General features: G+C 43.1%; 3 protein-coding genes and 3 long non-coding RNA genes across 6 annotated transcripts; 3 read left to right on the plus strand and 3 right to left on the minus strand.

Annotated features, from left to right (window-relative positions):
• Positions 1-6,327: 6,327 nt before the first annotated feature.
• On the plus strand, positions 6,328-18,080 carry LOC125523859 (protein RNA-directed DNA methylation 3-like). Its single transcript, XM_048688926.1, is given in 24 exon segments — positions 6,328-6,646; positions 8,184-8,422; positions 8,504-8,659; positions 9,082-9,240; positions 9,313-9,396; positions 10,089-10,156; positions 10,264-10,659; positions 11,030-11,078; positions 11,156-11,308; positions 11,613-11,753; positions 11,830-11,890; positions 11,988-12,146; positions 12,219-12,255; positions 12,392-12,450; positions 12,743-12,788; positions 13,271-13,320; positions 14,435-15,703; positions 16,080-16,121; positions 16,208-16,333; positions 16,415-16,468; positions 16,586-17,433; positions 17,435-17,470; positions 17,674-17,827; positions 17,830-18,080. Coding segments are annotated over 24 exon segments (4,665 nt in total). The 5' UTR covers positions 6,328-6,393; the 3' UTR covers positions 17,856-18,080.
• Positions 18,081-22,661: 4,581 nt separating this feature from the next.
• Positions 22,662-25,370, plus strand: LOC125523870. Its single transcript, XR_007290467.1, has 3 exons — positions 22,662-23,119; positions 23,826-23,969; positions 25,108-25,370. It is a non-coding gene; the product is annotated as an uncharacterized LOC125523870 (long non-coding RNA).
• LOC125523876 lies at positions 25,247-26,878 on the minus strand. The gene is made up of 2 exons (XR_007290472.1): positions 25,831-26,878; positions 25,247-25,650 (listed from the first exon to the last, which is right to left on the minus strand). It is a non-coding gene; the product is annotated as an uncharacterized LOC125523876 (long non-coding RNA).
• Positions 26,879-34,030: 7,152 nt separating this feature from the next.
• On the minus strand, positions 34,031-35,827 carry LOC125533011. The gene is made up of 3 exons (XM_048696823.1): positions 35,769-35,827; positions 35,636-35,692; positions 34,031-35,159 (listed from the first exon to the last, which is right to left on the minus strand). The coding sequence occupies exons 1-3, from the start codon at positions 35,825-35,827 to the stop codon at positions 34,031-34,033; spliced, it is 1,245 nt and encodes a 414-aa protein (XP_048552780.1).
• A 470-nt stretch (positions 35,828-36,297) lies between these two features.
• LOC125537044 lies at positions 36,298-37,145 on the plus strand. The gene is made up of 2 exons (XR_007295512.1): positions 36,298-36,554; positions 36,770-37,145. It is a non-coding gene; the product is annotated as an uncharacterized LOC125537044 (long non-coding RNA).
• A 4,011-nt stretch (positions 37,146-41,156) lies between these two features.
• LOC125537048 lies at positions 41,157-45,857 on the minus strand. Its single transcript, XM_048700347.1, has 4 exons — positions 44,789-45,857; positions 44,495-44,703; positions 43,127-43,798; positions 41,157-43,033 (listed from the first exon to the last, which is right to left on the minus strand). Exons 1-3 carry the CDS (start codon positions 44,967-44,969, stop codon positions 43,133-43,135), a joined length of 1,056 nt encoding a protein of 351 aa, XP_048556304.1. The 5' UTR covers positions 44,970-45,857; the 3' UTR covers positions 41,157-43,033; positions 43,127-43,132.
• Positions 45,858-72,089: the final 26,232 nt, after the last annotated feature.

A 72,089-nucleotide genomic window follows, 5' to 3' on the forward strand; every position in this document is an offset into this window, starting at 1 on the left:
TAGCCCTAACCCTATCCGGTGTCTATATAAACCGGAGGGTTGTAGTCCGTAGGCAATCAACTCCATATACAACAATCATACCATAGGCTAGCTTCTAGGGTTTAGCCTCCTTGATCTCGTGGTAGATCTACTCTTGTACTACCCATATCATCAATATTAATCAAGCAGGACGTAGGGTTTTACCTCCATCAAGAGGGCCCAAACCTGGGTAAAACATCGTGTTCCCTGCCTCCTGTTACCATCCGGCCTAGACGCACAGTTCGGGACCCACTACCCGAGATCCGCCGGTCCGGAGGGTTGTAGTCCGTAGGCAATCATCTCCATATACAACAATCATACCATAGGCTAGCTTCTAGGGGTTAGCCTCCTTGATCTCGTGGTAGATATACTCTTTTACTACCCATATCATCAATATTAATCAAGCAGGACGTAGGGTTTTACCTCCATCAAGAGGGCCCGAACCTGGGTAAAACATCGTGTTCCCTGCCTCCTGTTACCATCCGGCCTAGACGCACAGTTCGGGACCCCCTACCCGAGATCCGCCGGTTTTGACACCGACAAGACTTTGGAACCATTTCCCACGCGCATCGTCACCTCATCCTTAGCCAATCTTCGCTTAATCCGTAGCCCCTGTTTCGAGTTGCAAATATTAGCAACAGAACCAGTATCAAATACCCAGGCGCTACTGCGAGCATTAGTAAGGTACACATCAATAACATGTATATCAAATATACCTTTCACTTTGCCATCCTTCTTATCCGCCAAATACTTGGGGTAGTTCTGCTTCCAGTGACTAGTCCCTTTGCAGTAGAAGCACTCAGTCTCAGGCTTAGGTCCAGACTTGGGCTTCTTCACTTGAGCAGCAACTTGCTTGTCGTTCTTCTTGAAGTTCCCCTTCTTCCCTTTGCTCTTTTTCTTGAAACTAGTGGTCTTTTTAACCATCAACACTTGATGCTCCTTCTTGATTTCTACCTCCGTAACTTTTAGCATCGGAGCTCGGGAATTGTCTTATCCATCCCTTGCATATTATAGTTCATCACGAAGCTTTTGTAGCTTGGTGGCAATGATTGAAGAACTCTGTCAATGACACTATCATCAGGAAGATTAACTCCCAGTTGAGTCAAGTGGTTGTGGTACCCAGACATTCTGAGTATATGTTCACTGATAGAACTATTCTCCTCCATCTTGCAGCTATATATAGAACTCATTGGAGACTTCATATCTCTCAATCCGAGCATTTGCTTGAAATATTAACTTCAACTCCTGGAACATCTCATATGCTCCATGACTTCCAAAACGTCGTTGAGGTCCCGTTTCTAAGCCGTAAAGCATGGCACACTGAACTATCGAGTAGTCATCAGCTTTCTCTGCCAGACGTTCATAACATCTGGTGTTGCTCCTGCAGCGGGCTTTACACCTAGCGGTGCTTCTAGGACGTAATTCTTCTGTGCAGCAACGAGGATAATCCTCAAGTTACAAACCCAGTCTGTATAGTTGCTACCATCATCTTTCAAATTAGCTTTCTCTAGGAACGCATTAAAACTCAACGGAACAACAGCACGGGCCATTTATCTACAACAACATAGACATGCAAAATACTATCAGGTACTAAGTTCATGATAAATTAAAGTTCAATTAATCATATTACTTAAGAACTCCCACTTAGATAGACATCCTTTTAGTCATCTAAATGATCACGTGATCCATATCAACTAAACCATGTCCGATCATCACGTGAGATGGAGTAGTTTTCAATGGTGAACATCACTATGTTGATCATGTCTACTATATGATTCATGCTCGACCTTTCGGTCTCAGTGTTCCGAGGCCATATCTGCATATGCTAGGCTCGTCAAGTTTAACCCAAGTATTCTACTTGTGCAAAACTGGCTTGCACCCGTTGTATGTGAACGTAGAGCTTATCACACCCGATCATCACGTGGTGTCTCAGTACGACGAACTGTAGCAACGGTGCATACTCAGGGAGAACACTTATACCTTGAAATTTAGTGAGAGATCATCTTATAATGCTACCGTCGTACTAAGCAAAATAAGATGCATAAAAGATAAACATCACATGCAATCAATATAAGTGATATGATATGGCCATCATCATCTTGTGCCTTTGATCTCCATCTCCAAAGCACCGTCATGATCACCATCGTCGCCGGCTTGACACCTTGATCTCCATCGTAGCATCGTTGTCGTCTCGCCAACTATTGCTTCTATGACTATCGCTACCGCTTAGTGATAAAGTAAAGCAATTACATGGCGATTGCATTTTATACAATAAAGCGACAACCATATGGCTCCTGCCAGTTGCAGATAACTGTGTTACAAAACATCATGGAAGTTATTCTCTGAGTAACTATAGAAGCCACATTAGTAACAACAAAATTAATGATCATGTATCATGGAAAGACTTATTGGCCAAGTACTATTATTATTGATGCATCATGATACAAATGAAAAATGAAGGTAGACTACAAAGCTAATATAATCATTTCATAGACAGAGAATAAGTTGGAAATACACAGAAGCACACATGCATAGAGGGACTACTTACATTCGAATTATTACACGGAGCTCTTCAAATTGTTGACGACCATCACACAAGTTCCCTGTAGGGCACAACATGAAAAGGAATTCCATTTGGTGTTTTATTAATTAATTATTATGAAAAGAATAAAACAATCTGAAGTCTGAATAGACATATGGAAAGCCCCATAGAGAAACTAAAATCTAAACCAAAGTCCTACTCCTACATACATAACCAAAGTACCATATCTGTTGGGAAACACAGTATTTCAAAAAAATTCCTATGATCACGCAATATCTATCTAGGAGATGCATAGCAACGAGGGGAGAGTGTGTCTACATACCCTCGTATACCGAAAGCGGAAGCGTATAGTAACGCGGTTGATGTAGTCGAACTTCTTCGTGATCCAACCAATCAAGTACCAAACGCACGGCACCTCCGCGATCTGCACATGTTCAGCTCGGTGATGTCCCTCATACTCTTGATCCAGTTGAGGCCGAGGGTGAGTTGCGTCATCACGACGACGTGTTGACGGTGATGATGAAGTTATTGACACAGGGCTTCGCCTAAGCACTACGACAATATGACCGAGGTGGAAAACTGTGGAGGGGGGCACCGCACACAGCTAAAGATCAACTTATGTGTCTATGGGGTGCCCCCTCCCTCATATATAAAGGAGGGGAGGAGGAGGCCAGCTGGCCACAAGGGGCGCGCTAAGGGGGAAGGAATCCTACTCGTAGTAGGAGTAGGTTTCCCCCCTTTCCTAGTCCAAGAAGGAGAAGAAGGGAAAGTGGAGAGAAGAGAAAGAAGGAGGGGGGCCCTTCCCCTTGTCCAATTCGGACTGGGTAAGGGGGAGGGGCGTGCGCCACCTCTGGCCGGCCCTCTCTCTTCTCCACTAAGGCCCATTGTGGCCCATTAATCCCCCCCGGGGGGGTCCGGTAACCTCCCGGTACTCTGGAAAATACCCGATACACTTCGGAACCATTCCGGTGTCCGAATATAACCTTCCAATATATCAACCTTTATGTCTCGACCATTTCGAGACTCCTCGTCATGTCCGTGATCTCATCCGGGACTCCGAATAACCTTTGGTACATCAAATCACATAACTCATAATACATATTGTCATCGAACGTTAAGCATGTGGACCCTACGGGTTCGAGAACTATGTAGACATGACCGAGACACATCTCAGGTCAATAACCAATAGCAGAACCTGGATGCTCATATTGGTTCCTACATATTCTACGAAGATCTTTATCGGTCAAACCGCACAACAACATACGTTGTTCCCTTTGTCATCGGTATGTTACTTGCCCGAGATTCGATCGTCGGTATCATCATACCTAGTTCAATCTCGTTACCGGCAAGTCTCTTTACTCGTTCCGTAATGCATCATCCCGTGACTAAATCATTAGTCACATTGCTTGCAAGACTCATAGTGATGTGTATTACCGAGAGAGCCCAGAGATACCTCTACGATACATGAAGTGACAAATCCTAATCTCGATCTATGCCAACTCAACAAACACCATCGGAGACACCTGTAGAGCATCTTTATAATCACCCAGTTATGTTGTGATGTTTGATAGCACACAAGGTGTTCCTCCGGTATTCGGGAGTTGCATAATCTCATAGTCATAGGAACATGTATAAGTCATGAAGAAAGCAATAGCAATAAACTAAACGATCATAGTGCTAGGCTAACGGATGGGTCTAGTCCATCACATCATTCTCTAATGATGTGACCCCGTTCATCAAATGAGAACACATGTCTATGGCTAGGAAACTTAACCATCTTTGATTAACAAGCTAGTCAAGTAGAGGCATACCAGGGACACTCTGTTTGTCTATGTATTCATACATGTACTAAGTTTCTGGTTAATACAATTCTAGCATGAATAATAAACATTTATCATGATATAAGGAAATATAAATAACAACTTTATTATTGCCTCTAGGGTATATTTCCTTCAATATCATCACAGGGAAGGTGGTTCGGGTGTCGGTGCACATTGTGGCAGAAGTCACAACCCTAGACCTATTAAATCCCTAAGACAACAGCACACCTCAGTCATAGCCAAGAATATAGCTACAACGATCAATAAATGAAGAAACCATGTAATAGCAATTGTCTGTCAATATGACACTTTCATGCCCAACTTGCTAACATTCTTATCACTAAGACATGGCTACCCTAGTGAGTCAATCACAACTCTTATCACTTGAAATAAAGCCCATGAACCACACCAATTTATTGTACGATTCAGGATTTGAAAGCTAATCAATGTTCACACTAATTTAGAAAAATACAAAAGGATTGATGGACACCTTAGGCGTACATATTCAAAATGTGCACCCAAGTTTGAAAGCTAATCAACATTCACATTGATTTAGAGAATACAAAAGGGTGAATTGACACCCTAGGATGTACATATTCAAAACACACATCCAATCGGATGCTTCCAAAAATCATGAGAAAATAAATCATATTCATGAACTCTTTACTTTGTTAATCCCCTTCCCTGTTTGCATGGTGCACCCCTACATGAGAAGAAGTTAAGCAGCTTTGTAAACATGCTCCAAAAAATAGTGCTAACAGTTTTAGATTCTAACATAACACACAGGGATGGGGCATAGATTATGGCAATACATAATATGGTAACTACAGATCACAACAACTGTTTTATCCCGCCCAACAGGAGAAGACATTTTCTCGCCAAAATGTATCTAGCGTGGGAAACTAAATATTGTGCTACCTTGAAAACAAAGCTAATTTCGTGAAATCAGGAATGAACCCTGAGCAGCGACAAAGAAAAGAAGCTAACTTGCACCATAATTTGCATCCAAATGAAGGGGGGGAGGAGGATGCTGGGAGGTCCCTCATAGGGTCATACGAGGAAGAAGCCCCCCACCATGACGTGCTCCATGGCGGCTGGGTCGGAGCTCCATGCCCCCTCACTCGCCAGCCGAAATGGACCTGTGAGGGGTTCGACCACCATGTTCGTAAAGTCCATGATGTGAATCCTCCTGTGAGGTGGGATCTGCCTTCCTTACTCCCGTCGTAGAACAGAGTTGCATGACCACGATGGTAGTAGTGCTCTCGACGTGGTGGATCTAGCCTCCGCCTCACCCGTTTCGAGAAGGGTGAGAGAGCAGCGGTGGGCGCAAGCGCCGATGGGAGAGAGGGTGGGGGCGGTGCCGAGGTTGGGTGAGAGGAGATCGGCGGTGCAGGCTGGGGGCGACGGCTGGTTTGGGATGGGAGAGAGAAGGAATCATGAGGAGAGGAAGGCTGGCGGCGGCGGCTGGTTTAGGGTTTGGGAGAGAGGGAGAAGAGGCAGCTAGGTTTTCCATTGCGAACGTTCGGGCCTTTTATATAGCTCCTGGTGAAATGCTGAAAATGCCCCGACAGGGGCTCGGATATCAGGGCACACCATTTCTAATCGACAGCTCATAACACACGGGTAAAAATCCGACGACAGAGGTGCATCGAGCCTACGAGGATCATGTTGTAAACCGGATCTGACGGCTCAGGAGGTGCGGTGATTTTTAGGGTTTGCTTTTACCCGCCTCTTAACTTTTGGGATTGCGAGAGAACCCCGGGGGCCCGCACCACCTACCACCATCGCTTGTTCCCTCCCCACAAAGCACAATTACAAACAAAGCGAGGGGGGCATCTGAAAGAGGCCACACCCCGGAGATGGCGCCGGGGGGGGGGGTCTCCTGGTTAAAACCCTGCCCTCCTCCACCGCACCGCGACACCTGCCGTTCCTCCTCCCCACCCCACCCCCATTCCCCACTCTCCCCTCCCCCCACCCCCACACTCGCTCTGATCCCCTCCGCTCCGCCCCACAATGGCGGTGAAGGGGAAGGGCAAGCAGATCGCCACCGACGACCCGGGCTCCTCCTCCGGCTCCAAGCGGCGCGGCGCCGGCGCCGGCCGCGGCGGCGCGGGCCCCTCGTCCTACTCCGCCAAGCGCCGCCGCGGCCGCTCCGGCGTCCTCCAGTTCGTCGACGACGCCGCCGGCGTCGACGATGAGTACGAGGAGGACGAGGAGGAGGAAGAGGAGGAGGAGGCGGAGGAGCTGCAGGACGACCTCGACGACGGTACGGGACCGCGGATCGGCTTTCCCGAGGCGGCGAACCCTGCCCTCGTTGGTTGGGTGGCATCGATTAGTTGGTTCGGCTGGGGTCTAGGGTTCGGAGCAATGCATTCTTCGTTGTGCTTCGATGTCCTTGTTAGGTCTATGTGCTGATTGGGGTTTTTTAGTTTGTCTTTGGTTGGGATTTCGTTGGTTGGGGTTTTTTGTTTCCCCATCCTTTAACAGCGGCAATCTCTAGATAACCGCGTCAAAATTCATCCTACCCCCAGGGTTGCATTTTAGAAGCCGTAGAGTCCGGTCATGGGATCCCAACCAATAGATGTCCAGAAGTTTTCGTTTTTAAGGTGTTATGATGCAGGGCCAATTGATTCGTGGTATCGAATTTTCTTTTTCTTCTGGGAATGGAAGGTTTCTAGCAAGCGATTTTGGGAAGTGAAGTGATGATATGTTTACTGGCGTGGCATGACTACAAAGGGGGGGTTACGATTTGTTGCTTCTCCTTTTGCTTGAACCACCTGTTAGGAAAGCTCACTTACAATACAGTTTAATGGTACACAAGTTTGCTTGCGTACCATAATGTACTAGTGTAGTGTCAAAAAACGTCTTACATTATGGGACGGAGGGAGTACGTGGCATTGAGTTGGTGACCATTGCATTAGCCATCAGGGATAGAGCATGTCTTGTATATATTGTATTATGTGTCGTTGATGGTTGCCACAGCAGTTTGGATTTTACATGAACCATTGTAATAATGGTTTTAAGATACATAACTGTGTTAGCTTTTGCACTTCATTGGAAGTGGGTCCTAATCGAGTTGTTTTCATGCATGAAGTTTGTTGTGAGTTACTAAGTCGGACATGTTAGAGGTCATCGGGGCCTTTTCCTTTTACAATGATGGCACACATTTAGGGGCTCATATCAAATTCTGCAGATTTGCAACTTTTTACAAGCACACAAGGGGCAAAATTATTAAATTCATGTTTGTGCACTTGCCCTTGTTTGTCTGTAAGGTGATTTTTTCATAAAAATATGAAATAATATCAGATTATAAGGGTGCATATTTTCGTTCATACTTTTTTCAGTAACCAAGGAGTGAATAATATTTATAGTTAGTTTCATCTGCTGGCTTTTGTGGTGCATAGTGAGGACTCTGTTTATAACTTTATAAGTTGTCACCTTGTGGTCGATCAGGTATCAAGGTGCCCGGGTTGCTGCCCCGCCTTGCTCGCTGTAGTAAAGATAAAAAGGGGAGAGTGGGAAAAATAAAATGGCAAGGGAAGAGAGAGGGATAGATGGTGGGAGGCGAAGGGAGAGGGTGAAAAAGAGGAGAGGAGGCGGGGGGCATGAGGGGTGATTGTAAATAACTGGTTTTGATGTACAGGGTCCATAGACCGGTTATAAAGTTGACGTTTTCTTTTGAACAATTACCAGGGAGTTGTAGGTTCTTGTCCTTTCTAGGCACCAACCATCAGTTTACCTTCACCATCCAAACAATTCTTTTGCAACTTCTGCTGATGTCATCCCACTGATGAACATTGCAGGTTTCTTTACTGCGGGGAGGACAAAAGGTGTAAGAGTTGAAAGGTCACACCCTCTTCCATTTCTTGGAAATGTAAAGGAAGAGGAGCTGAGCGGTGATGAACTTGAGCAATTTATCAATGACCGTTACTCTAATCGTGTGAGATATGCCGGTTATGGTGGCTCTACCGAACAATATGATGATGATGAGTCTACCATGGATGGTGTAAAAGATCCTATCATCTGGAGGGTCAAATGCATGGTTCGTGATTGCTAGATGTTTTGACTTTATGATGTCCTAGCATTTAATAGCCGGACACTTATTTATGTAGCTGCATTTCAGGTTGGGCGGGAGCGCCAAATGGCTTTCTGCTTCATGCAGAAGTTTCTTCATCTGCAAAAGTTCGGTACCAAAGTGCCAATTATCTCAGCATTCTCACTTGATCATGTGAGAGGATCTGTTTTTGTTGAAGCTGAGAAGGCTTGTGACGTTACTGAGGTACGTAGTTTGATTTCCATTAAAGAATAAAACATATCCATGCTCCTAAGAACTATTTAAACAACATGAGATGATGTATATCCAGCTATGCATTACACTATGTGGTATCAGATGATATTGGGTGATACTTCAACATCAGATTTGTTAAAGGTTTAAAATGTCTTGTTTTCTCTGTGCATTGCAATTCATTTTTCCTTCTACTTCTCACACACTCCAATTCAATTTTCTCTTTCATATAAATTAATAAAATTGGAAGGTCAGAATGGAGAATAAATGCTTCTCATTGGATATTCGAAAAACAAAATTTGTCTTTGACAGTCAATAAAGTTTTCTTCCCCTGTAAGATTTGCCCATTTATATGCTGTACAGAATTTTTTGGTTGCAAAATGACCCACTGACCATATGTGCACCTCTTGCTACAGGCATGCAAAGGATTTTGCGATGTTTATGTAAACCGAACTAGTACTGTCCCAGTAGCTGAAGTTCGTAGCTTGCTATCAACTCGTGCAAAACCATTTGAAGTTTCTCCAGGTACATGGGTGCGCATGAAAAGTGGAAACTATAAAGGAGATCTAGCACAGGTATCATAATAGGGGTGTGGGATATCTTAATATATTCTCAAATTCTTTGTTCATCAATGCCATTTCTTTTAGGTTGTCAGTGCGGATGATGGGCGGAAAAAAGTGTTGATAAAGCTTATACCAAGAGTTGATCTCCATGCTATTTCAAAAAAATTCGTAATGCTCTTACACCTGTGTCTGCATCCTATATTTTCATTATTGCAGTAAAAGCTCTGGAACTTTTTTATTGGCTTGAGTTCAATTTATGCCTGCTTATGCCATCTGATTTTGTAGTTTGATAATACTTCCTGTAGCTGCAAACTTGTTTTGTTGAATGTGTTGCCTGTCAATCATGAGATTATGTCTGCTGATTTTTACTATGTATTGGTCTCTACTTCCTGTAACTCTTGCGTCGCCATTTGCCAGCAGTGATGAGCTATGTACTGCATTTAAGTTTGTATTTATCGGGGGCTTTAGCATCAAGCTCAGACCTTTGTCCTAGAAACTTGATTTTCATATTATTTTATAGCACAGGAGAAATTATGACACGTGAGCCCTTGTGATGTGTATTGTCTGTGATACCATGTGACCTGAATGTTTAATTCTATTCATGTGCTTGTTAACAACTACTTCCTCCAATCATGAATATAAGGTGTTATAACTTTTTTCTGAATCGGATTTCTGTAGACACATTTTTAGTGTGTTTGTTCACTCATTTCAGTCCGTATGTAGTCCATATTGAAATACCCAAAACATCTTATATTTATGAACGGAGGGAGTATTTCTTTTCACTTCCCCTTTGCATCTTGTATGGTTGACAGTTGGAATTACCACTATGGGACTCATGTTATCTGCATTGGCTTTTGCAGGGTGGTGCTATTCCCCTAAAAGGTGCGGCAGTTCCTGCGCCGCGACTAATCAGCTCGCAGGAGCTAGAGTAAGTGCTTCTGTCCAATGTTTCTTTGTCCCACACCCAGTAGCCTTCTGCTACCATTTGTTTCTAATCAGGCTCTGCCATTGTTTCCATGATCTTGTTGATTCTAGGTTCTTTGGACCTCATATCGAAAGTAAGCGTGATCGTCAGACTGGTGATGTTTTTGAAGTGCTTGATGGTCTGATGTTCAAAGATGGTTTCCTGTATAAGCGAGTTGCACTTAGTTCTTTGATTTACTGGGGGATACAACCAACGGATACCGAGATTCTCAAGTTCTCTTCTAGTCCAAGCATTAAAAGTTCTGCCGATGACATGGATTGGGTCTCCGGCATCTATGGTCATAATAAGAAAAGAAATGTGCCCAGAGAACCGGATATGAAGAAATCAGCATCTTCTAAAGACAAAAGCTCCAAGGCATCAAATCTTAAAGGTTCCACTTCTACTGAAAACTGTGATGATGATGATGATGATGCTCAATTCAACCTCCACGATCTTGTAACCTTTGGGTGAGTGTCTGTTTTCTGGTCTTTATTCACTAGTCACTATCAACTACTCCCTCTGTTCCAAATTATTTGAAGTTCTGGCTTTGTCCTAAGTCAAACTTCTTTAAGTTTGGCCAAGTCTAGAGAATAATGTATCAACAGCCACAGCGCAAAATCAGCTTCACCATAAAAATGTACTTTCGTAATATATATATATATTATATATATATATATATATTTGATGTTGTAGTTATTAGCACATTTTCCTATAGACTTGGTCAAATTTCTTTTAAGTTTTGACTTGGGACAAAGCTTGAACTTCAAATAATTTTGAACGGAAGGAGTAAGTACTTGCTACAGGATGCAATAATTATTTCTATTTCTTAATGAGCAGCCGAAAAGATTTTGGAGTGATTATTGCTGTTGAGAAAGATGGTTTTAAGGTAGTATTCTTCTCATGCACTCTCGAGTTCCGCATTTTTGTGTCGTACCATTCTAAGAATGATTGGTTGTGTCGTAGATTTTAAAAGGTGGCCCTGAAGGATCTGCTGTGACAGTTAGAAAGCAAGATATTAAGAAAGGAATTGTAGACAAAATGTTTACAGCTGTTGACCATCAGAACAAGTCAATATCCATGAATGACACTGTTAAAGTTCTGGAAGGACCAGTTCAGGTGAAATTTTTATTTCCATTCAATCAGGAGTTTGCTATGATGAAGTGTCTTATTTTCTGGGCAGTATGTGGAACTATGCATATTCTTCTTCTATTGATAACATTTGACTAAAATAATTGGTGTATTGAATGTACTTTTGTCAAGTATCTGCTAATTGTTCCAACCTTGCAGTTTGTAAGATGAGTTTTTGTTCTACTAACATGCTCCATAGCTGCAAATTATGATTTTGCAGTTCCTATAATTATTTAGTAAACCAATTCCTTCCGTCTGGCACCTTTTTGATCTGTTTGATGTTATCTTGCAGGGCAAGCAAGGAGTTGTTAAACACTTGTATATGGGAATACTTTTTATATATGATGAAAGCGAAAGTGAGAACAGTGGATTTTTCTGTGCTCAGTGTGGGTCATGTGAAAATGTAAAGAAAAGGAGGGACGTGACAAATTCGGTATGTTTGATGCACTATGTTCACTTGCCAATGAATCAGAAAGGTTCTTTTGGTCACTTTGTTTTTGATGTATCAGGACAACCCTATGTTCTCGGAGTCAGCTTTCATATCATCTGAGCAAAATGAACAACGAAATAGTAAGTGTTCCATGATTTTTTTTCTATGTATTGTCATTTGAAGTTTGATGTTTGTCAGCAGAAGTTAAGTTCTGTTCTGATTTCCTTGATCATACAGATGAAAGGCCTTACAGGGCACCCAGAGAACAACTCTTCCAAGTCGGAGAGGTGCTGCGTTTTCGAAGGGGTCCTTTGAAGGGTTATCTCTGCCGTGTAGTTCGGATATTTAGAAATGATGTAACTGTTAAGCTAGATTCTCTACTGAAGATTGTTACAGGTTAGTTTGTAAGTATGCTTGTACTGGAGCCATTCTATGGACAATGCCTTACTCTTTTGTATTATGTTGCAGTGCAAGCAGAGTTTCTCTCAGTCCCAACTAAAAGAGGGTAAGCAGACAAATCGTGTTTCAAGCTTCTCTTACTTATTGTTGCTTGTTTTAGTGACATTGTGACTGCATGAGTAGTCATTGATGTATAATTTCATTTCCACATTTGCTTCTCATTGTGTTATATGTCACACCAGGGATAACTCATCCAGTGCTCCATCTGGTAATTTTGGAACTCAGGATACACCATTCACCGGTAAGTTTTTGTTCATATGTATACCAGTTATTTCTACTTGCTAGATTAGTTTCTATTGCGTGTACAAGGGAAAGTGTTGCCGATCTTCTCCAAAACTATTTGCGGCGGACCTACTGCCTATAATGAGACCATCTGCCCAGTCTGATTGAGTTTTTAAGATGTGAGAAATTGAAAACTGAATGTAGAATTGTTTATAAGGTGTAGAAGACTTTTTTTAATTATAGCACCTCATAAGTTTGGTCTTGTAATACATTCTTTTTGTTACTTACATTGATTCTAAATTTATGTTCAGAAGCTGCTAAAACCTCATGGGACAATGGATTTGCATCTCTTGGCAGGTTTGTTTCATATTTTTCAGTTCCTTGCTGGTTTCTTTTAAACAAGCCAAACTGGGTTGACTTGCTAATGGTGTTGTGAGGTTGACTTGCTAATGTAATTGTTACCAACCATGAGAAAAAGGTTGCTAATGAACTTACTTTGTCGTTTTTGTGTAATGCTATCATTTATATGCAATTATATTTTCATGTAGTTACGTTCCAAAATATAAGGTGTATATTTTTTTTGAGAAGTCAATCTTCTCTATGTTTTGAGCAAGTTTATAGAGAAAAATATCGATATCTACAATGCCAATTCAGATCATTATGTTCATTATGAAATATATTTCATATTTATTTATTGCTGAATGTTGATATTTTTTCTATAAACCTAGTCAACTTACAGAATCTGTACAATATCGCTTGGAGGAATAAATGGCCTGTGTACCTATTATTTGCATCAGTACTAATTACCAGTCACATAATAGTTTTATTATCTGCTGCAGTGATTCTTGGCAACCTTTTTCAAGTTCTGCATTACCAGCCCAGAATGCAGGTAATATCTAGTTTTAGGCCTGCCCTTCGCCATCCTATTTGGTAGCATGGTTGGGAGCCTCCCTTTTTCGTATAATTTGGAGCTTCATTGATTTTTGTGTTGTTTGATCACAATGATGGTTGGGAACCTACATTTTACGCCTTTGCACTAGGGGGTTGGGGATATATTATGTGTAGTTGATACATGTATAAAGTAGTAATGCATATAATAATTGTCCAATATTCAAAGGCAAGTTCTTATTTGATGTTCTTATACCCTCTAGATTAATCTTTACACCTCTTATCTTCTGTCAACCACACTCCATCAGCTATGCTATCTACTAGGGTTTACTGGATGTTGCACGTGTAACACCATGCTCTACTCATGTCAAGAGCTTGTTTGTCCCCTGATTCATCTGATCATAAGGCTACAGAGTACTCCCTCCGTCTGGAATTATTTGTCGCTCAAACGGTGTAGTAGTATCATTTATGGTAAAGCTGCAAGTGGATAAAAAACTGCATGAGTTAGGCCATAGGGGACCTGCTTCCGAGGAAAGGAGAACTCGGGCTTTAAAACTGGTTGGCACTGGATTTTTCTAGATTTGGATGCCTGACATCCTATTTGTTACCAACTAGCCTTCTCAATCTTTGCTTTGTGCATAACTACGTGATTTTGCTGTGCACATGCCCACACAGTTAACAGACAATTTTGCCCTCTCTTTATGTCACTGTTGAGCTGCATCATGTGGTATAAAACAAAACCAGCAACACAAGTATGGCTTCAAATTCCAAGTCATGATATTAGCTATAGAAATAAGTTTAGTCCAGAATATCAAGGTTATTTCCATTGTCTGATTTGCTCAGCTAGGGTGGGTGGTTCAGTTTCTGTTTATAAAAAAGCAGTTGGTATCACCCCTCCTCTGTGTGTTGGTTGTGTTATCAGTAGAGTCCAGATAACTGTGGACTGAGGGTAGATATATATGTCGTAAAATCCGTGATACATTAATACTGTGCCTGTAGTGTAGCAAATAATGTCTTGCATATTGGTTTCTAATGGGTGTAACTGGTAACTTTTTTTTTTGCATCTTGAGGTTTTTATAATTTTGCTGATTCAGTAATTTCTACATCTTTTTCAGATGGAGAAACAGAAGCTGATCCCTGGTCTAAGAAACCAACATCTTCTGCTGATGGTGATTCTGATCCATGGGGTAACAAAACAACATCTGCAGCTGTTGATATATGGAACAACAGCACTACACAAAAGGAAAGCTCCACCGACAATGCCTGGGGTAAAGAAGCCGGAGGTGGTGGATTTGATGCTGGTGGCAGCTCTTGGGGTGGAGGAGCAGTCAACAAGGATAGTGAAAAGAGTGGCAACTGGGGTGAGGCATGCAAGCAGGTGGACACGGCAACTGGTGGTGATACAGATCCTTGGGGCAGTAAGGTCAAAGAAGTAGTTATGAAAGAAGCAGATAGCTGGGAGAAGTCATCATGGTCACCAGAGAAGAAGTTGGAGGGTGATGGTCAAGGATGGGGCCAACCTTTTGGCAAGTCAAACCAAGATCAAGAAAAAGGCACAGTTCCGAAGGACGCAGACAAGGGTGGGTCTTGGGATACCACTGTTGCTATTTGTGTCGGTTCAGATGATAATGATGCCTGGGCTAAATCTGCTACTTTGCCTGTTGCTCAAGATGATGCCTGGGGGAAGTCAAAAGAGTCAGGCCAAAACAGCGGCTCTGGAGGCTGGGATACTGTTGCTGTGGGCCAAGGACAAGATGAAGCATGGGGCAATCCAAAAGATTCAGGTGCCAAGTCTGAAGAAACAAATAATGGAAGTGGGAACTGGAACAAAGCTGGCTCATCAGACCAAGTTGGTGGCAGTGATTGGGGTAAACCGAAAATTTCTGGCGGTGCTGGTTCATCAAGCTGGAACAAGGGAGAGGCAGCTGAGGGGGATAATCAGAATAGCACCTGGAGCAGACCTGCTGGAAACTTTGAAGGTGGCCGTGGGTTCGGGCGAGGACGTGGGAGAGGCCGGGGCCGGGAATCTTGGGATTCTGGTGACAGAAATGACCAAGAAAGCTGGAAGGGCTCATGGCGTAATGACAGTTCTGCAAAGCCCTCTTGGGGGTCTGATACACAGGTAGGTAATGAAGGTGGAGATTCTGGTGGATACCGGGGGAGGGGAAGAGGGAGGGGCCAATATGGAGGACGAGGGGGAGGAAGAGACAATGGTTGGAGAAATGGAGATCGAGGTAGTTCTGAGTTTGGAAAGGAAAGGAGCAGTAGTGATACACCAAACTGGGGAAACAGTCAGCCTTGGAGTGCCAATGAAGGCACCAAGCCATGTGTTGAAAATCAGACTCCCGCTTGGAATTCCTCAGAGGATAAAAAACTGTCTGGAGGTGAGCAGCCTCATTCAGAGTTGTAGCTTTATTAATGATCATTGTTGGTAGATGTGTACTTCTATGTTCTGGATCACATATATCAAATCTGATATTTTCCATCAAAAATTCCGTCAATGCCATACATATATTAATCTCGTGCTACTTTAATGATGTTCAACAGGAATACACTAGTAAATATCTCATGCTGCTTAGAATTGTGCCTCTTTTATTACTCTTGATTGACTAGTTGACTGTGAGTGTTGGTAAAGCACACATTGATCCTTGGCTTTAGCAAGATGGCTTCTATTGCATGTGCTGAGTATTGATGGTATTTAAAATCGTGGCACAAGTACTCGATATGCTGCAAGTCTCACTCTTATATGCTCTTGTGTAGGCGAGCAAGGTGATCCTTGGGCGAGCAAGGTGACTGCTAAAGGTGATGAAGATATAATTGGAATAACCATTTTGTATTTGGTTTGATGCTTTGAGCTATAGTTATGTGCTGACTTCTGTATCTTGTAGGCCAAGAACAACAAACTGATGCTTGGTCAAGCAAGGCTGCAGGTGCTGAGAACAATGATGGCTGGAATACGAAGGCGAAAGAGTCTTCCTGTAACACTGGGGCAAAATGGGAGGATGCTGCATCAGGTAGTTCTGAAGCAAAGTTATTCTTTTTTGCTCTATATTTGATGTACGTACCACAAGCTTATCTTTTGTTCTCATGTTTAGGTGAAAAACAACAAGATGATCCGTGGTCAAACAAGATCAGTTCTACTACTAAAGGTGCTTAGGACTAATTCAATTGATCATATTTGATACCCTGCTTGACATTTGGGCTAAACTTCTGATTATATTTTCCTTGTGGCACCTTGCGGTGCTTGTATTTGATCCTCTCGGTAGGCAAAGAGCAAGAAACTGATCCGTGGGCAAGCAAGGTGTCTTCTACTGCAGCAGAGGAAAAAGCTGACCCCTGGAGTACTAAAGGGGGCAATGGGAATGATGGGGGTTGGAACAATGCTGGCTCGTCTTCTTGGGGCAAACCAGGTTCCTCAAGTGGAGATCAAGAACCTGCTTGGAACAAGCCAAAATATGGTGATGATAATGCTGGATATGGTAGGGGTGGATTTGGACGTGGGAATCGTGGCAGAGGTAGGGGAAGGTTTGGGGACAGTGGATCTTCATGGAATGGAGGAGGCAACACAAACGATGGATCAGGTGGAGGAAGGTCTGAAGATCAGTGGAACAGTAGGGATTCCGATGGTGGCAGAGGAAGGGGCAGAGGTCGCTTTGGTCGAGGTGATCGCTATCAAGGTAACAACTTTGGGTCAGGAGACGGGGATGGTGGCAGTTGGGGCTCTGGCAGGGGAAACAGAGGCCGTGGTGGTGGTTACAGAAACAATGGAAATGACAACAATGAGGGAAGGGCCTCCAGTCAAGACCGCGGTGGTGGCTGGTCTCACTCTTCTGCTTGGAATGCTGATAAAAAGGGAAGCGCTGAAGACGATCAATCTTTCTCAAAGGGCAAGTCCAGCTGGGGGAGTGACAACGACGATAGCTGGGGAGCTCCAAAACCATCTGGTGGTGATGATCAGGCAGGAAAGAAGGATGGAAACAACACCTGGAGTCAAAACAAGCCATTTTCTGGCGATGGATCCTCTATCCTGGGCCAGTGGGCTCCTGCTGGCGGCGCCACCGCTGGTACTGGAGGATCTGCAGGCGGAGGAGGATCATGGGGAAAGAGCAATGAAGATAGCTGGAATTCTTCAAAAGGAACTGGAGGCTCAGGTATGACCACTAAGGATCCTTCACCGCAAAGAGTGAAAGAATCAATTTTGTTTTAGCTTAAGTGCTTTTGCCTTTTTTTGCCCCCTGGAGTTCATCAATTTTCTCCCACCTCAGTCTGTTCAATGCCCCTGTCTATTGACATTCCTTATGCTAATCTTACAATCCAATTCGAAGCGCTAAATCTCTCTCCCGTGCCATTTCAGAAGGTGGTTCGAAGAAGGAAGGATCCTGGGACAAGGCTGAAGGGAGCGGGAGCCAAGGCGGAGGTGGCGGCAGTTCTTGGGACAAGGTGGCCAGTGGCGGATGGGACAGCAACAAGGGCGGGGATGCCGGCAATGGTGGTGGCAGTGGGTGGTAAGCTTGTTCCAAAATCAGCTGTGCCTGATTTTGGCGTGTACATAAGGGTTAGCGCTATGCAGGTCTCAGCGCTCTAGCACTTTGTGCTGGTTGGTTCCATTGGCCGTGCGACCTGAACCTTTAGAAGAACATGGCCTAGCTGGGCAAAACGTCCCCTCATGCTGGCAGTAATATACTAGTAGTGCCAGCAGAACGTTTCGTGGTACCTGCAGTAACTTATAAGTACCTTAAATCCTATCGTGTCTGAGATTTCCATGTGGTCTTTGCCTGGTTGCTATTGCTATGTGATGGCGATGCCCTAGGCTGGATGCAAGTGTATTTTCGCAAGTACTCCCTCCGTTCCAAATTACTGTTGCAGAAATGGATGTATCTAAACTAAAATACATCTAGATACGTTCATTTTTGCGATGAGTAATTCGGAACGGAGGGAGTAGCTCTGAGCTTTTTGTGAGTGTTATCATTTCCATTGGCTTAGTTAGATTCTCTACTGTCTACGGTGACTATGTGGTTTTTAAAAATAAATTCATATGAAAAACACATTTGAAAATTAGAATCCTGATCTGTTCCCCCCCCCCCCCCCCCCCACATGTTCATCTCTTTAGTGTATCCTAAAAATGAAAATTACTTTGGTCGAAATTTGTGGATATAAAGAGGGCATCTAAGTGCACGATGGATTATCATTTTTTCAATATTTTTGGAGGCTTCTTACTATGTAATTCTATTGTTATTTTAAAAACTCGCTCTGTGGGACCTGCGAACTAAACGTCCAAACTCTGTTATTTGGGCTATTTTATTTTATTTTGGGCGGGTTGAAGATGAGATAACTCGGTTAATGTATAACACATATTTGTAGAACACTAAATCCAATCCAAGCTAGATTAGCTAGGCAATGCTTATGATTCAAACTCTGTTTTATTTTGGGATGGAGATCCCATTACCTTTCTTGTTCGGGATGTAACCATTATCTCAAATGAATAAAGTGCACCACAAGGCATTTCCCTCAATAAAATCCAATTAACAATGCCACTTTCTTTTAAAATTTGACTACTATTTGCAAAACATGCAAATCTGTATTTCTTGAATTATGCAATAAATATCTGAGACTAGATTGTGAGAGAGCGAGACCAGAAATTTACTTGCACTCTGTTGAAGTTGGGCTTAAATAATTCCTAGCTAAATGATGTCTTCGGTTGTGATTGTCCATTTTTGCGGTACCTATGTACTTTCGACTTCTTATTTTTGAGTTGTTTAAGCTGGACATGATATTGTGCAAATTCGAAAAAATAGTCTTGGAAAAGTTAAAAAAGCACTTTTACAAAGGGTTGGAGCAAACCTTTGAGTTTGAGCTGACGAGGTGAATCACAAAATCTCTTGAAAAACATTTGGGGACGGTGCGTCCGCCGGTCGCGTCCCACCCGCGCATCCCCCAACAAATTGAAGCGCGACACATAAGGTGCGGGGTCCCACCCCTTGTCCTGTTTTCTCCCTCCTCTTGCCCGAGACCACCTCGTGCTGCGCTGCATCTTTTTTCTCGCCGCAACCTCCTTGACCAGGCCCGACAGCATCTCGCCGGAGATGGCTGACCCCCCCCCCCCCCCGAGCCAATTCTTCCTTCGCACGGGCGTCTTCCCTATTCGTGTTGTTCTCCTGCAAAAGCGAGCGAGGACAGAGGAAGGGGCGCTGCGAGGAGTTGCGACGGCGGCATGTGGCGACTGCGGGGACCTCGATGGCGCGACAGGGATGTGAACCCCGCTAAATATATAATACATATTTGTAGAGCATTAAATCTGATCCGGCATGTTAATTTCTTTCAAGATTCCACATCTATTTACAACACATGCATTGCTATATTAATTGAATGTATTCCACAATACATTAGTCATCAACCCATACACCTCTAAAAAATCATTTTAAGTTGTCCTATAACTTTTGATATGTGTGGAAATGGAGAAAATGATAAACGTAAAAAATTCGCAAGCCATGACATTTACCCAAACTGAAGCAAGAATGTATTCCTCAAATTTCTTGAGGGTCAATGTATTGGTACCATTTTAAACATTCATTTATTTATCTTAGTTATATTAACCTGCAAAATGCACAAGAGGGAGCATAATTCTTTTTATCAACTTGCAAAATGCATATAGTATTTTTTAAACTCATAAAACACCTTTTTATTCATTTGTTATCAACGTTACACCGTTCAATAAATGAGTACAATTGAGATCATGAGCAACAGAGTTGGCCGTCCAGTATTCATGCTCATATACCACCTTTGCAAACTCCTGGCGAGGTAATGCGAACCGTTAAAATCCGCTTCTATAATGGATCGGAAGAATACCTGTTGCTTCTACTCCCTTTGTAAATCTTTTAAAGACCTTTAGGTCACTACCTACCTTCTAGATCACTAAAGTAGTGACCTAAAAGGTCTTACAAAAGATTACAAAGGTAGTAATAAATAAATAAATCCAACAACCTGCATTTCCTCTTTCATAGTGCTGACCACCTCCATACTATCTGAGATTAGTAAACTGCCCGTGCGTTGTAACGGGATTTTGAAAATTTGTATTTGTTGCATGTCAAACGAAAGATAATAATTGGCAACAAATGTCGACATCGGTAGATCAATGAAACAAAGATGACCGGTAACCGCTGCACCGTCCGGTGAAGTACCACCGCGCTCCTAGCACCCAAACCGTCGCGTACAGAGCAACACCTTCAAGAAGGAATGCGACGACGACACCACTGCTGCCCGGACAAGTCCTAGGGTTTCCCTCGGTACGCAGAGAACAGTGGGGAAGGCGTATACCCGAGGACCTTTAGGGAGGTCCGGCGGCGCCTGCAGGCGGCACCACGTCGATGCCGGACGAGCCGCCAGGGATTTCACGAACCCAAACGCAACCACCACCACCCCCGACGATCTGAAGTGTACCAACCAACCTGCCGCCCATCAGCCTTTGCCACCACGTTCACTGAACCAACTTCGTCGTCTCCTGAGGCCATCGACACGAGATCTGGAGGAGGGAAGAGGAGCCAAGGGGCTCGGGGGCATCCACAACTCAGCCGACGAGAGGGGACAACCTTCGCCGCTGCCGCGAAGCCGACTAGACGTGATGACAGGGGCCTACCAGGCCCCTACTGGCCCGACCGGGCCCAAATGGGTTAGGACAGCCCCTGGTGCCACACTGCAGCACGTCGGCCGACAAAGCCGCCACCACCCGCACCCCCCGATGCCTCGCCACCACCACCAGGGAGCCACACCGCCGCACATCGGACCGCCGGACCGCCGGCCCGCCCCAGATGGGGCCCAAAATGGCCTAGATCTGGGCGGAGTGGACGCCGCCAGCCAGCCGCACCACCACGCGCCTTGTAGCCAACGGCCACGCCGCCGCATCAGGGGCACCCACGGCCCGCAACGCGCAAGCGGGGAAAGAACGGCCCGCCTTCGCCCGAGGAGCACCACGACCATCAGCCCCCCACCCCACCCCCAACGCGCGAGCGGGGAAAGAACGGCCCGCCTCTGCCAGCACCGCGTGGGAATGACCTGGCGGACCACGCCGGCGGCGGCAGGGGGGAAAGACCGGGGGGGGTTGGGGGAGAGGGGGGGGGTCGGGGATTCGCATGTCGCCCGCAAGGGGGGAGGGGCGAGCGAGCAAACAGATCAAATCAGTGTAGGACATTTTTCTTAGGTGCTTGAAACCATACAATTTACCATTTAGAAACACTACAGAAAAACACATCTTCTAGAACATACTACTCCTACCTCTCTTGTGATAGGTAGATATATCAATCCTTGATAACATTTATTGTTAGAATTTTATTGCCATTTATTTTTATTTTTGTCATAAGAGAGGTAGAATGGCCGTGCGTTGCCACAGACTTTTGGAATATTTTGTTAAAGTTATATATAAACATAATGCATGTTAAATTTCACATGTATAGAAAAGATAGCACGAGTGCAATCGAGTAATAATTAAAATCCACTTCACTTGCAATGTAAGATGGTAAAAAAGGTAATTTGACGATGTATACATAGAGAGCGATGATTCAACTAATAACCTATTACAAATTAAGATTAGCTTGATGCGCTTATGATATTCATGCACAATATCAGGAATGTGGTCGTCAGCTTTTTGCAGGAGTGGCGCCTCTTCTTCGCTCCATGCCGTCTCCCGACCTCTCCTATCCCTTCCACGATGTCAGCCGCCCCTCCTCCTTCCTCCACAACTTCGATGGTCCTCCTCTTCACGCCACTGTCGAAGCCCATCCGCTTTTGTCATTGCCGCACATCATCATCTTCCTTCCATGGCGTCGTTCGACACCTCCTCTCCACACCAGCTGTCATGTCTCCTTTCCCTCTAATCCCTCGATGGTGTCACGTACATCATCCTCTCTCCGCCACGTCGTTGCTGACCTCCTCCTCTACCCGACAACCTCTCACGCCACCCACATCCTCCTCTCCCCGCCAAGCCGCGCCGAGCATAGTCTAGCTTCCCCTCAAGCTTCTCCTCCTATCCCCAATCCATCATTGTCTCATGTGAAAACTGCTAGTACTGTTTTTCTCTAAAACTACAAACTCCTAGGAGTTTAACATTGCTGTGGATCTGTCGTATAAATAATGTCATGCTTGCTTGTTAATTTATGCTAATTTAAACTGAACTCACTATCTAGATCCTGCTTTGTTACATGTTGGGTGCTGGATGTAGTGCCAGGCTCCACGTGTACCGTGTAATGTGGTCTAAGAAAGAACCAAGTTGCTAATCACGTAAACATGTAAAACAAAAGAGACAAACCAAATTAGTTTTTCCACCTATCCTGACTTATCCTCACGGCAGCCACCCTCTCACTCTCTCACCCCATGGCACCCCTCTGCAAGACCACACTCTCTCACCCCTCTTGCTCGTTCTCTCCGCCACATCGTCGCGCCGCCAACCCTCTCCGCCACGCCGTCCCAGCCGCCACAACTCCCCACCTTGGCGCGTCCCTGCCTCCTCCCATCCCCTCCACTCCTCGGTCCCCGCCACAGTTATCTGTTTCGGCCGGGTCCAGTGAGCAGTGGTGAGACCAGGTGTCGCGGTGAGCAGCCGGATCCGGCCGTCGGCGAGCCGCGCCGTGGATCTAGTCATCCCAGGGCGATTTCCGGAGCCGAGGGCGACTTGAAGATTTCTACCTCAAGCTGAGCCGCGCCGTCGATCTGGCCAACCCAGGCTGAGTTGCTGGCTTGCTGCCTGTTGGCCTGCTACACAGCCTACTGATAGTATGCTCGGTATTTGACAGGGAAATCACACAGCGAAGGTACAATTTTTTTGAGTTTTGTTTCAGTCCAGATGTACCAAACATTATATTTCTACGAACTGAAAATCAACTGTAAACATATGTATCCTAAACATTCTATTTGAATCACCTATTCTACTTTGATTACCCCGTAGTCTTTTCTTCTCAGTCTCACTCTCAAATCCAGCTTCATGCACTTCCGTGACCTTTTCTTATCTAGAATCTGTTGAGGCTGTTACCTTTCTCTGAAAAATGCTATATATCTTGGGCTTTGGAGGAATAAAAAAGCTCTCCACTTGAATCAAATAAATTATGGCGTTAGCAGTAGCACATTAAGGGTTCTCACCTGCACAAGTTCTTTTGAGTGACCAAGTCAGATGTGATTATTTTGTTATCTCACAACTCATGATTGTTGATTTCCAAACTCCGTTTGACGTAACCGTTAGGTTCTTGTGCGTTGTGATGTAGTAAATGTTGTTGTGATCTTCAAAACGAGAAGGCAGATTAGTCTAATCTCCATTCTGTCTTCTTCTACAACTGAAAGATTCAGAGGTGTCACACTTGGAGCAGAGGAAGAAATTTCTTTTGTTCTTACCTTCTCTACAAAGATGTGCATATAGTAACTCTGTTTAGTCATGTCCACCATGTTTCTATGGTTTTCCATTCTGTTGTCTTTTCATATATATCCCTTTGAAGCAATGGGCGTTAATATATTAATTGTAACAAGGTTGGAGACTGATGCGGATGCGCGCAAGGGCAACGTTGGATGACACCTAGAAGAGCAAGCACAGTGCAGCGAAGGAAGTACCGAGCTTTGGCAGCACTACACCATCGTCCTCTGCCTCACCGAGCACATCAATTTCATGAGATGGTGAGAGCATTTTGACAGATTGTGTACTTTTCAATTTTAGACCTTTGTGCTCTAGATGCCATTGCTGGATGTCGACTTGGTGGTGAGATTTCTCAAATGCTCCAATGCTCCAAGTTGAGTCTTAACTTCAAAATAAAAAACGTAGCATCTGCAAGTTCTCGACCATCCTTGATTTGATTAACCATCATGCAGCTGTTATATTTTTTGCAGCTGTAATCTTTAATATGAACATATTTTCATAATAGTGGTAAAAAATGTTTCTAAAGAAAAACATGAAAGTTGTTTCTAAAAAAAATGGTGGTAACTCTTTCTCTAAATAAAAAATTGTGTAACTCATTTTCTGAATAATCTGAAAGATTGTAAAAACAAGGTTAATAAAAAATTGTGACAACTATGTTAATGAAGTTTTTTGTGTACTTCATTTTTTATGATTAGGCTACATTTATGACCAGACCGGACAGTCGTCGTTTTTTTATAGACTGTACAAAAATTTGTAGGCATGTACCACAAGAAAGTACGCAAGATCTGAAAACTTGACATTGGTAGGGTGCTTAATAAATGTATTTGGAAATGTGGTGCTTCATAAATATTGAAACAATGGACCTATGAGTACAGGGCTGAGCACGGATTGAAAAGTTTAACCTGGCTAGCTACCAAAAAAGGCATCCTCGAGGATTTGTTTCGTTGATTTGGTTTAATCCTTATTCCAGAACCATCAATAATTACACAGACAGTACTTTCTATTGTCTCAGGTTAACTCTTGATTGGAACCTGACTGAACAATGAACAAGTCCAAGTATCTTGACAAAATTTCAGTAGTAACCAAATTTCAAATAAGCACCTTTTATGCCAAGAAATTAACCATCAAGCATAATTTGCAATATATTATCAATCTGACAAAAGAATCACTACAAATTCTATTAAATCTTTTTTAAATAGGGGTTTTCATCAGGTTTAGAAATCAAACTGTAAACAACAATTTTCAGTGCATGTTCAAGGTGTGTTACAGGCCTACATCTATATCAGAATCTCAAATTACACATTTTCAAAGTATACTGTGTGACACATATATTGTACTACATAGTTCTTGTTTATTTCTTGTCACCTATTTGTTATATCTAACAATAGGATATTCTAGATCAACTCCCCGCATAGACCCGCTTCAAGGGACGAGGATGCAGAGGCCAGCAACAAGGAGCGGGTGTGGGTGCTCATCCTCGCCGCTGACCACAAGTGCTGCGACAAACTTTGGGCAGAATTCGATCCCTCCACGTGTATGAGCAAATCAAATACTGCTTACTTCTTTCTGTCTGTTGTGTGCTGAAGTAGCTAATAGACCGCTTTAGAATGTTGTGAGCTTGGTTATTTTACATTGTTTGCTAATATCAAGCAAAGAATGAATGCTGGAGTGTGTTACTGTGCTTCATTACAATCCCTAGAAAACTTTAGAAAGGGTGTTTCTGTCCACCCGCATAAATCAAAAGATAAATCTATGATTGCGCGGCAGGCCTGATAATCCACACCAGACCAATCAAAAAAGAGGACAATCTGTGACTTGTTGATTAATTAACAAACCCGGTGTTGTTGTCCACTACCAGCCGGCTGGAGGCCCCAACTCGTTTGGCTCCGTCTACGCGGTGCCAGGAGATTAGCACATGGATGCATCCGCCCGCAGTACCAACTGCACATCAAAGAACAACGGATTAGTACGTTGACAGGGATAGAAAGAAAAATATGAAACTCGGACACACGGAATTTGCAGTTATCAACAAGGATGTGTCTAGGACACATTTAGATGTGACATAATTATCTCACATCTAAATATGACATCATCCTCATCCTAGAAATTAGCACATCCCACCTCATGGTTGTTTGATTGTCTTTTTTTCTTCGTTTCTTCCGGCCTGCCTGTTCGACTGATCGTCTTACTCTTCCGGTGTCTGTTTCCTGTGATACGAGTCGCAACATGCAGAACAGCAGAAGCACAGTACTCCGTCAGTTATATACACAAACTAGAGCATACCGAGTACATACACCAATCACTACAACGGATCACTAAATAGCTCGACGTGCTAAAGCAATCATGGTGCACCGGGAGCCATTGTGTGGGTCCACTTCATCTCAAGCTACAGTAGCTAGCTCTAAATGGATGCCACTCAGACGTTTCATCATTCTTTTTTGCAACACCTTTTTCTTGGTCATTTATAAGGCACAAATTAAACTGAAAACCCAGGATAAAATACCCATGCAAGTAGTTTCGTGTTTGACAACTCATATAGAATTATTTGGGTCATCTATGGATAACATATATAGAAGTACAAACATATGGTAGGCTTGTTCTGCTTGCTGCCCTTGTTCACCTTCCACATACATGTGAGTTGCAAATTAAGAGTGACTATGCAACTAAGGAAAAAAACAAAGGATCAAGCCCGATTGAGAGTCGATGGTGGACTTTTCAATTGAGACGAAATAAATTTCAGACCTAGTTGAGTCGAGGTTGTACTTGCAGCTGAGGCAACAAAAAATAAGACCTCTTAATCGGCGCCTTCTGCGCTGATTAGGGTTTCGGGCGCCCACACAAGTGCACATATGGGCCAGCCAATCAGCGGCCGACACGATCGCTTGGCAGACGTGACATCGTTTGCTTTTTGTCAATGGTTGACCACCTGACATGTCAACTATTGACTTCTAAAAAAATGCAAAAATTCCAGAAAAGCAAATAAATTGCAAAAAAGGAAAAAGTTTGTAAATTCAAAAAAGTTCATGGATTTGATTTTTTTACAAAATTCAAAATAAGTTCATGAATTTGAAAAATAAGCACAAAATTGGAAAAAAGTTGATGAGTTTGAAAAATTCATTGGTTTTGAAAAAAACATTCATGAATTTGAGAAAAGTTTGAGGATTTGAAAAAATAAACCACACAAATTTTGAAGGGATAAAGAGGTGGTAAAAGTGGAGAAACTGAAAGGGTTCAATACTGTTTAGCAAATATTGCAACAAAAAACCTGAAAGTAAAAAAGGTGGGCAGTTGAATTAATACAAATTGGCCTTATATGTTCCTAAAAAAATGTTAAGTTGTTTTGAAAATAACGATTACACAAAAGGATATGAATGAAACGGTGTTTCTCGTTTTGTATACAACAATGACATTTCCAAAAAAGGTCAAGAATTAAATCAATCGGCCGGGACTAAAAAACATATAAATGGTGGATTGCTTGAAAGGAAAACATAACATATGAAAAAATGGGACCCTGCGACTCTGTTGCATTTTTTCAAAAAGTATAAAAAATGGGTAGAAGATGGGGCTTGCACATGGGACATTTGAAAAAAAAATTGGTTGGGCCCAAAAAATACATAACAAATAATGTTGAGCATCTAAAGGCAAAAAAGAAAGGTGGACTAGTAACTGCTAGGGTTGGGGTCGCTCACATTTGTCTATTGAAGATAGAAAATGTAACTGGGATAAAAAATTGGTCGCTCCTCGGGTTGCAAGTTGATGTGAATTTGTAATCGCGACAACGAAAACTTAGAGCCCAGTTGCGAGTCATGTATGATCGACTTGCAATTGAGGTGGACTTGTACTTCAGGTGGCAACAAAAAACATTAAAGTCTAGTTGCAAGTCCATGGACTTGTAACTTGGGCAACAACCAAATTTCAGCTTTCTTGCAAGTAGGGGTACTTGCGGCTGGGTGTGAACAAAAATAAGGTCGGGCCATGTTGCGAATCGAGGATGAACATGTGACTAGGCACAAAGTAAAAAAGGTCGGGCCATATTGCGAGTCAAGGGTAGGCTTGCAACTGAGGCAACAACAACTATAGTTCTAGTTGCGAGTCATGGGTGGGCTTGTAACTGGGATGAGAAAAAATGATGGCCCGCTTGCGTGGCGAGGTTGGAGTTGTAACTGGGATGACAAACACACAAGGGTGAACTTGCAACAGGGGCAACTACAATTACAAGTCCCAGTTGTGAGTCGGGGATGGACTTGCAACTCAGGCAACTACACAACTACAAAGCCCCCCAATTGCGAGTTGATGGTGGACTTGCAACTAGGGAAATTACAACTACAAAAATCCCTAGTTGCAAGTGGACTTGCAACTAGAGAAAAAACACGACTACAAAAGCCCCTAGTTGTGAGTCGAGGTTGTACTTGCAATGGAGCGGGAGCATTTGACGTACTGCCCCCTGACGTGGGGCCACTGACGAGTGGGCCCAGGTCTACATGCCAGTGTGCCAACGACATGTCAGGGAATCCGCGTCCACTTGCAACTGGGCAACTACACTACTACATACAAAGTCCCCAGTTACGAGTCGAGGTTGGACTTGCAACTAGGGCAACTGCACTAATATAAAGCCTGTAATTGCAAGTCGAATTGGACTTGCAATTGGGGCAACCACACAACTACAAGCCCCAACTTGCAAGTCGATGGTACACTTGCAACCGGGACAACTAAAACTACAAAAAGCCCCTAGTTACAAGTCGATGGTGGACTTGCAACTGGTCAACTACAACTACAAAAAAGCACCTAGTTGCGAGTCAATGATGGAATGGCAACTAGGACAACTACAACCAGTTGTGAGCGAGGATGGACTTGCAACTGGGGAAACTACACTACTAGAAGCCCAATTACGAGTTGATGGTGGTCTTGCAACTGAGGCAACTACAACTACTGCAAGCCCCCTAGTTGTGAGTCGGTGGTGTACTTGCAAATTAAAACTACAAAAAAATCCCTAGTTGCGAGTCAAGCGTGAGGTCCTCCAGTTACGTGTCGAGGGTGCACTTGCAATTGAGACAAAAATGGGTCAAACCCAATTGCATGTCGAGGGTGGACTTTCAACAGGGGCAAAAAAGGGTGATACCCATTTACATATCAATGGTGGACTTGCAGCTAGGGAAAATTGGTTGGGCCACCTAGTTGCATGTCGAGGGTGAATTTGTAACCAATGACAAAAAAAGGGTCGGATATCCAGTTGCATGTCGGTTGTCAATGTGCAACTATAGGACAAAAATTGGTTGGACCCTAGTTGCATGTCGGCAGTTGACTTGCAAATGGGACAAGAAAAATAAAAGAGGCGTGCCCAGTTGCATGACAAGAGTGCACTTGCAATAATATAAAAATGTGTCAGGCCCAGTTACATGTCGGTGATTGACTTGCAACTGCGACAAGAAAAATAGAAGAGACGAGCTCCGGTTTGCATGTCGATGGTCGACTTGCAACTAGGAAAAGAAAATAAAGAGGCGACCCAGTTCAATATTGGGAGTACACTTGCACCAGAGACCAAAATGGGTTGGACCCAGTTGCATGTCGGTGATCAACTTGCAACTAGGACAAGAGAAAAAAAGGCTTAGACTTGCAAATAAAAACAAAAAATGGGTCGTTGCGTGGCATTGTAGTATTTAGAAGGAGATCCATCCTCATGCCGCCTCTGCTCCAAAGACAAAGAGGAATGTGATAGAGAGATAGAGAGGGAGGGAGGGAGGGAGAGAGAGAGAGATAGATAGATAGATAGAGAGAGAGAGAGAGAGAGCGAAGAACGAAACTGATGAGCCAGCGGTCAGCTCATCTTTTCGACTTATACAAGCAACTCATCTCTTCAATTATGACACAGAAAAAGGACAAAAAATGCCTAACAAACAAAGACGCACTGTGCGATGGGTTGCAGAATGGACAACAAACGAGTGACATCAAACGCGCGGGACAAAACAACCCCGATCAAAGATTGCACAAAATTTATAGGGATGGATCAAACGGACTGAAACTTAAATGAGACATTGCTAAAACTAATGCAAGGTGATGGCTAGCTTGTAACTGGGGCCGCTACAAACATATGTTTCCCTAGTTGCGAGCCGATGGTTCACTTGCAACTGGGGCAACTAAAAAAATGTACGATGAGTCCTAGTTGCGAGTCGATGACTGACTTGCAATTGGGCCCTTACAAACATAAGCCTCCTAGTTGCGAGTCGATGGTTGACTTGCAACTGCCCCCCTACAAACATACGCCCTCTAGTTGCAAGTCGATGGTTGACATGCAACTGGGGCCACTACAAAAAATTACAACACATGCTAGTTGAGACTTGGTTCACTTGTAACTAGCCCCCTACAAACATACGCCCCCTTGTTGCGAGTCGATGGTTGACTTGCAACTCAGCCCCTAAAAATATACTTCCCCCTAGTTGCGAGTCGATGGTTGACTTGCAATTGGGTAACTACAAAAAAGTACGACGCGTCCTATTTGTGAGTCGATGGCTGACTTGCAATTGGGGTCGGCACAAACATACACTTCCTAGTTATGTGTGGATGTTTGATTTGCAACTGGGGAAAGTACAAAAAAGTATGACGCATCCTAATTGCGAGTCGATGGTTGACTTGCAATTGGGCCCCTACAAACATATGTCCCTCCTAGTTGCGAGTTGATGGTTGACTTGCAATTGGGCTTCTACAAACATATGTCCCCCCTAGTTGCCAGCCGATGGTTGACATGCAATTGGGGGCCCTTCAAACATATGCCCCATAGTTGCGAGATGATGGTTGACTTGCAACTGCCCCCCTACAAACATACGCCCCCTAGTTGCGAGTCGATGGTTGAATCGCAACTGGGCCCCTACAAACATACTTTCCCCTAGTTGCGAGTCGATGGTTGATGCAACTGGGGCAACTACAAAAAAGTACGACGCATCCTAGTTGCGAGTCGATGGCTGACTTGCAACTGGGGCTGGTAGAAACATACACCCCTAGTTCTGAGTGGATTTTGACTTTCAATTGGGGCAATTACAAAAAATTATGACACATCCTAGTTGCGAGTCGATGGTTGACTTGCAATTGGGCCCCTAATAACATATGTCCCTCCTAGTTGCGAGTTGATGGTTGACTTGTAAAGTGGTTGTTTGTAGGCACAGTTTCATAAAATGTGGTAGTTTTTTATTAAATACTCAACCCGAACAAACTGAGAACCGGCCTCCCCAAGGACCTACAAATGAAAATATTTTTAGTCAAGTTTGTTGATATATAGAGGATATCTCTATGTACATGTGAGATTTTTTTTTCCAGTTTTGTGGAAGCTTCTAAATATTGTTTTCAAAAATTCTGGGCTTCATGGAACTATGTCCTATGTGCTATAGTGTGGAGCTTGTAATGCTGGCCACTGTCGCAAGGATGGACGGATTCAGTATGTGATAGCTCGGTAAAATATATAATAATACATGTAGAGCATTAAATCCGAACCAATACGGTTGCTGCGTCCCCTCCAGCTCCTTTGCCCATCGGTGTTTCGGCGCCTCCGTCCCCGGCAGCTCGGAGTTGCATTCTTCGGTTCCCAGCTTGTCGGCGTCGCCGGTAGCCGCCCCTCCTCCACATCGGCTCTCCGCTCCGGCGCCCCGAGCCCCCGACCCCGTCCACTTTGGCGCCTCGTCCTTGAGTCAGATCCAAAGCTCGCATTTTTGTCAATTACCTGCGCCACACTTCGACGGCAGATGCATCCCCACTTCTCTGGGTTAGAGGCCTTGACTAGTGGCTTGAATTCATCATCTCCGGATCCTACTCTGGCGACACATGAGGTTGCTCGGACTTAGGCCAGGGTGAAATCTCTGCTCGATTTGCCGATGCTGGCAGTGGTGGCACTCGTGGGTGTCGTGTCCCTTCTTGGAGGCACTGCCATGGCCTTTATCTGAGCCCCTATTCGAGCAATGAGGGAAACCTCAGGTCCGGTTCTTCGGATCGGATGGTGGTGACGTCACGACGTCGCTCCCCTTCTTGAAGGAGCCATCATGTTTGCTCGAGGCGTCCTCGATGTTTGGCTTTTGAGATGTTTGATGCGTACTGGTTTGGCTTGCCTCTTCCGGGCTTCATGGGTTAGGCAGTGTTTTTCTCTCTCTTTAGGCCGAGCATCCCTTGCCTCTGCTCTGGGTGTCATGTTCACGTCTTCTTGCTTTCGTGTCATGTGTTGTATCATTCTCTGTACTCATTCCGCTTCCTTCTATCAATGAAGTGATATGCAAGCTTTGCGTATTCGCGAAAAAAAATCCGATCCAACATGTTAATTTCTTTCAAGATTCCACCACCATACATTAGTGTGAAAAACAAAAAGAATGTGTAAGTTGTTCTATAACATTTGATATACGTATGTGAAAAACTGAAAAATGTGGAAATGGAGAAAATAAAAAACGTTCAAAAAACGCAAGCCATGGATTTACCAAAACTGAAGCAATCAAATGTATTCCTCAAATTTCTTCAGGGTCAATGTACTGGTACCATTTTACACACTTATTTTTATTAATTATTTTAACCCACAGAATGCACAAGGGAGCATATTTTTTTATTAACTTGCAATATGCAGATAGTATATTTTAAACTCGTAAAACACCTTTTTATTCATTTGTTATCCAGATTACACGGTTCACTAGATGAGTACAGTAGACTCATGAGCGACGAGTTGGCCTCCCAGTTTTCATGCTCATATACCACCTTTGATAACTCCCGGGCGAGGTAATAACAACCGTTTAAAATCGCTTCTATAATGCGTTGGCAGAATACCTGCTGTTTCCTCAAAAATAAATAAATCCTGCAGCCTGCACTTCCTCTTTCATGATATAGACCACCTCCACATTATCTGAGATGAAAGATGATCAGAAGTGCAGAACTCAGTGGTAACCAATAGATTCAGCTAAACACAGTCCCTTCTCTAGCGACCAAGCTTCGGCCGAGCAAACATTACATTATCTAGATACACGTCAGGGGCGTCAAATGCATCCCACATAGATCTTACAGAGATGTTGTACACTTGTACCACTCAAATCCTCGATGCATCATATTCTCTAATGATCTTATTGGGCATTAGATCACCGGTTCTGTTGTACCTCCTCAACATCTAGATCCTTTCCCATTGTTATCCTCAAAACCAAAGTTGCTGTGTAAGCCATTGAGCATGGGAGCGCCCATGTATTTATGTAATGGGTGTAGATGGCCGGATGGATACAGGTTGTACTACCTCAGTAGCCACACGCGTTGTTAATTTGTTATCCAGGACTTGAGTGTTCACGTCCGTGAGTACAACAGACATTTATAAAAGCTCGCAGTTGTATGCCAAGAGATTGAAAATGCACATATTTATGGGGATGTATTTGTCTCTTTTTTTGTAGCCAACAAATGAACTATTTTTAGTCATAATTTTTTTCCACTTTAAAGCTTCTAAATTCGTTTTTTAATTGGGCTCCATGGAATCCGTGGCAAGGATGGATGGGTTGAAGATGGGATACCCCGGTTAATATGTAATAGTACATATTTGGAGAGCATTAAATCCAACCCAATATGTTATTTCCTTTTAAAATTCCATCGCTATTTATAAAACTAGATGACCCGTCGTCTTCTTGGCGCAAAGTCTAATTGCAGACAAGAATGCAACCAAAAGGCCACTTGAACTATTTGAAGGATTTTTCCCTATAATTATCTGCTAACTATGATGTCAATGACTATCTTCATGTTGTGTTATTTTACATTCATCCTTTGTTGTCATAGCACGTTAAGGAGCATCAAATGAATGCATACCGATCAATCGGACAAACCGAGTAGTACTCACTCAAACCCGAACAAACTGAGAAGTAGACTCCCCAACGACCTGCTAGCAGGCTACCACTCAAAAAAAAAAAACAACACACCAAAAGTGGTCGGAACTGTAAAGCAAGGACCGTCCACTGGCCCAGCAACAGAGCAGTAGAGGTGTTCGACATAAGGCAACCCGGCGCACGCTAAGGCCAACTCCACCGCGCGACCCCAAACGGACGTCCGTTTTGTTCTGTTTTTGTCCCTTTGGGTAGGGATTTGGGGTCGTATCCGAGCCTGCCCTGGAATGCGGTGGCCGTGCGCCCAGCGCGCGGCCGCATCCTTTTACCCCATCCTATCCGTCAGGGTCAAGAATTGCCCAAATTTGCATTAAAACTAGTTTCGAACCCAAATATTTGTCTGAAAAATAAAATAGTTTTACAACCCAATTAAAATTGTCTTTAATAAAATAGTTTTACAACCAAATCGAAATTGTCTTGACTGAACATAAAATGGACAAATATATCTATTGGTTGCCAACGTGATCCCACACGTGCTCAACCAAGTCATTTTGAAGATTCACATGAGTGTGCCAATCACGCATCTCACGGTGGAATTGGGCAAACTGTTCAAATGTGGCCGGGTCTTGGTGCAGGGGCTCAATATTTTCACCTTGATAATCAAATCCTTGGTCGAAGATACTCTCATCACGCTCGTCCTCGACGATCATGTTGTGCATGATCACACAAGCAGTCATCACCTTCCAAAGCTTCCTTTCATTCCATGACAGTGCAGGGTTTCGAACGATACCCAACCGGGATTGAAGCACACCAAAAGCACGTTCCACATCCTTTCTAACACTCTCTTGCATTTGGGCAAATCTCTTTCTCTTCTCACCTTGGGGTTTCGAGATTGTCTTCACAAAAGTTGACCACTGAGGATATATACCATCTGCTAGATAGTATCCCTTGTTGTAATGGTGGCCGTTGATCTCAAAGTTGACAGGTGGGGAGTGGCCTTCTGCAAGTCTCGCGAAGACTGGAGAACGCTGCAGCACGTTGATATCATTGTGAGAACCTGCCATGCCGAAGAAAGAATGCCATATCCAAAGATCTTGTGATGCCACCGCTTCTAATATGACAGTGCACCCGTTAACATGCCCCTTGTACTGGCCCTGCCAAGCAAATGGACAGTTATTCCACTCCCAGTGCATACAACCTATGCTGCCAAGCATACCTGGAAAGCCTCTAGCTGCGTTGGTCGCCAACAATCTCTCTGTATCAGCGGCAGTTGGCTGCCTCAAGTACTCTGGGCCAAAGACCTCGATCATAGCCTGGCAAAACTTGTACATTGACACCAAACATGTTGTCTCACTCATACGCACATACTCATCCACCAGATCGCCTGGAATTCCATATGCAAGCATGCTGATGGCCGCGGTGCATTTCTGGTAGGAGAATCCAAGCTTACCAAGGGCATCCGTCTTGCACTCGAAGTATGGGTCATGAGCAACCACTCCCTCTCGGATACGATTGAACACATGCCTGGCCATACGAAAACGGCGACGAAATTTATCCGGCCTGAAGAGCGGGGTGTTGGCAAAGTAATCTGCATAGAGCAGAGCGTGGCCTCTCTCCCTGTTGCGATTCAGGTTGGGAGCACGGCCAGGGACTGACCCCCTGTACCGAGGAAGCTGCCGTTGAATATGGTCGTGAACGACCAGTGCAGCCACCACAAGATCGTCATCATCCGACGACGAATCGTCCGATGAACAAAGGAAGTGATGGTAGAAAAACTCGTCTCCACTGTCCATACCTCTGTTGGCAAAAGGTCGAACACCTTGCGCTCGTGGTGGCGAAGAGGCCACGATGATCACCTCGACGCAGCAGGGTGGTTGCCGGCCGGCTACAGGCCGCTCTGGAGCTCTCGTGGGAATCTGCCTCGGCCGCCGTGGTACGTCGCCGGCAGTCGTTCCCCTCTGCCACCGGCAAGGACGGCGAGGGCCAAACCTCCTCCGATCGACGACCAAAACTACGGCGGAAGCGCGGGCGTGGTGGCGGCCATGTCGAGACGTGGTTTGGTACGGACGGCGGGGGGGCTGCGCGGTGAGGAGGCGGCCGGAGAATAGCGGCGGCGCCGGCGGCGGGGCGGGGCGGGGAGAGAGGATGAAGCGTTGGGAGCGGAGGGACTGCTAGTGTCCCCGACAGGCGGGTCACGGGGGGACAAGGGCGTGCGTCGAGGCCGTCCGCGCGCGTCCGTTTCACCCCAAACCGAGCGCAAGTTTGGGCCGGGGATGGGTCGAAAGCGGATGGAATCCGGACATTTGTCCGTTTGCGCCCGCGCGCTGGGCCGTCTTGTTTGTCCCTTTTACCCCAAACGGACGGGGCGGACAGGATAGGGTCGCGCGGTGGAGTTGGCCTAACAACTGAGTAAGCCGTGGAGCCGGCCACTCGGCCGTCCCTGACACGTGTACCGAGGCCACCCCACCAGGGCAACCACGTTTGCCGCTGCTTCCCTCGCCTCGTGTGTGCTGCCCCGTGCCTTGGTGATGGGGCCTGATGTTTGTCAAAACGAGCCACTTTTGGCGATGGATCCTTTATCCGGGGTTAGGCTAGTAGTAACTTAGACTAATGTCATGCATATGAAACTAGTTTAAGTTACTATCTCCATAGTGCAAATTAACATAATATTAGTGTTATATATAGCTTCATTAATTAGCTTGTAGACTCATCCTTTTTCGGGAAGCGCTATATTACAGTAACATATTATGTTACTGTAAACACCTTTTCCCTCATTAATTACAAGCCACATAAGCAAATTTTTTTTGAAATGCGCTATGTTACTATCTAAGTTACTCCCACTATGACTAGCCTTAGTGGGGTCCTCCTGCTGGCGGTATTACAACTGGTAGAGCAGCTTATGGCAATAAATCCTCTATCCCGGGCCAGAGGGATGCTCCTCCTGCCCACACTACCGCTGGTATCGGAGGAGGGTCATGGGGAAAGAGCAATGAAGATAGCTGGAATTCGCCAAAAGGAACCAGGGCTCAGGTATGACCACCGAGGATCCTTCACTGCAAAGAGTGAGAAAACACTCAAATTTGTTTTAGCTTCTAAGTGGTTTCACCATTTTCCCCCCCTGGCCCTAGCCTCCATCAATTTTCTCCTGCTTCAATCTGTTCAAATGTTTTTGTCTATTTGGCATTTCTTATGCAAAATTTACAATCCAATTCAAAGCACTAAGTTTCTCTCCCATGCCATTTCAGAAGGTGTTTCAAAGAACGAAGGATCCTGGGACAAGGCCGAAGGGAGCAGGAGCCAAGGCGGTGGTGGATGGGACAACAACATGGGCGGGGATGCCAACAACGGTGGTGGCAGTGGGTGCTAAGCTTGTTCCAGAATCAGCTGTGCCTGATTTTGGCGTGTAGATAAGGTTTAGCGCGATGCACCTCTCAGCGCTCTAGCACCCTGTGCTGGTTGGTTCCATTGGCCATGCTACCTGAACCTTTAGAAGAACATGGCCTAGCTGGGCAAAACGTCCCCTCATGCTGGCAGTAATATACTAGTAGTGCCAGCAGAACATTTCGTGGTACCTGCAGTAACTTATAAGTACCTTAAATCCTATCGTGTCTGAGATTTCCATGTGGTCTTTGCCTGGTTGCTATTGCTATGTGATGGCGACGCCCTGGGTTAGATGCAAGTGTATTTTTCGCAAGTAGCTCTGAGTTTTTTATGAGTGTTATCATTTCCATTGGCTTAGTTAGATTTGGGTGCGTGCTCTACTGTTTATGATGACTTTTAAGGTTTTCAAAAATAGGCCCATTTGAAAACACATTGCAAAAATTAAAATCCTGCTCTGTTTTCTTTCTCACATGTGCGTCTCTTTTGTGTAGCCTACAAATGAGAATTATTCTGGTCAAATTTTGTGGATATAAATAGGGCATCTAAACACATGATGGATTTTTTTTCATTTTTTTGGGCTTCTAACTTTGTAATTTCTTTGTTATTTTTATAAAAACTCCTCCATGGAATCTCCGAACTAAACGCCCAAACTCTGTTCTATGGGCTTATTTTGTTTTATTTTGGGCGGGTTGAAGATGGTTAATATATAACACATATTTGTAGAACACTAAATCCAATTCAATATAGATTAGCTAGGCAATGCTTATGATACAAACTCTGTTTTATTTTGGGATGGAGATCCCATTATCCTTTTTGTTCAGGATGTAACCATTACCTCAAATGAATAAAGTGCACCGCAAGGCATCCCCCTCAATAAAATCCAATCAACGATGCCATTTAAAAAAAATGACCTCTATTTGCAAAACATGCAAAACTGTATTACTTGAATTTCGTAATACATATCTGAAACTGGATTGTGAGAGAGCGAGACCAGAAAATTATTTGCACTCTGCTGAAATTGGGTATAAATAATTCCCAGCTAAATGAAGTCTTCAGTTGTGATTGTTCATTTTTGCGGGACCTGTGTAGTGTGGACTTTTTTTTAGGTGTATAAGCTGGACTTGTACTGTACAAATTGGAAAAATAGTCTTGGAGGAGTTAACCAAGAAGTTTACAAGGTGTTGGAGCAAAGCCTTTTGAGTCTGAGTTTGAGCCGACGAGGTTAAAGCACGGCAAAATCTCCTAGAAAACGCAGCAGGGCGCCCAGGCGGTGTGGTTCGGATTGCACTTAGAGCAGGTCAGTGACCTATCAATATCTGCGGCAAGCCGGAGTAGCTACATCGGCAACACGACTTGGTGGAAAGGCATCGTAACCAGCATGCATACCGTTGAACTCTCCCAAGCTATTCATGTATCATCAACATGACTTGGTGGAACAGCACTTTGAGTCAGTAGATGAGTAAGACAGATAGATGTGTATGCTGGTACCGCACATCAGCACTCCTTGGGGGTACTGTACCACTCAAATTCTTGACGCTTCCTATTCCCTAATGATCTTGTTGGGCGCTGGTTCTGTTCTTCTACCTCCTGACCGACGACTAGATCCTTTCCCATTGTTATCCTCTCAGCGAAGTTTTCTTGTGAGCCATCGAGCATGGAAGCATGCAATGTATTTATGTATTGGGTGTACATGGATGGAGGGGCACGAACTTTACTAACGCCTCAGTAGCCACATGTATTGTTATTTAGGTCCTTTTTAGTTTGGAAAAGAAAGATCACCCCCGGCCTTTGCATGTGAATTGTTAGTTAGGTTGTGAGTACAACCAACATTTAATAAAAAAAAGTTGCAGTTGTGATGACAAGAGATTGACAATGCACGTGAGAGCATTGGCTTCATAAATACGGAATGCCAGAATCCCAACGATTTCCTTTTAATATTGTACATATAAGATATGCCGAATACCTAGATACCGAGTCACCTCATGTGCCTACTGCTTGTTTATAAATATCTGGCAAGCAATTCCAAATTGACCTAGCAGTATTGTATTTAGTCTAGGAAATGTAAGCCTGTCACTTGACATGCCGCTTCTAGTCAGAGAAGTAGACTGGCCATGGATTTTTGCATGGCGAGATCTCCTGAAAATGAGATGCATCGAGGATTTGAATTTAAGTTACTAGATGTATGGGTTTTCAGCATTGTCCCAGAGTCAGCTGTGCCTGATTTTGGCGTGTACATGAGGGTTGGCGCTATGCACATCTAAGCGGCTAAACACTTTCTGTTGGTTTGTTCCGTTTGTCATGTTACATGAACCTTTAGAACATGGCCTGGATGGGCAAAATGTTCCCTCATACTAGCAGTAATCTACTAAGTTAATAAGCTCCCTAGAAATTGTGGTGGCTTCAGGCTCGGGGGTAGTTTGCGGGGCCCCTTTGTAAGAGTGTGCTTCATTGCTTGAGAGGTTATGGACCTACTTGCAGGTAATCATGGTGTTTGTGTAGAACTCATGTGAACATCATCAGTATACATGAACATTACTACATTAACAAAATCACAACAACCCACTCATGTGGATATCACCGGTATACATGAACACTACTACGTGTAACAACATCACAAAAAAAAACCACACACCTACTACAATCGAGAGTAAGAGAACTCGCCTGGCCATATCTCCAGCCAAGAAGGCAAGGAAAACATGGTATAAAGCAAACAAGCCGCATCACTACTGTTGCAAGCCACATCCCAATCACAGCAACGACTAGAGGATCAACAAGGCCACGAGGATCAAGGTACCTCCCCACACATAGTGCCTAGAGGATCAACAAGTAGGTTGTAGGACCTTGCCGGGCCTAAAGAAGAAGATGCACATGAGGCGCCGGCGATGGCATACATTGCGCCCCGGAGTCCCATGTCTTGAGAGGAAACCCAATCAAGAACCGAGGCGCCCCAATATCCAGCACCGAGGACTCTGTGAACAACCAAAGCGCCTTCATGAAGGGAATGACGTCGTGATGTTGTCCCTATTTGTTCCAGTGAACCGGAACAAGGGTTTCCCCAAACGCTCGAGGGGGCACATGATCAGGACCATGACGACGCCCCCAAGCAGGATATGACACCCGCAGGCGTCGTTGCTGCCAGCATCGTCAAGCCGAGCGGAGATTTCGCTCTGGCTCGTGACCGGGTTCCAAACCACCGGAGCCGAGATGGGGGAGCAGGTTGTCGCCTGAGTCCACCACTGCAGGAAGGAGAGCCACGTTCATCGACGATGAAAAGGTGACACCGAACGCCGTAGACCTCTTCACCACCAACAACGACTACGTCCGACCGTCCTCGCCACACCGAAGCAAAGACCCATTGGACCGCCGCCCAGAGCCGCCGCTCCGTGATCCAGGATAAACCTACCAGGTTCCCAACACCGTGCACGCCGATTGCCGGATTGAGCTGACCCCAGACACCATCAGCATCACATCCGGGCCTTGCCCAAACCCTCCACGCCCAACGCACCTTCGGTCCCCAACTTCGCCGGCGGAGATAGCCACCCCAGACGTGAAGCCACCGCCCCGGGCCGCCGGCCAGTGCTCGAGCTGATACCACCAGCAACATATCGAATCTTGGCAGTGGAACCCCTGATGCACCGCCACCAGTCGCCATGGTCTCCCCACCCTCACAGCCGTGGTGGCGTGGCCACCGCCCCAGCACCCAGACTCTTCCTCCATGCATGGTGCCTAGGGGCATCGTCACGCATCAGCTGGAGGCCTCCTCGTGGAGGAAGGACACGTGCCCGCCATCGCCGTCCGCCATCCCCCGGACGAACTTCGCTCGCCGGCTTCCTCCGGCGGCGACGAGGAAAGAAAGAGGAAGGGAGATCGGAGGCAGCGACGGCTAGGGTTCGGCTGAGCTGTCCCCTGGAGGCAGCACGAGCGAAACTGTTTGGAGGTGTATAGATTTGGTCTTGCATGACTTAGCTCTTTGTTGGCGTATCTTATGGGTATGTGTGTTTGTGTTGTTGGTTGTGTGTATCCTACTTATGTAGAGCCCGGTGTGGTTCATTACTATCGTAGCCCTCGGTACTATATTATGAATCAATAAAAATGTCTTCTATTAGAAAAATAATCACAAAGGAAAATAAAAGCAGTTAACATATCAAATACGATGACTGGCTAGCAGTTGGGAAATTGACCGGAAATTCGCAGGGGTAAGCAGGTGAGGGAGCATGCACCTGCCTAGCCCTGCCTGGCCGCTTGTTTTCCTTGCGATTCAGCACAAGTGCACAGTAAATTTTAAGTTTTAATATTTGAAAATGAAGACTTTGCATCTGAAACTTACGATTTTCTCTTATCATTTGTATCAAGTTTCAAGGTGAGCTTTAAGCAAATTTGTCACGTCCCTCTCGCGAGCGAGTTCCATGGACTGTTCTCCATCGCCCGCGACCCCAAACGCCTTGGTTAGTGACATTTGGAGCCTCTGTTCCACCGATCCTTGCGACCTGATGAGAGGGATGAAAAAGGCGATTAGTAACCTTGTTAAATGTTGTATCACCATCGAACATGCATTTCACTGGACGTTAGAGCTTTCAGGCCAGTTCTCGACTAGCTCCCTGTATAGAGCGTTGCATGATGGGGCAGCCATATTCTAGGTCATGGACATATGGAAGGTCAAGCTCCCCACCAAGATCAAAGTATTTCTATGGTAATATGTGTGTGATCGGCTTCCTAGTGGAGTTGAAGCCCAGAATGGCTCCGAGGACGTCCTTTGCACTTTATGTGGTACAATGGAGCATAGTAATCACATCTTTTTCTCTTGCATCATGGCCCAATTCCTATGGGGATGCATTAGAGAGGTGTAGTTGGACTCTGGCTTAGTTTGTGCATATCAACACCCTCAGTAGTAGACTGTCTGGCTCCGCTCATACTGTTACGTGGCTTGGTTTCGCGGCTATAGCTTGGGTTGCATAGCGAATCCGTAACAAAGCTCGTATTGAAAGGATGTTCACCAAACACCATGCTGAGGGCCTTTACAAAATGACTATCTTTCTACAGCTATGGAAGCAGTTTGGCAGGACCCAGGACTTGTCGATCATTGAAGCCTTCACTCGCCGTCTTCGCATGCATTCTTCGGCTCTCAGGAAGGGGACCGTGGTCATGTCCACTGATCGATCATCACCTCCATTTTGTTTCGCCGTTGAGCATAGGGCCCTTTGGGTTTGTATCGGTGTGTGAGCTGTTGAACCACCTGCCATTTTGAGGGTTTGTAGTAGCACTTACATTTTCTATTGGCAAATTTTAACATGGTTCCTCTTACCTCTTTCTTTTACATGTGAGGTAAGAAGGTAAGAATCAATCAAGCCATTCATTGATGAGATCAACGGCTAAGATCTATTTTATACTTTTACCTCTCATGTGAAAAGAGGGGGTAAGAGGGACCATGTTAAAACTGCTCTTTTCTATTACTGCTGAACCTGTAAACCTTAAGGGCTTCAGTTCATTAAAGCCAAGCAAAGCGTCTCTTTTCTAAAGAAAAATGAAGGGAAAAATTGAGAAGAGCAATGGTCCCGGAGGCGGTATTGGCCTCTCTAGTCCATCCAAATCAAGATCAACTATATCACAGTTCAACCTCCATGCGAAAGGGCGACATGGACATGATTCTTGCTAGTGATCCATGATCTATCAATCTCCAGACAACACCTCTTATTTGCGGCAAGCCAGAATAGATACGAAAGGGATCGTCGTCAACTTCTATATGAAGCTGCTAATTCCATCGCCTAAAAGCAGACACTAACACCCTTAAATTCAAACATTCTCCAACTCAAAAAAGGAAAATCAACCCTTCGATATTTGATTTGAACGTCAACAAGAGAGAACCAATCAAAGCAAGGAGACAATTCTACGTACGGAGTAACAAACCAGGAGTCATCGGAACAACATATATACACAAAGGTAAAGCCGGATCAGAGTACTCCAAACGGCGAAAGGTACATTCAATTAAAGTGTGATCCGTCTGCCAAGTGATGACTAACAAGAAGAAGAACGATGCTACAATTTGATCTGGAACAAGGATATTTGCCGTTTCCACTCAACACATCATCCATTCATTGATTCGCGCTGGAGTTTTCACCTCAGTCAGACAACTGAATTAACACGAAAGAAGGAAAATCAAGACACAGAAGGTTAAAACTAATTTCATAAGACAACATAACCACTGGTGCAGGAAGAAAACATACCACCGATTAATACGGCCCCATGGTGGACCAGGTCACTGTAACCTCAGCTTTGAACTCGTCACCGATCGAAACTTTACCACTGTCAAATGAACATTTCTCTGAAATGAAAGTGAGGAAACGGGAATATGTCTTTGGTTCCGGCTCTCCATCGATCACAACATCAGGCCTTTGGTACTGCGCCGACGCTGCTTTCCTCGCACACCCCTTGCGCACTGTATCCTTAGACGTGATGTCAAATTTAAGCTTTAGCTCATGACCCAGTTGAACAGTAACAACTGATGATATAGGGAACACTGATTGTGCAGGAGAAGAAGTAGACCCATCATACAGAACAATTGCATCTGAAAGTCCACTTGTAAATGCAGTCACTGCCTTCACGCCCCAAGCTGGACTAGCCATTGGAATCTCAATGTCAACTGTTGCTTCGATGCCCTGCCTAAGGAAAGTATAATGGAAGTCCACTGGGCCAAGCTTGCCAAAAAGCCTCGACTTCAGTGTAGTGCCACGCAGAATCATGTGATCTGTATATTCAATGCAACCATCAGCTAATACATAATCCATCTCAGCGTTGTCACTGCCATTAGACTTGACCTTCAGGCTGTACTCAAGAAGAACACCATCGAGAATAGAGTTCCCACGAACAGGAGATATGAGCGGCAACGTCTGGGAATCCTATTTCAAGTACAAAAGAAATGCTCAATCAACGGTAATGTTTTGAATGACAGAAAGAGAATGCCAGTAGGAATCAGGGATCTTAAATTTCAAGTATAACTAGCACTACTGTTACACCCAACTCATTACTTTATAATGACATGTTGCGTTGAGGTGTTGCCGGCCAACACATTTCCTGCTTCTTGCACATATATAAAGTCTGATGTATATAAGTACATAATGCATCCTCGTAGATTACAGGATAGCAGAGTATCATGTGAAGTATATAAGTATGTAATGCACATGATAAGAAATTATAGAATAACTTGAACGATATGCACATAATTTAATAATATCACATCTTAGTTTCATTACCATCCAATGCTCTTAATATGCACATAACAAATCAAGATACCCTGACTGCATTGGTTGTACAATTCTTTATTACATACACCAGTTTTAATTCTAGGCAGGCTCTTCTAAGCTGCATTATAGAAGAAAAAAATGAGACCAACTAGGACTAGCCCTTGGCTTTTTATAGAAGAAATGACCTGAGCGCCCCACGGAGTCTGAGACTCGAACACGTTTGGGCTGCGTGTGCACTCGCACAGTTTACAGAGTGACACTCTGTTCCAGATATACTAACAAAATCATGTTGCCATTTGAAGAGAAAACTTAAACAGATGATCATATTTTACTCAAATCACATTAACTGACCGGTGTTATATCGTGCGCCTGCTCTCTAGGACAGTTGAAGATGTAATTCCGCAGACAATCCAACTCGTCCCGGATAGCAATGAACCCATATACTAGCATGCTCTGACCATCCAGGAAGTCGCCAACATTTCTGAATGAGAATATTTGGAGCATAGTCAATACCGGGTAGTCTTTTCTCGGCTCTGTGAATCGTTTGCTTGTAAGGGGAGCTGAAAGAAGTACAGAAAATAAAATTCAGCATTACAGCAGTGTATATAGATGGTTAATTGAAGATGATAATGGTAGAAATTTCACTTGGATTGGTGTCGTCCAATGCATAGAGTCTGTAGTACGTGAAAAAGGAAGCTGGTTCTGGACATCGAGGTTGAATAGAAACAGTGAAGAACTGATCCTTCTCAGGAAGGGTTGCATTTAGCTCATCGATCTTCTTCCAATACTCTCTGATTTCTTGCATATACTTGTCTGAATTTTTCATAGCTGGCTCTGAGGGCAATAAGAAGAGGCCATCAGTTCATCATGCAGGTAGAAAAAAACATGTTGGAACTGAAACCAGCAAATAGGAGAAAGAACTACAAAGCTTGCAAATTCTGTAAACCATAGACATAATAAATGCTACCCATCGTCGCTGATTTCGTACATCCCTCCGATCCATATTAATCGTCACTGATTTTAGTGTACTAAATCTGCAACAATTAATATGGATCGGAGGGAGTACTGAAAATATGAAGGAACAGCAGGGCTGATACATTAGCGCTGCTATTAAGAACTCTCAGATATTAGCGCTGCTCCTAAGAACTCTGGCAGATATATTGCGCTGCTATTATGAAGAATCAAACAAATAGCAAAGCATATTTTGGGCATTTGATTCTAGTTTACATCCAATTGAAGAACATTTTGCAGCTTAGACATGAGGAGTCATACGAGCGAGCAGACAAGCAATCAGTACCTCTATATGTAATTATGTATACACTACTGTACCCGAAGAGCAGGAATTTTGCAGCTTAGACATCAGGAATCATATCTGAATGAAAATTTTGCATGCTGAAACACAGATAGGGATGGGCAGGGGTCACCAATAAGGGCCCTCTGTTCAGGGTTCACCACCAGCGGACATGGTCGTTCAGCCAGAGCGAGCCTCGTCTCCCATGGTACCTCCGAAAGGTCTGGCCGCTCCAGGCTAACATCAGACACGGACAGGCTCGTCTCCGGAGGCATGGCCTAATCGAAGCGACGTTCGCCGTCCGGAGGCTGGGATCGGTGGCGGAGGTCCAGGGCCTAACTCGGAGCGACCAGTGTGGGACGGCGGCTGGGGTGAGACGGACATAGGGGTGGCCAGGGACGCACGAGTTGGGCCGGCCCAGACGAGCGGGAGCCACAACCTCGTTTTTTCTTTTGCTTTTGCCTTTTTTTTTCACTTCTGTTTGTAGTTCAAAATATTCCAAATAAATATATTACAAAATAAATTTACATAAATTTTTAAAAAAATTGAGAACCAAGTATTTGAAAAATGTTAAATAGGTAAATAGAACATGTTTCTCATGTCCACGAAAAATTTATACAAAAAATATACAATGTGTTGAAAAAGTCAAACACGTATTTGAAAAGTGTTAATCAAGCATTTAAGATACATTAAAAAAATAATTTTAAAAAAAATATGAAGCATTTGAAAAAGGTAGAAAATGTATTAAAATGATAAACTTGTATTTAAAAATGTTCATCAATCATTTGAAAAACTTCAAATATGTACAGAATTTTTTTGATAATTTATTAAAAAATGTTAATCAACCATTTAAAAAATAATAAATGTATATAGACAAAATGTTGACCATGTATTCAAAAAATGTTAATAAAAAAATTGAAAAAAATGTTAAATATATATGGAAAAAATGTTGACCATGTGTTAAAAAAATCTTAAACTTGTGTTTGAAAGATGTGAAACTTGTGTTAGGAAAATGTATTAGATATATGCAAAAAACGTAAAATATGTATGAAAAAAAACCCAGTCATAAAAAAATAAGTTTTCAAAAAATGTTAATCATGTATTTAAAAAATGTTTAATGTATATATAAAATATTTATGATGTATCAAAAAAATATTGAATATGTATTGAAAAAAGTTAACATGTGCTGAAAAAAACCCGATAAAAATTGAAAAAAACAAGGAATACCAAAGAAGCCCAGTGAAAACCAAAAAGAAAAACAAAGAAAACAAAAACAAAAGAAACCGATGCAAAGTAATGAAACCGAGAAACCCGAGAAAGAAATGAAGGAAACCGATGAAAACCAAGAAAAAGAAAAGAAAAGCAACAAAGCAAATGAAAACTGAGAAAGAAACAAATAAAAATGAAGAAAACAAAAAACCAGTGAGAACCAAGAAAGAAATGTAGAAAACTAATGGCAAAGCAAAGAAAAAAGAAACCAAAGAAAAGCGTTTATAAAACGAAGAAAAGTAGTGAAAAAAGATAACCGAAGATAATTAGTGAAGAAACAAAAATCTAAAAGAGAAAAAAAAACAGGGGTAAACAAAATCATCGAAAACCAACATTCTAAGAAATCTCCGTGGAAACAACGTTTGAAAGCTTCAAAAGAATATGAAAACACGTTGGATGTTAATAGAATGATGGTCTATTGCCATGTGAAATTTCAAGTAAAAACACATTACAGGATGTGAGCTATGTAAAAGACAAATGCATCAATGAATAGTGACATTACTATTTGGCACAACGCTGGTTTTGTCTTTTCCATAGCTCACGTCCTGTAAAGTATTTGAACTTGAAATTTTACACGGCAATAGAACATCACACTCTTAACATCCCATATTTTTTTAAAGATTTTTGGAAACTTAAGAACATTGTCTTTGCGTGGTTTTCACCGGTTTTCACCGAATGTTGGTTTCCGTGTGATATTCTCCCAAACAAAACACATGGAACTAACATAGCGAATGCAATTGAAATCTAGCAGAAAAAGCAGCGAATATGGGCCGGCCCAATAACTAAAGATGGAAGGGAATCCCTTCAGCAAGGCGGAAGAAATACTCGCCCTAAGTGAGATGTAGTCCCCGCGGTCCATGCCCCTGTCGTGGTCACGTGCTGCCTCCGCCTCCCTTGTCTCCTTGACCCCTCATTTCTTGTTTTCTTCCCCACTCACCCGATGATTGTGTGGCACCCTCCCATTCCAATTTGTAGCAGTTTGGGCAGAATTAACCGAGGAGGAGAATAGGAGATCATGATATGTCTATAACCAACTAATCCTTCCTCAATTTGCATCCGTTAGTTAAATCCTCCTACATATCCCTTGGTTTACTTGCTCGTCTTTATTTGATCCGGTTCCGTTTAATCCCCATATTCTCATTGCCTAAATACATATTTGAGACATAAAAAAGGGATTCACAAAGGGTGTCCAAGGGCAAGCATGTCAGAGGATTGCTGATGGATTTGGATATTTTTGTTCTGGTGACCATGTGGCAACATGCAAAAAGCAACCACTCTTCGAGTCTTTTGTTTAAACTCCATGCCATATTTTGTGTCTTATACTCTTATTTGTGTGCTATATTTGCCCCCATTTTATCAACTTGCACCAGGGCCCCTGATTTTTCAGGACTGGCCTTGGCAGTTCGGACTGTGGAGGAGACTAGAATAGCTATACACTGCCTAAAAGTAGACACTAGATACTCACAGGTTGATTAAATTGAAATAGTTTCACGAGGGATATATAGTGCACCCTGGTGGGACAATGTAATGTAGGTCTGCCTCTCAAAGTGAAATGTCCACATGATGTTAGAAAAAGAGAACTTGTCTTTTAGAAGAATGGTTATATCACCAAACTTCATTTGAAACATGATGAGGAATGAACTAACATTACTAGGGAAAACCTTATACAGAGAACCTTAGCAGTAGCGCTGAATAAAATGAGGTGCTACTGCTATAAATATAGCAGTAGCGCGGCAAGGATAAAGAGTTCTACTACTAAAATTGCCCCAATGTTGCCGCTAGGCTAAGCGTAGTAGTAGCGCTTTCCCTGAAACGCGCTACTGCTAGGTAGTTTAGCAGTAGGGCATTCCTCTAACAGGCGCTACGGCTAAACCCATTCTATCTTCTTCACCGTCCGCCCCTCACTCTCCCCTCTCCACCCCCACTCTCACTCCCCATGCACCCCGTCGTCTACCACCGCCGACTTCCGGCCCTCCCCGACCACCGTCGTCGCCCGCCGCCGCCGACACTCCTACTCCTCCTCCATCGAGGTAGTTCCTCCATCCCTCCTCCTTCCACCTCCCTCCTCTCCTCGTCCCTCTCCCGATCCCTCCCTCCCTCTCCCTCCTCACTCCCGCCTCCTCCCTCCCTGCCTCATCCGTCCTCCTCCTCCCTGCCTCATCCCTCTGCCTCCTCCCTTCCTCCCTTCCACCCTCACTCACCCCTCCCTTCGTTCCTACTCCCTCCACTTCCCTCTGTTTTTTAAATTTTAAGAATAGAAAATTTTAGGGATTAAATTTAGTAATAGAAGTAAGAAAATTTAGGGTAGAACTAGGGTAATAGAATTTTTAGTAAGTGTTTAATAGAAATAGTTTATTTAGTAAGTGGTTAATAGAACTAGTTTATTTAGTAAGTGCTTAATAGAACTAGTTTATTTAATAAGTGCTTAATAGAACTAATTTGGAGAGAGAGAGAGAGAAACCTATATTGGCAAATTTAGTTATGTTAGGATTATATATAAAATATTTTGAAATGTTTTTGTTCATATTTTCAACCATTGAAATGCAATGACCATCAAGTTTGAATGCTCATATGATGTAGATATAAACATGTATATCTAGGGCCTGTTCGGTAGTCCTCCATGGCTGCTAAATCCTCAACTCCGTCGCTCGTAACCAGCAACCAGCTTCTCTCGTCAACTCCCGGAGCGAATGATCTGTTCGGTGCGCTAGCTTCTTGCTAGAATCGATCCACTAGGCCGAAAGCCCAGAAAGAACGAATCTGGCCCGTTCTAGCTGGCTCACAGCCCATTGATCAACCTCACGGTGTACCATGTACAGCCCATCTATCTCTCTCCTGGAGATTCTAAAAAAATCTATCTCTCTCCTGGTCAACGAAGCACATCAGATCAGAGGCCAACGAGCGGGTTAAGAAGGGGATCAGCGATGGACGGCGATGCAGGCGGACTACGAGTCGGGATGGGGTAGCCATGGTCGCCAGAGCGACCTCCTCTGGATCCTGCAAGGCCGTCGGGGTCAGGCATGGGAGCGGCTGCCGTTACTCCCGCGGCCTCGGCTTCTCCTAGCAGATTCGAACGACCACGGTGTAGGACGATAGAGATGGCGGGCGGCGAGCGGAGAGGGTGGCGGCCGGCTACTTGGGTGGTCGATGGGCTCGGCGGCCTCCTGCTGGCTGGCTCACATGGGTTGTGTGAGGAATAAGAGGAGGAGGAGAACGTGAGGATAGAGCAGCCGTGCGGGGGGATGAGCTTGAATCGGTACGCTCGATGTTCACTTGGCGGTGGCAATCGCGCGTAATTTCTGTCAACTCCCGCTCCTTCGATTTCTGGGAGCTTGGGTTGCCCAACTCCACGACTCCACCATTTTTACACCGCGCTAATAGCCAGCTTCTCTGTCCAATAGCCGGGATTTGGACCGTTCGGCTGGGCTCCGGGCCTGGAGTTCAGGATTTGAGAAGCTGGAGGGCTAACGAACACGCCCCTAATGTTGCTCAAATAGGATATGTGCTTGCCCAAGTGACCATGTTTGCAAGGAACACCTTCGAGTGGCCTATGTTTTGCCGGAGTGTTGATTAATTTCCGTTCCAGCAAATTTCAGGCGCTCGATATGTCCTTTTTTTTAGCAAAGGTCATGCCTGATTTTTCCATGAATTTTGGCATGGCTTGTGCTATAATATAGGAAATATCGAGTGCGTTGGAAATGCCAATATATAAAAGAACTTCAAATGGATATTTCCAATGCACTCAATATTTATAAAAGTGTATGTGCATGCCTGATATTTTCAAGGGAACACCTCGTTTTTAGGATCCATCCACTTGAAACTAATCCACGATTCTTTCACCCAGTGATGTAATAACTCAATATGATGTAAAAACAATCTCTAAATTGCTACCGTATGAAAACTTGTATAATGGTGTATGAATACGATATAAATAAAAAAGAAATAAAATACGTAATAATAGTAGTAGTGCGGGCAGAGAGGCGCGCTGCTAGTAATTACCAGTAGCGCTTTCTGCAAGACGCGCTACTCCTAAGTAGGTATAGCAATAGCGTGTGTAAACCAACGCTACTGCTAACCTTTAGCTGTAGCGCCCCCCCGCGCTACTGTTTGGCCGAAAGCCAGGGCTACTGCTAGGCTTTTCCCTAGTAGTGTAAATCTTGTGTGGCACATTTAGCCAATTGATGACCGTGAGTGATGGGTGATCGAGAGAGATGGGTGTGCTGGTACTATATGCCAAGGGTCGACAGTACGTGCCACTCAAATTCCCGATACATCTTATTCCCTCACAATCTTGCTGGCCATTGGTTCTCTTCTACCTCCTCACCATCTGGGTTATTTCCCATTGTTACCCTCTCGGCTATAGATGTGTGAGTTATTGAGCATGGAAGTATGCATGCGCTTATCGGCTTATGGACTGGTGTAGATGGATGGATGAACACAATTTTTGCCACCTGAGTAGCCACATGCATTGATGCATTGCTATGTTGGTCGTGAGTACAATTGGCATTTACAAAAGCCTGCAATTGTGATGACAAGAGAATGAAAATGCACATGAGAGCATCGACTAAAAATGTGGTTTGTCAGAATCCTGCAGAAAAATGACACAATTTACATTGCTATAGCTAGCAGTTGAGAAAACAAGGACATGATTTCTTTTTCAAACTATGTACCAAGTGTTGCCTGCATCAGGCATGCAGATACGCTGAGTCACATACTGCGGTTATTTATAAAAACGAGGTGAAGAACTTCAAATTGGCCTAGTATAGTGAGCCTACGAAATGCAAAGCTTGTTCCTTTACGTTTCAATTCTAGTCTGAGAAGAAGACCGGTCACTAATTCTTGCACATATGGCGAGAGCTCCTGGAAATGAGATGCATCGTGGATTTGATTTACAGTTACTCAATCACGGATAGATGAGCATGGACTTGTTAGTGCATACAAATTACAAAGTTGCCTACCAGCATCTACATTCTGTGTTTTGGTGGAAGAGGTGAAGTGGAAGACGAAATCTCCCACAAAACGTTGTGTTCCCAAAAGGGTGGTTCAGACTGCGCAGGGAGATGCTCCTAACAAGCATGAATGGGAAACTGAGAACACTGATGTCTCTAGTTCATCAAGATCAAGACTAGTTCTACCGTTGTTAGATCTCCAACGCGCAAACTGCACATATGATTCCGTCTAGTTTATCAATTTCCGTTGCACGCCAGAATAACTACACCGGCAAATTGTCCTTGAGTTCTCGGTAGTGGCTAATTCCACCGCCTAGAAACAGAGACTAGATACCCTTTCTATCATGATCTTAATTTTGTTTAAATTTCCATCATTATTTACAAAACATGCATAGCTGTATATTTCAAGTTATACTATTAATACATATCTAGAACTTGATTGCGCTGTATGTTTCAAGTTATACTATTAATACATATCTAGAACTTGACTGCGAGAGATCGGCAATGGTTTTGCAATCCTCGAAATCAGGCTAAGGTAGTACTCCTACCTAGTTTTCGTAGCGATATGTTCTCTTGGTTTTGATTTTTGATCGCCAGTATCTTGTGGAATACTTTGGACAAGATACAATGCAAATTGAAAAAACAACCGATCATGGTGAAAGATAGTTTCCAAGGGGAATTCCATGGAAGTCACAAGGTGATGGAGCAAAGCCTCTTCGAGTCCAAATTCCCCCCCAACAAAGTCACAAGGTTTTGATCCTACTTGGAGGAAGCAGGTTATGACCTTTGTACAAGGAGGTAGCGTCAGGGTTATGGTCAATGAGACAGAGGTCATTTCTTCAAGACTCGGAAGGGATTGCGTCAGAGGGATCCACTATCCCTAGTTTTATTTAATATTGCCGCAGATGCAGGTGGTACTCAATTGTATAGCCAAGAAGAAAGGCCGGTTAGGAGGGTTAATACCACATCTTCGTGGATGGGGGAGTTTCAATGCTACAATATGTTGATGATACTATTATTTTTACGGAACATGATATGGACTAGGTGGTAATTATAAAGCTAGTCATGTGTCTGTTTGAGCAATTATCATGTCTCAAAATCAATTTCCACAAAAGTGAGTTTTTCTGTTTTGGACGCACCAAAGAGGAAGGGAATGATTATAGATAGGTTCTCGGTTGTGAGACTGTGTCTCTCACATTTAGTTATCCGGGGATGCCGATCCATCATCGTAAATTAACCAACAAAGAGATGAAATGCATTAAGGATATGTTTGAAAAGAAGTTGAGCCATTTGAAAGGCAAACTTTTGTCGTACAGAGGTAGGCTGGTCCTCGTGAACTCGGTGCAGACAAGTCTGCCTATGTTTATGCTCTCATTCTTTAAAGTGCCCGTGGGGGTCTGGAAAAGATTGCATTTCTATAGATCACTGTTTTTTTGGTAGTGTGACGAGCATAAGACAAAGTAGCAAGGTGGTATATTTTGTGTCATCCAAGACAGCAAGAAGGTTTGTGCATAGATAATTTGGATATTAAAACTAAATGTCTACTCATTAAATGGCTATATTGTTTATCATCCGAGGAGGATGAAGTGTGGATACAGTTATTACGTAACTAGTATCCCAAGACCTTGTCTCAACTGTCGGCTCAACCGAACGATTCGCCCTTTTGAAATGGCTTGATGAGGACTAAGGCCGCATTCTTTGATATGAGTAAATTTATTATTGAAGATGGGCACACCACTCGATTATGGGGGGATACTTGGTTGGGAGATATGCATGTAGCCTTACAATATCGAATACTCTATAATATTGTACAATGTAAGAAGACATATGTAAGCACAATATTGTGGTAGGTACCCTTGAACATCCAGTTCAGACGTGCTCTTTGTTGGGACACATAGGTTGCGTGACTTAGTTTGGTTCCAAGACTAATGGAAGTCACCTTATCTAAGGAACTTGATTCTCTCCGGTGGAGATTAGCTTCCTCAGGTGTGTACTCTGTTAAATAAATGTACACATACTTCATTAACACTAGACCCGTTTCCCGATCCCCGCATATCTGGAAAGCCAAAGTCCTTTTAACTAGTATTAGGAATTTTATAACTATCATATGTTCGGATTTTAGCAATAGGCAAGAACGATCCTTACTTCACACTACTTATATAGATGCGTGCATTAGAATGACTAATTTTTCTTTCAGGTGCACTCCTCCTTCTAATTACATGCATATATACACTAAAGGATGAAAAGCTGATGTCATTCTAGATTCTTTTTTTTTCAAACTTCAAAATGTTTTGTAGCTCAAACCGTCGCCCCGATTGAAAAGCCGTCTCCACAAAAAAATCGTCTCGACGAGATCTTCAAAACTAGATCCTTTGTTGATATGTTCTGATGACTTTTCTTAGGACCAAAAGTTATCACATTTGGGCTATGTAAGTTATCACGTCTGTCATACAAAGTTACCATGTCATTTACACAAAAGTTTCCGGGATATGTTTTCAACAAACTTTTATCCCAAGATCAAAAGGTGATTATGATGTTTGCAGTGAGTTATTAGCTTTATTGTGTATATTATCATGTTGCATAAAAGTTATCGGGTTATGTTTTTCAACAATTTTCAACCCCTTGGTCAAAAATTACCGTGATATTTTGTATATGAGTTATCAGCTCTCATGCGCGTTCACTAGTGCAGAACCGGGCAATAGCACCGGTTTGTAAGGCCCTTTAGTGCCGGTTCGGTAACCGGCACTAAATTGTGGGCACTAAAGGCCCCCCTTTAGTACCGGTTCAGCACGAACCGGTGCTAAAGGGCAACCACGTGGCACGAGGCAGCTCCGTGCGCGCGTAGGACATCAGTACCGGTTGGTAACACCAACCGGTACTAAATGTTTGGGTGTGTTTTGGTTTTATTTTTTATTTTTACTTTAATTTTGTGTTTTCAATTTAATTTAGTGATTGTTTTACATTATAATGAGTTGTTAAGTCATTAGGTGAATGTACCGCAGATTAGTTTGATTGGATGCGTGGATCCTAACTAAGTCATCAAGTATATGTCATATCCATATTATATATACTTGATCACCTAATTAAGTGATCGAGGTAATATGGATATGGCATATACTTGATCACTTAGCTAGAATCCATCCAGTTGAAACTAATATGCAGTTTCTTTCATAAATGATATAATAACTCATCATCATCATCATCATCATCATCATATTAATATAAAAACTCTTGCATCATATATATCATCACCAACGGTTTTCATAGCAGAGATATCATCGAGTTCAACATGGTAATGATATTACAAGCGTTCATAACACCACAAAAGCAAATCACTCTTTGAGATTAAGTTCAGGACGAAGAACACGGACATGAGAGGACAAGTACTAAGAGCATGAACTAGCTAATTAATCACTCATGCTGCTCTCTCTCAGGTAAAATAGCATAAAACATGTATAGCTTTGCTGATTCATCATATTGGAGTATGCAGATAAACCTGTCTCCTAATCGTGGGTTGCACTTCTGATTGCTGCCCCCTAGTAATTCTCTATGATCGTTCACAATTTTGCTCCGGTCTTTTACTTTAAGCATTCCTCGTTATTAGAAATCCCGAATGCACTAAAGTGCATTGTAGGATATCTTGGCCGTAAGCTAACAATATTCATGGTACCTTTAGTCTCGATCCAATCAGGCACAACATTCATCGGGAGTCCCTGTTGAAGAACATCGTATAGTAACATACTTAGCAATGAAGTTTAGCTTAAAAAATAATGTATGCAAAAGATGCACTGAGGAGAAATAGTAGAAATCTTACCATCTTTCCTAAATATATGTGACCGTAGTTCAGTACGAACACTATTGGTCGCACGTTTTGAGTACTAACATTTCTAAGTGCAGAAAAGAAATTTGTCTTGACAACATCAAGATCCTCAAGCCATGAAACATAATGACTTGTCTCCTCGCAGTTTAGTTCAGCCCCGGGACAGTGGACGGTCCTGTCTACCAAGCGCCGGACATGTTTGCTTGATTGGAAGTAAGTTGTCAATATAAATTGAGATCTATTAATTATTCAACTGGTTCAAATAATCTCATATCAAAGACATAAATATGGTTGAGAAACTCACATAATGGTAGAATTGGAGGCGTCTGCACATCGATCCAGATGTCTCTATTACCTTTAATATCATCTTCCGGACAAATATCAAAGGTGATAACCATATCAGGCTCAAATGCATAAGCCTTGCATAATGCTTGCCAAGTTTTGCATTCAAAATAGGTGTATGTGTCTGCATTGTATAATTTGACGTTGAAGGTACAACCATGTTCGGTCTTCAAGTAAACTCTTTTTACCTCCATAGTTTCGTTAGGACTGAAACCTATCTTATCCAAGACAAAAATTCTTGCATGGCAGGGGATACGCTAGTAGAATAGTGAAAAATTAAAACTAAAAGTTGAAGCAAATGAAGAACAAGTCATGCTTAATTACGAAAAAAGACTTGTCGTTGTGACTTACTGTATCCACTTCGAAGTTTTCATCCAGCTTGATGCTGAAGCGTCTATCATCAACTAGAAAATTTCTGCCGCACAGGCCGCGCTGGTCTTCGCAGTATTCGCACATAATAAAATCATGTTCATTGTCAGACGACATTCCTATGTTCATAGGTGAAACATTAAACACTTATTAGTTCTATTAATTCAACTAATTCTGTTAATTCAACTAGTTCAACTAATTAATTGAACTGATTCAACTAAGCACTTACGAAAAATATACCTAATTAATTGAACTAATTCAACTAACTAGTTCAACTAATTAATTCAACTAATTCAACTAAACTAGTTCTATTAATTTTCTTACTAAAAATAAGGTAGCTAGTTCTATATAATAAAATGTTAATTAGATAATGAAATCTCATATAACTAAATTAAATATATATCTAACATATAATTTATATCTAACTCATCTAACGTTTGACATTAATATCTAACATATGTTCATATATAGGTGAAACATTAAACACTTACTAGTTCTATTAATTCAACTAAATAAATTAGTTCTATTAATTCAACTAAGCATTTACTAAAAATAAACTAGTTCTATCAATTTCTTACTAAAATGAAGTAGGTAGTTCTATATAGTAATATTTTGATTAGATCATCAAATCTCATATACCTAAATTTTCTTACTAAAAATAAACTTGTTCTATTAATTTTCATACTAAAAATAAACTAGTTATATTAATTCAACTAGTTCAAATCTTATATATATACCTAATTAATATCTAGCTAATTCATCTAAAATTGACATTAATATTTAACATCTTTTCCATATAATTCATCTAGCTAACATTAACATTCTAATATTATTATCTACGTAATTTATCTAACATTAATCTAAACAACAGAAAATAGAAAATAAGTAAAAACAATGTGTGTGTGTATGTGTGTGTGAGCATTGCACCTCTTCGTCATTGTCTCTGCACTCACGGCTTATAAACCGCTCATACTGCCTCTCTCTTGACGATGTGGGACTAAAAATCAGCTTACTAAGAAGCTCTAGTACCGGTTCATGCCATGAACCGGTACTAAAGGTCTTCGTGGGGGCCCCAGCCTGACCACAGCCGCACTGGCCTCATTAGTACCGGTTCGTGGCATGAACCGGTACTAAAGGTTGCCCACGAACGGTACTAATGATGCCTGCCCGCCTAGCCGTTGGAACCGGCACTAATGGTCACATTAGTGCCGGCTCAAATTCAAACCGGCACTAATGTGCTTCACATTTGACCCTTTTTCTACTAGTGGTTTATTATCATGTTGTTTACACATGAGTTATTGGGAGTATTTTTTAACAAAAATTCTCCCTGGTCAAAAAGTTACCATGTCTGGATTAAGTAAGTTAGCAGCTCTGATGTATGTATATTACCATGTTATTTACACACAAGTTATCAGGGTATGTTTTCAACAAACTTTTATCCCGGGGTAAAAAGTTACCGTAGGGTTTGTAGTGAGTTATTGACTTTATTGTGTGTATAATACCGTGTTATTTGCACGGAAAGTACCAGAAATATGTTTTTCAACAAATCCCCCCGGGTTCACCTAAATATCAGGTTTGCAGTGCTTCTATTACCATGATATTCTCGCAAACGTTATTGAGGTTATATTTTTCAAAAAAATAAATCCTCGGGGTCTAAGTTATCATGGTGTTTGTACCTAAGTTATCATGTATATGATGCATTATTACGATGATGTTTATACAAAAGTTACCGAGGTACATTTTGACAACTTTTTTCCTTCAGGTGAAAGTTGTCATGGTGTTTGTGCCTAAGTTATCGGTTTGCCATGCAGAAATTACCGTGTTGTTTACACATAAATTACCAGAGAGATGTTTCAATAATTTTTTCACCCTCGGTCGAAGTTACCATTACATTTATATGCAAGTTATCGAGTCCCGGTTCATAAATTACCATGACATCTGCACAGAAGTTACCAGGGTATGTTTCAACTCAAAAGATCCCTCATGTGAAGTTGCCATGATATTTACAACGAGGTTACATGGGCAAAGTATACAACCCGTTGGTATATGGGGGACTACAAAACAACTTGAGAAATCTAAAAAAACACAAGAAAAATGATTTTTTTGGCTCATATGAAAATGAAAAAAGGTAAACTGTCATATTTCTACTTATTGGACAACAATCAAGGCAGGGGGAGTTGGTTACTACACTGCTGCTACATTGTAGGGGTCGTGGGTTTGAGTCCCACTTTAGATGATTACTTTTACTTTTATCAATATGTGAAAAATAAATACCGATCTGGACATGGGCTGGGCTGGTGTACGGGGTTGTGCGATCAAACGATTGTTCGTGTCTATTGGAAAGATACAAACGTCCGGAAGTTACAAATTATTTACATAGAAATTACCAAGGGTATGTTTCAACAACTATTTCTTCAGGTCAAAGTTACCGCCGTGTTTGTATCTAAATTATCAGGTCTGCGATGTATAAGCTACCGTACTATTTACACGAAAATTACCAGGGTATGTTTCAATAACTTTTGTTTTATGAATCAAAGTGTGTGTACATATAAGTAATAACCAACAAAAAGAATAACTAGCTACCAACTGTTTAGTATGGACTATGCAGTTGTGTAACTAAAAAGTTGACATTGGTTATAATGTAGCATATTCTACTAGGTAACTACATATTTACTATAGGATTTTCATAGAGGTGTTTGTGACGTACACCAAATTATCTTTGATCATGTGAATGATACACCACAGAAATGTGGCTAAAAATCACCATGAATAATAGGTTTTATATACGCTCTCTTGGTTTTCCTGTATTGCAAAGGTTAGTTTTTTCACTAAAAAGACAAAAGTAATTTAGGTGAGCTGGTTAATGGGGTACAACTTAGTTACCTGAGACTCAGGTGCGAGTCCAAGGCACCACACACACATCAAATTTATTTTCTAGTTTTCTGGCTGTAGATGCAAAGGAACACTAAAACAAAACAAAATGTTGTTTTATTCATAGAGCAGAGCTAGCTGGGTTGGTTACCAGGAGGATTACACACTAAACAGCTGCAAGGTTTGATTCTAATATCTTTATTTTTTTTTAAAAAAAGCAAGCCAGCGACAGGGAGGATCGCTTGAGCCGTAGCGAACTCGTTCGGATCTCTTGGGAAGGTGAGAACGTTCGGAAGTTACAATTATCGTAAATATTAATATTTTCATGTGGTTTGTGAATAAGGTTGTCATTCTCATCAAGGACAATTGTTCTAAGCATAGATAACAAGGTAGTAAAGAATGTTGTTTTTGTGACCAAGAGAAAACAATTCATCTGTTTCTAGCCTGCCAGCTCGCCAAGATTTTGTGGCATACTATTCACGTGTCTATTAATGTTCCTACACCGACTAGCATATCAAATCTATTTAATAAATGGCTAGGTGGGGTAGAGCCTAATACTACGTGGCGAATTTGTGTGGGAGTTTGCGCATTAGTTTGAGCTATTTTGAACTGTCAAAATGATTTTTGATAGAAGTTATGACTTATGGATCCGTACGTGGTCATTATTTTACCATGCGGATGTGAGGAAACTTATGACTTATGGGTGCAACCATTGAGAGACAGTAGCACATGATAATCAATTTGGATGACGATACAATACTGAAATATGTGTAGGTATTTTATCCTATTTGACCGGTTGTGGCCTTTGAAGTTGTAATTTCCTTTTAATTCTTCTGAATATTGTTACTTTTAATAAATGGTTGTGTGCACCAAAGGTTGCACAGGCGAGGGTATTCCTCCTTCAGTAAAAACGGAGTGTGTGCAAAATGGAGCAGATTTTCCGCCCTCATTGTGACCTGTTTATCCGGTCGGCAATGTTTGCACATGCTCAGATATGCCTCGCTTCCTCCGGGTCGAGATGCTTTACGGTGATGTTTTGATCAAGCGGTGAAATATTTGTGATGGCGGAAGGTGATAATTCGCTAACCGATCAGCTTTATCAAATCTGGCTGGAAGCTATTAGAGTTGTGCAGAATATAGTGTACAAGCTAGGTTACAGTTGGACTCTGATTAGTATTATGTTTAGATAGGATATAGAGTCGTATCCTAATAGGACACTTGTATCCTAGGCCACTCATAAATAGTAGAGATAGACACACGATGTAACCTATGTCAAAATAATAGCACATGCGTGCAAGGGGGAGCCGGCGGCGTGTGCCGGCGCCCGGGTGGCCAGTGTGCGGTATTGTGACGGTGTCACGGAAAGGAGCGCCCGTAGTCAAGCCCCGGGATGTAGCCATATCTGTGAACCTCGTTAACAAACCTTGGTGTCGTGGTCGTGTGATTGCTTGCTCCTCGAATAATTGACGGTATGCCTTGAATTTATTCTAACAAGTGATATCATGAGCTAGGTTGTCTGGAGATTGTGGGTTGTTGATCTAAAGAAAGAATTGAGTCTGAAATGCAGCCGGCTGCGGCATGGTTCTCGGCGAGATTGAAAAAAAGTAATCAAAGGCAGAAGTATCGGCGGCAGCGCGTGTGCTTGAGACGTGCGGCGGTCGATCCACGGATCGATCGGACGAGCGTACAACGGCTGAAACATGCAGCAGCAGGCGGAAGCGGACAAGCGGAATCATGGTGGGTGCGGACTCGCTAGGGCAGTCGTATCTTTGGGCGAATTCTCCGCGAGGTCGGATCAAGCAGACGAGGTGTGTTGGTATTCTATATCGACTCGATCTCGGCAAGATCGATGCGGTGATGGAAGGAACATGGACACTAGGCGGTCCAGTCCGAGGCGCGCACGGGTGGCAGCAGCTACGGTGGCCCAGATGCCTGGCAGAGCCCGTGGGTGCAGGCGGGACATGCTGTTCGTGGCAGGCTGCTAGCGTGTGGTACATGAGCCATGGCTGCATGCGTATGTACATGCTGATGCAAACACATGAGATTTGTTTGGACAAAAAAAAGACACGTGCATTCAGGCAGGAGGCAAAAGCAACAGATCGAATCGGCGAAAAGAAAATCCATCAGATTACGCTTCATTGGAATAGCACAGTAGGGTTGGCAAAGCAAGGCAACGGCCAGCATTGTAATTAGTGCCAAAGGAGCTGCTACACGTGAGGACCAGAAGGATTTTTTGGTTGGAATTGCTAGTAGTACCGGAAGATCGGAGGTTCGGTTTGTGTACATGGGGCATTGTGTGCAAAGCTCAGGTATTTTTTTCACAGGGTCAGCCGTACAAAGAACCATGACGTCAATGGGTACCAGGTTTGAGGTGAAGAAGTTCAGAAACTGAAAACCTTGGGTTATGGCAGACAAGGGTGAAAGATTTGTTGGCACAATAGGGATGCTTGCCGGCGTTGCGGAAAGTCTTGTCAGCTAAGATGGAAGTGGGAGCCTTGAGCGTGTGACTACGCCACAACACTGATGTAAGGACAGTAAAACTGTCGGGAGAAGGCTCTTTAAAGGGCAGACAAACTGCCAGGACAGTGGTTCTCCCGGCAGATAGAACTGCCACGAGAACGGCTGCCGGGGATTACTTCTCCCGGCAGTTTGTCTGCCGTGGCCAGTGTATTTGCCAACAGTTTGTTTTTTCCCGGCATGTTATTCACATAGTAGGAACTACATCTTACCGGCAGTTTGACTGCCTATGCAAAGACGTTTACTCGGCAATTTGCCTGCCGTGACCAGTGTATTCTGCCATCACACGTGTTGCTTCACAAGCAGTGGTACATATCCCTGATTTTAATACACAATCAGTATGTTGAGGCAAATCAGTACAGATCACAAAGTTATACATACACTTTAATCAATGTTACATGCAAGGTCTCATTCAATAACATTAACGAATCAAATACATAACATTGTGCCACAATGCAAAGTACATCGGTTTCTAGGAAAAGAAATTGTGGCACAATCAAAATGAGCATTCCCTGGCTTATGTGCCAAAACAACCATCAAAATGGTAAAGTGAAACTTAACAACATCTCCAGGCTCAACAAACAAGGCATATTACATACTCCCTCTGTCCCAAATTTTTTGTCTAGATACGGATGTATCTAGACACGTTATAGTCTAAGACAAGTAATTTGGGATGAAGGTAATATATATTATCACTCCACCAACTTGTTAGATCATCCAAACATCCAGCAACTTGTAGATCTTCAAACCTCCAGCAACTTGTGTATATTTGAGAAACCTGCAACAATATACATAAGAATTACAATGTATAATCTTGTAGACAAGATACTATAGTTTTCTTTATAGTATTCACAAATTTTGGACCTATGCATACATTGGTCATAGCTGGCTACAAGAACAGAAATCAATGCATCTTATAAGCTACTCCCTCCATCCCATAATATAAGAGGTCAAAAAAACTCTTATATTATGGGACGGAGGGAGTATTATACATGATATAGTTATGCAAAGAAATAGATCAATTAGTACTATGAAAGCTGACATCAAAGTAACTCAGAGAAGTAAAAGCAAATATATCAACTCTGTTTATGACTAAAAACAATTTTCAACTTTGGCTCATATACAATACCAATCTGATTACATCCAGAAGGGTGAAATTGCAAAGAAATAACAAAGTAGGCACGAGAAGTTCATCGAGCAAAGAATTGACCACCTGTGTTGGTTAACACCAATCTATGTTACTTATGAATCATGCATAAGGTATCAGTTCAGGAGCATATTGCTGATCTTGAGGTCATTGTCAAACCTGTCACAAGACATATAGCCATCACTTAATTCCGAGTGATGTCATTACTGATATAAGTATTGCTGCAAGATATAACTGTATTATGGTTTGATGATGTATAACCAGTGAAGTAATTTTCTAGTGTAGGCATAAATAAAAACTGCGAACTTTGCCATAGTTCAGAGGCTGCATATTATGCCTCAATTAATGCAAGGTTCTTCTTTCAGATTGAAATAAATCTACCTTCATAATAAACATTGATCGCCAGTGTGCCAATTTGGTGATTAAGCTTTGCTATACTATTTACTAGGAATGCCTTGGAATCAATTAATCAATTAAATGCACTGGCAGTACAATGAGATGTATACTGTGCCAAGAGGACAAGTCATGTTTCTACCAAGTAAAAGCAGCATACTACTTCCGATTTTTCATCATGCTACACTCAAGTTCCGAATCAACATGAGCTGACAGTATCTAACTAAACTACGCTTCTAGAATAAAGCTTGGAGCTATCATGAAGATAACGGCCATTTTAAGTGCAATCGTGAATTCCAAGTTTCCAACACGGCATTATGCTATTTCACAGTTTTTGCTAATATATAGGATACACATGTACAAGAAAGGTGCAACTAATGCCTTGGAGAAAACCGGTTTCAAAAATTACTACTTTACAAGGGGTGAGACAGCCACAGATCTAAACAATGTAAAGAGGTAAGTGAGTACAAGGCTTATTTCCCCACCTTGCTTCTCGTCGCATTGCTGCTTCTGCCATACACTTAGAATCCACTTCCAGCTTCATTAGAAGCAAAGATTTTTAAGCAATCAACCATAATGTTCATTGGTAAATATAATCACAAGAACTATTGCTTACATGCTTGTATCTTCTGGTATCCCCTTTTCCTCTTTTATCTATTTTTCAAATGAACATGCCAGCTTCTGTAGTGACGGTTACTTGGTTAGCAACAGAACGAGTAAAGTGTAGTTGGTATTTATACTTTTAGTTTTCGACAACCGAACACAATACAAAATGTAAAATATTTGTTTTAATTCTCAACTGCACCTTATGTTTTCTCCGATGGCATATACTGATATAATAACGATGATGCAATATTTTTCTCAAAGACACATATAAATACATGCCATTCTGTATCAGAAGAAAGCCGATGAGGTGCGAGATTACATATCACAAAGGCAAAAAAATTGAATAAGGTAACATAATCGAAACAATAGATGAAAATTGCCAAATCTTGAGATTTTGTTAGCAGAAGAACATTGCACAAGTTCGAAGGTTCCGAACTGTTCATATTTGGGCGACAATCTCACCCGCAATATTTATCTTCGATAGATGGATAAGAACTGAAAGTAAATATCAGTATCATAGCCTTCTTTTTAAAACGAAATATGGCCTACATTCTAAGAATCTTCTATCTGACCTCGTATGCTATACCTGACCCTTTTCTTGTTTTGTTTTTAAAACTGACTCTTTGACCTGAAATAGAACTGGCTATTCGAAGCTGAAATAGGACCATATACTTTTGCTATTATAGCTGATAAGGACAAACTCAACTATATGGTTTCTCCACCATATGGCAAATTGGAGCAACAAAGCTTCACAGAATGTACGCATAACTGAACTAATGCTCAAGGCTTAAACCATGCGTACTGCTATGTATATTGGTTAATTAAAGGTAAAAGTTCCATCACGTTATCAGAATACTAGATAATTTTGTAAATGAAAATTACTTCATAATTCTCCTACAATAATGGTTATTTGATACACAAGGTTTAATTGGTGCTTTCTGAATGTGAGTGTGTCCTTGCTTTACTCTATAAACAGAAATGGAAGGAAAAAAACAGGGGATGGCATCTTGATCCATACATACAGGAATTTGAGCCCGATGATGATGATAGTAGCACCGCGCCATCCGTCCTCCATAGCAGCAGGTGCTGCACGCCTACACCCCCAGAAGGTGCACGCCCCACGAAGAAGGGGAACGCTCGATGTCGCTTGATGTCGATGTAGCTCGTGGTCGATCTGCCACGGTAGAGGAAGTCCATGGACGGTCCGCCGGGAACAGATCCTCGGGAGACATGCGGCTACTCTCCAGGTCTTACCCTCTCATGGATCTGGGCGAGGCGGATGATATGCGATGGGGGAAGTGGCGGTGGAGAGGTGAACAACCGGGGCGGCGTTGATGAGGCCCGGAGGCGGCCAGATCCGGCAGCACCAATGACCAGTGCGGCTAGATCCGGCCATGATTAGGCTGGGCTGCTTCCACCGAATTGGAGGTCAACGGAGGAAGAGAGGTAGGGCGGCGGCGCACAGGGAAAGGGAGAACGGGGTGGCCAGGACTAGGGTTTGGAACTTGGAAGGGATAGCGGTGGAGTGGTTGGGTGGCGGCGGCGGGTCTGGGTGGAGGGATTTGGGGAAGGAAAATTGGGCTTGGGGGCTAGCGCACGTTTAGGCCCAATATCTCGTGCAACTCAGTCCCCGGCAGATAATGGGCTGAGGGGTACTTCTCCCGGCAGTTAGAGTGACCTAAGAAGCGTTTGTCATTGCCGGCAGTTTAGGTGCCCTCGTTGCTCATCTTCTTCCGGCAGTTACTCTGCCCTTAAGTACTTCTACCGGCAGTACTAAAATTCCTGGCATATGGTTTGCCCTTATTCTACTATTTCTCCTGACAGTTAATTGCCCCCAATTGGGTGTTGTGGTGTAGTCACGCAGTTGGACAAGGTTTGGCTGGGTCAGACTATCTAGTCTGACGGATCAACGCACGTCGGTTGGTACAGAAGACGGTGCGGGATCGGCGACGGCGACATAGGAGCGTGATGCTGATGGAGACCGACTTTTGGGCGCGGAAACACGTGGTGCATACTTGAGGGCTTGTGTGGCTTCGACAAGACTATGGCGCAGGGTTGATTCAAGACGGTGCACACGAGAGCTTGAAGTTGACGGGATGCGAGGGTGGAATGATCATCTACCATGGAGTCATGTTGAAGGTGGAGCTGAATTAAGGGGCTACGGCGTAAGTGCACAGAGAGTCGAAGCCTATTCAGCGGGGAAAAAGCAAGTGGCACGTAGTTTGGACTGGAGCCCAATGGTATGATGGAAGCGTGAAACTCGTCATCGGTTTGGTGATGATCAATGGTACTCTGCAGTGGGGGTTGAGTGGTGTGGGTTCGCGACCTTGAGACTCGACCAGGACAGCGGAGGCTCAACGCGGTAATAGCAGGGAGGCGTGCGGTATGCACGGGACATGGAGACAGGCCAGGGCTCTGGTGGTCATACATGTGGTGAGACAACTGGGAATTTGACTCGGGATGACTACAAGCAACGGTGAAATTCCTTCATGTTTCAGACATGCAGTCAAGAAAGGAGCGGCGATATTGAGTTCAGGTAACTCTTATGTGACACCCAATATGTGAGTTGTTCACTTTCACGCAGGTCAGTGATCAGTGTGTGATGGCATCGGGCGAATACTTGGAAGTTGGGAGCACAGACTAGAGTAAAGATGAACTTAATTTTTCTCGAGCGTTGACTATGGTCAAGAAAAGAAGGGACTACAAGTTGCAGGTGGAGTCACATGGAGTCTTTGGAGTAGCAGCGATGCTCATGGGATAAGCTCAAGTCCAATGTACATGAAAGTTTGACGCATTGACGAATTCAAGGTGGTGGAGAATATTCGCCAAGGTGGAGTTTGTTAGAGTTGTGTCGAATATAGTGTATAAGGTAGGTTACAATTGGACTCTGAGTAGTATTGTGTTTAGATAGTATATGGAGTCGTGTCCTAATAGGACACTTGTATCATAGGCCTCTCATAAATAGTGGGGATAGACACACGATGTAACATATGCCAACATAATAGAATAGGCAAGCAAGGGGGAGCCGGCAGCGTGTGCCGGCGCCCGGGTGACCGTGTGCGGTATTGTGACGGTGTTACGGGAAGAAGCGCCTGTACTCAAGCCCCGGGATGTAGCCATATCAGTGAACCTCGTTAACAAATCTTGGTGTCGTGCTCGTGTGATTGCTTGCTCCTCGGATGATTAATGGTATGTCTCGGATTTATTCTAACAAAAGCAACATCCACGAACTCGATTTGAATGGCCGACGTGCGTGATCTTTCTTACCGGAGCTAGCTGGGTTGGTTACCAAGAGGATTACGCACTAAACAGCTGCAAGGTTCGATTCTAATATCTTCAGTTTTTTCTTAAAAAGGCAAGCCAGCGACAGGGAGGATCGATTGAGCCGTAGCAAACTCGTTTAGATCTCTTACGAAGGTGAGAACGTTTGGAAGTTACAATTATGGTAAATATTAATATTTTTATGTGGTTTGTGAAAATGTTGTCATTCTCATCAAGGACAATTGTTCTAAGCATAGATAATAAGGTAGTAAAGAATGTTGTTTTTGTGACCAAGAGAAAACAATTCATCTGTTTCTAGCTTGCCAGCTTGCCAAGATTTTGTGGCATACTATTCACGTGTATATTAATGTTCCTACACCGACTAGCATATCAAATCTACTTGATAAACTGGCTAGGTGGGGTAGAGCCTAATACTACGTCGCGAATTTGTGTGGGAGATTGTGCATGAGTTTGAGCTATTTCGAACTGTCAAAATGATTTTTGATAGAAGTTATGACTTATAGATCCATACGTGGTCACTACTTTACCATGCGGATGTGAGGGAACTTATAACTTATGGATGCAACCATTAAGAGACAGTAGCACATGATAATCAGTTTGAATGACGATACAATATTGGAATATGTGTAGGTATTTTATCCTATTTGACCAGTTGTGGCCTTTGAAGTTGTAATTTCCTTTTAGTTATTCTAAAGATTGTTACTCAATACTTTTTAATCAATGGTTGTGTGCACCAAAGGTTGCACAGGCGAGGGTATTCCTCCTTCAGTAAAAATGGAGTGTGTACAAAATGGAGCAGATTTTTCGCCCTCATTGTGACCTGTTTATCCGGCCGACAATGTTGGCACATGCTCGGATATGCCTCGCTTCCTCCGGACCGAGATGCTTTACGGCGATGTTTTGATCAAGCAGTGAACTATTTGCTGATGGCGGAAGGTGCCAATTAGCTAACCGATCAGCTTTATCGAATCTGGCTGGAAGCAACACCAACCAACTCGATTTGGATAGCCGATGTGCCTGATCTGTCTTATTTCTTCACGGTCCACGCAACTTTACTATGAGAATGATGAGTAAAAAGTCTGTTCTAGAACCTCTACAAAGATTTACAACACACTCTCCATGTTGCCAACCGGCAACAACAACACCAACCACAAGAGGCAAGATTTCAGCAAAGCAGAGTTTACACAGCTTTCGTACCCTTCAGTGTTTTGCAAACTGCTCTTAAACCGCTGAACCAAACAACACCAAATTTGACAGACAAGTAGACACATGAGTTCTTGACATTCTCTTCAAATTTTAGCTCAATAGGACATCATTTGCCTACCCAAACTGTTCGTCTCCCCAAACTACTCTGTTCTGAAACTGCAGGAGTCATAGCTGATAAAACCACTCTCAAATCTGATGCTCCATTGACCCAATCCTCAAACCAGCTAACCAGATCGAAGTACTCAAAGTAAGGAACGAGCTCATCAAGTTTGGGATCGATCCAAAAACGTTTGAGCCTCTAACCACCATCTTGAACACTATCTAGTCAGATGCAACAAATCTGGACAGAACCTTTGCTTTTTCTTCTTCCTCTCTCTCAGGTTGTGTTTTCTCTTGTGTGCTCTCTCTGTCACACACACACACTCTCACGAATGACAGCTACCATCAGCAGGGGTGGAGTGGCTAGGATTTTCTCCTTACTTCACTTCCCTTGGAAGCACTCTCAGCCGTTGGATGCAGCAAAGATCAACGGCTGACATGTGTTGGACTCATGGGCTGGTGTTGGGCTGCCAACACACCTCCATGTGGAGGGACTTAGCCCAACAAACTCCCCCTCCCGACATCATGGAGGGTCTCACTGCCTTCCAGCAGTCATGCCAGCGAGCCGACGTCATACTTCAAGTTTCTTCCTTGTCACCAATTTAGTCAACATATCAGCCCTGTTGTCATCAGTGTGAACCTTCTCAAGTTGCATTTGCTTGGAATACAACACATCTCAAATCCAATGATAGTGGACTTCTATGTGCTCAGACCTTGACTGAAAGCTTGTATTCTTACTCAAGTAGATAGCACTTTGGTTGTCAAAAAACAACACATATTTGTCTTGCTTAAAACCAAGCTCACAAGCCAATCGTTTCAGCCACAATAGCTCTTTGCTCGCCTCTGTTAATGCAATGAATTCAGCTTCGGTTGTATTCAATGCAACACACTTTTGCAGCCTACTTTGGCATGACACCGCTCCCCCTATATAGGTAACCAATTAACCTGAAATAGACTTCTTTCTGTCAATATCTCCAGCCATGTCAGAATCTGAAAAGGCAATCAACTTGGCTTCACCACCACCAAAGCAAAGTTTCAGATTTGTGCTGCCCCGAAGATATCTCAAAATCCACTTCACGGCTTCCCAATGAGGTCTTCATGGATTAGACATGAATCTGCCCACAGTACTAACTGCATGAGCAAGGTCAAGCCTTGTACACATCATAGCATACATCAAACTGCCAACTGCTGAAGCATAAGGAACATGATGCATTTCCTTTTTCTGCTCATCAGTGGTAGGACATTGCTTTCTGCTCAACTTGAAATGGGCTACTAGTGGACAACTCACAACTTTAGCATTTTCCATCGTGAACTTCTAAAGTACCTTCTCAATATACTTATCTTGAGACAAGTACAACTTGTTGCAATTTCTGTCTCGCTCAATTCTCATCCCGAGAATGTTCTTTGCTGGACCTAAGTCTTTCATAGCAAAACATTTGCTCAACTCCTTTTTAAACTTAGAAATCCTAGAGATATTCTTACCAACAATCAGGATATCATCAATATAGAGCAATAATATGATGAAATCATCATTTGAGAACCTCTGAATAAACATACTGCGCTACACTTCTTGTAGCCTTGCTCCCCCATGACAGTTTCAAACTTCATGTACCATTGTCTTGGTGCTTGTTTCAGGCCATAGAGACTTCTCTTCAGCTTGCACACATAGTCTTCTTTGCCTTTCACAAGAAATCTCTCAGGTTGCTCCATGTATATTTCTTCCTCCAACTCACCATGAAGGAATGCAGTCTTCACATCCATTTGCTCAACCTCTAAGTTGAGACTTGCTACCATGCCAAGGATTACTCTTATGGATGCCATATCACAATCGGAGAAAAGATCTCATCATAGTCGATGCCTTTTCTTTGGCCGAATCCTTTTACAACTAGCCTGGCCTTGTACATTGGATGTGATGTGTGCTCTTCTTACTTGATTCTGTAGACCCACTTGTTTTTCAAAATTTTCTTGCCATTGGGCAACTTCACCAAATCATAAGTATGATTCTTATGCAAGGAATCCATCTCTTCTTGCATAGCATTTTTCCACTCTTTCTTATGCTCATCTTCCATTGCATCTGCAAAACATTCAGGTTCTAAACCGTCAGATAATAACACCACGTATTGATTTGAGGGATACCTGCTGGAAGGAATTCGACCCCTGTTGGATCTTTTGAGTGGAGCAGCTGGTGGACTTTCTGGTGCTGGTGCTTCCTGCTGATCCGGATCATCAAATTCAGCATCATACTCTTGCTTCTGCTGTTGGGGAGCATCTTCTTCACCTGCACCACCATGTACATCATCTTGTCAATCTTCTGCATCTGCTTCAACTTGCACAGGAGCTGGAGCTGCAGGAACTGTGTCAGAATCAATCTTGTCTTGCTGCTGCTGAGGAGGAACCTGCCCCTTTGTCTTCACAACATCCTCAACTGTTTGGTCTTCAACAAACACAACATCACGGCTTCTCACAACTTTCCTTGCTATAGGGTCAAATAGCTTGTAGCAAAACTCATCACCACCATAGCCAAGAAAGATACACTGTCGTGTCTTCGAATCAAGCTTTGACCTTTCATCTTGAGGAATATGAACAAAGGCCTTGCACCCAAAAACCTTCAGGTGGTCATATGAGACGTCCTTGTCACACCATACCCTGTTAGGAACATCTCCCTGCAAAGGATAACTTGGTGAGAGATTAATAAGATAAACTGCAGTCAACAAAGCTTCATCCCACAAGTGTTTACGTAGCTTTGCACTTGACAACAAGCATCTCTCTCTCTCTCCACAATTGTCATGTTCATCCTCTCAGCAAGATCATTCAGCTGTGGTGTCATCGAGGGAGTAAATTAATGCCTAATACATTTCTGCTTGCAATATGCATCAAATGGCCCAATGTACTCTCCTCCATTATCAGTGCGAATGCACTTGATCTTTTTCTCAGTTTCTCTCTCAATCGAGGCTTGGAATTGCTTGAATACACCTAGTAATTGATCTTTGGTCCTCAAAGTGAAGGCCCAAACTTTCCTGGAAAAGTCATCAATAGAAGTCACAAAGTACTTAGCAGCACCAAGAGATCTTACCGAAATTTTGCTAACATCAAAATGTATCAAGTCTAGCTTCTCGGGCTTCTTGTGAGGAGGTAGAGTTTTGAAGGCAACTCGGTGTTGCTTCCCTGCTAGACAATCTGAACATTTCTTGATGTGAACTCCTTTCACATCCTTCAACAATTTTTTCTTCACTAGCACTGTCATCCCCTTCTCACTCATGTGCCCAAGTCTCTTGTGTCATAGAGCACAATGATCATCCTTCTCTCGTGCATTGACAGAAGCACTAAAGAGCTTAGCATGAACATGATACAACACTGAGACCATTTTACCTCTGGCAACAATCATGTTGCCTTTGGTGAGCTTGTACTGCCCTTTTCCAAAACTACTCAAGTGATCATCTCCATCAAGCAAACCAGCCGAGATAATATTGAGACGAAGTGCCTCAACATGCCTCACAGATTTGAGGACTAACCTTGTACCATTTGTGGTCTCCAAATGCACATCTCCTTTTTCAATGATGGCTGCTCTATCATTGTTCCCCATCTTCACAACACCAAAATCACCTGATATATAGTTAGTGAAGAGCTCTATGCGAGATGTAGCATGAATGGTAGCACCACTGTCCGGTATCCAAATCATCTCATCACCACCCACAAGGTTGATGGTTTCATCAGAAACAACAGTGATCCTCTCGTCAACAGTGGAACCAAATCTGCCCTTATTTTCTTCATGCATAACAAGCATG

The sequence above is a fragment of the Triticum urartu genome, chromosome 1, assembly GCF_003073215.2.
Source record: "Triticum urartu cultivar G1812 chromosome 1, Tu2.1, whole genome shotgun sequence".
Taxonomy (NCBI): Eukaryota; Viridiplantae; Streptophyta; class Magnoliopsida; order Poales; family Poaceae; genus Triticum; species Triticum urartu.

Bases quoted from the DNA above. Each gene is read 5' to 3' on its own strand.
- LOC125537048 (XM_048700347.1), bottom strand. From the start codon at position 44,969: ATGAAAAATTCAGACAAGTATATGCAAGAAATCAGAGAGTATTGGAAG. The intron at 44,704-44,788 runs GTGAAATTTCTA...TACTTCTTTCAG, and splicing joins ATTGGACGACACCAATCCAA to CTCCCCTTACAAGCAAACGA. The intron at 43,799-44,494 runs GTCAGTTAATGT...TACTTGAAATAG, and splicing joins AGGCGCACGATATAACACCG to GATTCCCAGACGTTGCCGCT.
- LOC125533011 (XM_048696823.1), bottom strand. From the start codon at position 35,827: ATGTCCGGATTCCATCCGCTTTCGACCCATCCCCGGCCCAAACTTGCG. The intron at 35,693-35,768 runs GTGAAACGGACG...GGACACTAGCAG, and splicing joins AAACTTGCGCTCGGTTTGGG to TCCCTCCGCTCCCAACGCTT. The intron at 35,160-35,635 runs CCGCTATTCTCC...TGGCCGTGCTCC, and splicing joins CCGCCCCGCCGCCGGCGCCG to CAACCTGAATCGCAACAGGG.